Raw genomic sequence first — 61,735 nt, forward strand, 5'->3', positions numbered from 1 at the left:
GCAATATCCCCTGATGTTTAGTACAGCAGCAGCCACCGGATTGACAGTCCACCAGCCATATTTCATACTTCATACTAAGTACCAATATACCAATTTGCAACATCAACGCTGACTTTACCCAGCCCACTAATAAGCATCTTCAACTTGGAAGGAGGAGAAAAAAAACAAGCCACTTCACAACATGTTAGAGAGAAGGGTAACTGGACATGATGAAAGCTGATTCCAGGCATTCAGATGGAGGATCTTAATTTGAGCTGGTTTGCCTTGCTCAGCGGGAAAATAATCCTACAGCAATAAGAAATGTGACTTATTTTGTGGATTATAATTCATGGACATTTTCTTACGGGTTGATACATTTTTCGTAAGTGAAAATCAAGTCTGAAATTTCAAATGGAAATTACAAACTTCAGAATCCTTTTAAAATTCTAATACAAGTTTTACATTTCCTGCATTGCAGGAATGTTCTCTGGCAACAGGGTGATCAAATAAAAATCCTACATCTGTAGTGTACTGTAGTTGATGGTGAAAAGGCAGCAGATTGGCCCTTTGATTCCTGTTGATGTGCGTCTCCTCTCAGCCACTACAGCTCACCTCTCTCCCACTGAGAGAGAGAGTACTCATGGGTTGCCAGGCTAGCCAGGGGTGTAGGGGACCTTTTCTACTCTTATCTCAATAGATCCACATCAACAAGTGGCTGGGCAAAGCATGGGTGGCAAATTCCATTCCTGCATGAGTCAACTTGTTTTACCAGTGTAATATCTGGAGGTTGCGTTGCAGCATAATTAATAAGTTGCAACAAAAAAATACAGTTAGTCACTTATGTGACGTATTACTTGTACGTTGCATATGTGATGTATTAGGGGAAAGGGGATACCTAGTCAGTTGCATAACTGATCGCATTCAACCAAAATGAGTCTTCCGCATTTAACCCAAATCCTCTGAATCAGAGAGGTTCGGGGTGGGCTGCCTTAATCGATGTCCATGTCATCAGTGCCCAGGGAGCAGTTGTTGTTGGGAGTTAACTGCCTTGCTCAAAACAGCAGATTTTTCCACCTTGCCAGCTCAGGGATTCGAACGAGCAACCTTTTGGTTACTGGCCCAATACTCTTAATCGCTAGGCTACCTGCCAAGGAACAGAAACGTAACATGGAACTAAAGTAATCCATACTGTTCCGGAACAGAACCGTTAATTTAAAAGCATGGGAACTGGTTAATAACGTTCTAGGCATTTCTTCCTGTCCCACAAAAAAAAAAACGCAACAAAGTGCCTGTGCAAAGCCCTCACTCTGTCACTCAGAAACGTATTCCATTGTCTGCCTGCCAGCTGTGAATCTTTGCTAGTGTGTGAGCGTGTTTAGTCTATCTGCCCCTCTCCCCTCCAAAGCACAGGCTACTGTACTGACGTTACCACAGGCTACTGTACTGACGTTAGCACAGGCTACTGTACTGGCTTTACAATCGTGATTCAGAAGATAGGGAGAGAGATTTTTAATTAGCTAGAGAAGAATGGATTAACTTTTTCAAATCTAGTTAAGGATACTATAGGTCAACTATATGTCAGTTACATCTTGCGCCATAGGCTACACTTGTCTGTCCATCATAATTTAATGATGAACTATATGTAAAACACAGTTGATTTCACAGATTAAAAAAGGAACAGAAAGGAACGATATAAGCTGTATTTTATTTTTTATTACCGGTTCAGAACTTTATTTTGCTGGTTGAAAACAGTGGAATGGAATGAAAAAAGTGGTGGTTCTGTTCAGAACGAAACAATTGGAAAATTATTTTGGTACCAACCCCTGCTTTTTATTTATAAAAACGTCCTCCTGTAGCATATCCCTCGTCCTTCCCCTGAATGTCAGAGTGAACCTGTCTAAGAGACAAGAGTATGAGGTGATTAAATTCCTCCCTTCAGCCACACAGCCTCAACACACAGGGGAGATCACAAGTCAAGGTCAACACACACACACTCCAAAGCCCAGCTCTGCTCAGCTCTAGGGCACGTTTATGTGTGTGTGTGTGTGTGTGTGTGTGTGTGTGTGTGTGTGTGTGTGTGTGTGTGTGTGTGTGTGTGTGTGTGTGTGTGTGTGTGTGTGTGTTTATCTCATGGTCTCCTGTAACCGCAATATGAAGTTTGACAGGTGGTGGTGGGAAAAGAAAGGAGAAGGAAGGATAGGTTGGAAAACATCAGCATGTCAGCCTGTAGTCTATTTCAATGACACTCGGTAGGATGAAAAGCAATGAGCTGCTGACTGCTTAATAAACTGGGAGCTTACACTGCAGTATGGTCTTAACTATGATTCATTACTGTCTCTGGGATCCTCTATGAAAATAAAAGAGGAGCCCAAGGAGGAGTCTGCTGGATTCCAGCCCTGCTAAATTGCTGTAAATTGCCTCTGCATTACACGTCAAGACTTTGTGTGGAGTTCACTTTCTGTCTGTCTTTTTTTTTACTACCAATTAAAAATATATGAAACAAAGAACTTTAAAATCGTCCTGGTTAGCTATAGGATTTTCAAGTTTACATATCGGCGATATAGGCTGATTTTATTAATTAGATGGTTTCTTTTCTTCACAAACACAATTAGAAAGGTAGATATCAATGGCTTATCTCAAAGTCACGGTAGGTAAATGTCATTTTATGACACATCTGCTGTTGAAACACACATACAAAGATTTTACAAAGGAGACAAAGGAGTCCCGAGTTCCGGAACTCCAATTTGAGCAGCAGCAGCTGAAAAATGAGCTCCTACAAATATTGAAATTTACATGGTTTTTAGAGTGAAGTACATCGGAAAAAAGCTAAAGAAAACTGCAAGACTGAATAGGAGAAAAAACAAGCAACAAACAAAGAAGATAGGCTTTTGAAAATAACTATTTTTCATAAAATTGTAGTTATCTTAGCAAGCTGAATTGTTTACCAGTTGCTAAGCAGTTGCTAGGGACTCTTTTGGAAGAAGCTAGCTAGCTAACGAAGAACAACAAAGAATATCTAGTTAACAGAAGAAAAGAAAGAGAAAATCAGGACAGAAGAAAAAGGATATCAAAGTGAAACAGTTCTCTAAAGACACAGGAGACAATAATACAAGAAACAACACTTCTGTAGCTTGTCAAATATGTGTCTGTCTATCCCTGTTCTCTCCTCTCTGCACAGGCCATACAAACGCTTCACACCGCGTGGCCGTTGCCACTCTAACCTGGTGGTCCCAGCGCGCACGACCCACGTGGAGTTCCAGGTCTCCGGCAGCCTCTGGAACTGCCGGTCTGCAGCCAACAAGGCTGAGTTCATCTCAGCCTATGCTACCCTCCAGTCCCTAGACTTCCTGGCGCTGACGGAAACATGGATTACCACAGATAACACTGCTACTCCTACTGCTCTCTCTTCGTCTGCCCACGTGTTCTCGCATACCCCTAGAGCATCGAGCCAGCGGGGTGGTGGCACTGGAATCCTCATCTCTCCCAAGTGGACATTCTCGCTTTCTCCCCTGACCCATCTGTCTATCTCCTCATTTGAATTCCATGCTGTCACAGTTACCAGCCCTTTCAAGCTTAACATCCTTATCATTTATCGCCCTCCAGGTTCCCTTGGAGAGTTCATCAATGAGCTTGACGCCTTGATAAGTTCCTTTCCTGAGGATGGCTCACCTCTCACAGTTCTGGGTGACTTTAACCTCCCCACGTCTACCTTTGACTCATTCCTCTCTGCCTCCTTCTTTCCACTCCTCTCCTCTTTTGACCTCACCCTCTCACCTTCCCCCCCTACTCACAAGGCAGGCAATACGCTTGACCTCATCTTTACTAGATGCTGTTCTTCCACTAATCTCATTGCAACTCCCCTCCAAATCTCCGACCACTACCTTGTATCCTTTTCCCTCTTGCTCTCATCCAACACTTCTCACTCTGCCCCTACTCGGATGGTATTGCGCCGTCCCAACCTTCGCTCTCTCTCTCCCGCTACTCTCTCCTCTTCCATCCTATCATCTCTTCCCTCTGCTCAAACCTTCTCCAACCTATCTCCTGATTCTGCCTCCTCAACCCTCCTCTCCTCCCTTTCTGCATCCTTTGATTTTCTCTGTCCCCTATCCTCCAGGCCGGCTCGGTCGTCCCCTCCTGCTCCGTGGCTCGACGACTCACTACGAGCTCACAGAACAAGGCTCCGGGCAGCCGAGCGGAAATGGAGGAAAACTCGCCTCCCTGCGGACCTGGCATCCTTTCACTCACTCCTCTCTACATTCTCCTCTTCTGTCTCTGCTGCTAAAGCCACTTTCTACCACTCTAAATTCCAAGCATCTGCCTCTAACCCTAGGAAGCTCTTTGCTACCTTCTCCTCCCTCCTGAATCCTCCTCCCCCCCCCCCCCCCCTCCTCCCTCTCTGCGGATGACTTCGTCAACCATTTTGAAAAGAAGGTTGACGATATCCGATCCTCGTTTGCTAAGTCAAACGACACCGCTGGTCCTGCTCACACTGCCCTACCATGTGCTTTGACCTCTTTCTCCCCTCTCTCTCCAGATGAAATCTTGCGTCTTGTGACGGCCGGCCGCCCAACAACCTGCCCACTTGACCCTATCCCCTCCTCTCTTCTCCAGACCATTTCCGGAGACCTTCTCCCCTTCCTCACCTCGCTCATCAACTCATCCTTGACCGCTGGCTACGTCCCTTCCGTCTTCAAGAGAGCGAGAGTTGCACCCCTTCTGAAAAAACCTACACTCGATCCCTCCGATGTCAACAACTACAGACCAGTATCCCTTCTTTCTTTTCTCTCCAAAACTCTTGAACGTGCCGTCCTTGGCCAGCTCTCCTGCTATCTCTCTCAGAATGACCTTCTTGATCCTAATCAGTCAGGTTTCAAGACTGGGCATTCAACTGAGACTGCTCTTCTCTGTGTCACGGAGGCTCTCCGCACTGCTAAAGCTAACTCTCTCTCCTCTGCTCTCATCCTTCTAGACCTATCTGCTGCCTTTGATACTGTGAACCATCAGATCCTCCTCTCCACCCTCTCCGAGTTGGGCATCTCCGGCGCGGCCCACGCTTGGATTGCATCCTACCTGACAGGTCGCTCCTACCAGGTGGCGTGGCGAGAATCTGTCTCCGCACCATGCGCTCTCACCACTGGTGTCCCCCAGGGCTCTGTTCTAGGCCCTCTCCTATTCTCGCTATACACCAAGTCACTTGGCTCTGTCATATCCTCACATGGTCTCTCCTATCATTGCTATGCAGACGACACACAATTAATCTTCTCCTTTCCCCCTTCTGATAACCAGGCGGCGAATCGCATCTCTGCATGTCTGTCAGACATATCAGTGTGGATGACGGATCACCAGCTCAAGCTGAACCTCGGCAAGACGGAGCTGCTCTTCCTCCCGGGGAAGGACTGCCCCTTCCATGATCTCGCCATCACGGTTGACAACTCCCTTGTGTCCTCCTCCCAGAGTGCTAAGAACCTTGGCGTGATCCTGGACAACACCCTGTCGTTCTCCACTAACATCAAGGCGGTGACCCGATCCTGTAGGTTCATGCTCTACAACATTCGCAGAGTACGACCCTGCCTCACACAGGAAGCGGCGCAGGTCCTAATCCAGGCACTTGTCATCTCCCGTCTGGATTACTGCAACTCGCTGTTGGCTGGGCTCCCTGCCTGTGCCATTAAACCCCTACAACTCATCCAGAACGCCGCAGCCCGTCTGGTGTTCAACCTTCCCAAGTTCTCTCACGTCACCCCGCTCCTCCGCTCTCTCCACTGGCTTCCAGTTGAAGCTCGCATCCGCTACAAGACCATGGTGATTGCCTACGGAGCTGTGAAGGGAACGGCACCTCCATACCTTCAGGCTCTGATCAGGCCCTACACCCAAACAAGGGCACTGCGTTCATCCACCACTGGCCTGCTGGCCCCCCTACCTCTGAGGAAGCACAGTTCCCGCTCAGCCCAGTCAAAACTGTTCGCTGCTCTGGCACCCCAATGGTGGAACAAGCTCCCTCACGACGCCAGGACAGCGGAGTCAATCACCACCTTCCGGAGACACCTGAAACCCCACCTCTTTAAGGAATACCTAGGATAGGATAAAGTAATCCTTCTAACCCCCCCCCCCCCCCCCCCCTTAAAAGATTTAGATGCACTATTGTAAAGTGGTTGTTCCACTGGATATCATAAGGTGAATGCACCATTTTGTAAGTCGCTCTGGATAAGAGCGTCTGCTAAATGACTTAAATGTAAATGTAATGTAAATGAGTCAATGGAACGTCCAGATTGGGCACATTCAACAAATCTGATCTAACAAAGTGGATATTCGTCAAATCCTTAATGATTTATGTATTGTCTCTTTTTTCGCTGCATAACATGTAGAAGTTCAGAAGAAGTGACTGCTAAATGCTCACTCCCATTCGTATTAGCTGGGTAGCATAGCTAGCGTACAAAAATCGGGGGTGGTAGTCAAATTAGTTTTTAACTATAATGCAGTTGATTGGTAACGATTACATGAACATGTGTTGGGGTTGACATCCATACAACCATTATACCCCGATTTATATCTCTACATAGTGTGAAATACACACATAAACCATACCCTAAATCAGGGATGGTCAACTCCAGTTTCCAGGGGCCTGATTGGTGTCATACTTTTGCTCCAGGCCGAGCTAACAAACCGGACTCCAATAATCAACTAATCATGATCTTCAGTTTAGAATGCAATTATACTGAGCACAAATATAAACTCAACATGTAACAATTCCAAGGATTTGACTGTTACAGTTCATGAGGAAATCAGTCAATTTAAATTAATTAATTAGGCCCTAATCTATGGATTTCATATGACTGGGAATACAGATATGCATCTGTTGGTTACAGATACCTTTAAAAAATGGGCCTCTCAATTTTTGTACATTCAAATTGCCAATCGATAAAATACAATTGTGTTCGTCGTCCGTAGCTTATGCCTGCCCATACCATAACCCCCCCGTTCATATTGTTGACATCAGCAAGCCGCTTGCCCGCATGACACCATACACGTAATCTGCGGTTGTGAGGCTGTTTGGACGTACTGCCAAATTCTCTAAAATGACATTGGAGGCAGCTTATGGTAGAGAAATTAACAATCAATTCTCTGCCAACAGCTCTGGTGGACATTCCTGCATTCAGCATGCCAATAGCGCGCTCCCTCAAAACTTGAGACATCTATGGCATTGTGTTCTGTAACAAAACTGCACATTTCAGAAAGGCCTTTTATTTTCCCCAGCACAAGGTGCACCTGTGTAAAGCTGTTTAATCAGCTTCTTGATATGCCACACCTGTCCGGTGGATGGATTATCTTGGCAAAGGAGAAATGCTCACTAACAGGGATATTAACAACATTTGAGAGAAATAAGATTTTTGTGCATATGGAAAATCTCTGGGATCTTTTATTTAAGCTCATGAAACATGGGACAACACTACATGTTGTATTTATATTTTTGTTCAGTGTAGTTTAATCACCTAGGTATTGGGAAAAAGTGTGACACCACTCTGGCCCCTGAGGACTGGAGTGCCCATCCCTGCCCTAACAACCCATAATATCACACGCCATTTAATTTCTGAGAGCCTTTATGAGCCACGTATCCATGGCATCTTCTAGAATGTCTCAAGCATTTCTAATTATCACAAAGAGGAAGTTGCCGCTATATTTGCACTTTAATTGGTAACATTATAAAGCAAAGGGCGGTGCATATCAACCGAGGAAAGCCAGCTGGGGAGGCCAGCTGGGGAACTGTGAGGAGAATGAAGGAGAAAGCTTGATACATACAGGACATACTACACTACTGCACCATGATTAGGGCATTGGGGCGGGAATAATTAGGGAGGAATTGTTGGGTAACTCCTTGTCTTACAGTAGTGTGTCCCTTCATTACACCCTATTAGATCAGAGGTAAATGCCCACAGAAATGGACCTCGTAATAAAGCCCTCACATTATTCCTCTGAGTATATATGAGATGATCTATTATTCATTCTGTCGGCTGGCCTTAATATTATTCTCATTTGTGTTAGCTAAAGGAGCAGAACAGAGTCTGGGGGTAGTGATAGAGCTTCCTCTCACTGTTAATTAGTGAGGGAAGGTTGGAGGGGAGGAGGGATATTTAACTTGTCATGGACATGCCCCAAGGCCATCGTATAGGTGAAAAGAAAACATGACTTCCTTGCTGATCTTGGAGTTATGGTACGAGCAACCAAGGCTAGAAACAATAACATGACCGTGGTAATAGCTACTGCAAATGAACAACACACAATCATATCAAAACAACCCTGAACCTTGTTTTAAAATCTAAGATAAAATAACCTTGTTTTACTTTCTCCTTTTACAGCCTAACCTTGCAAACAGAATCTAATGTCCACAGTCTGAATATAACAGTATACAATAAAAAAACTGGTAATTCCCGGATGAAAGGCAAACACACCAATTAAAAGTGTTATTTTTATCCTTGAATCAGAGAGCCTCTCAGTGGAGAGGGTCAGAAAACTCAAGTTCCTTGGAATGCACATCACCAAGGACCTGAAGCAACAGCGCCTCTTCAAACTCAGAAGGCTGAAGAAATTCATCATGGCCCATAAGACCCTCACGAACCTCTACAGAAGCACCATCGAGAGCATTCTGTCGGGCTGCATCACCAACTGGTATGGCAACTGCACCGCCCTCAACCGCATGGCTCTACAGAGAATGGTTTGTTCAGCCCAACGCATCACTGGGGGCGCATTGCCTGGCCTCCAGGACATCTTCAGCAGCAGGAGTCATAGAAAGGCCAAGGAGATCATCAAGGGCCTCAGCCACCAAAGCCATGGCCTGTTCACCTTGCTGCCATCTACTGTAGCAGACGGAGACAGTACAGGTGTATCAAAGCCGGGACCGAGAGACTTAAAAACAGCTTCTATCTCAGACTGTTCAACAGGCATCACCAGCCAGCCAGCTAGTGACACGGTCCGTAACCGGCTAACGCTCGGTACTCCGCCGTGCACCTTAGAGACCTCTGCCCCATGTATAGAGAGACATTGCACACTTGTCACTTTAACAATGTTTACATACTTTTTTTGACCACTTCTAATGTATATTCTTTATTCTAGTCATGGCTCATCCTGTATAAATACTGCTGTACACACTTTTTCGATTCATATACTGTACTGTCCAAACTGTCTATACAAGTGGTTCTCAAACCTCTCCTCAGGGACCCCCATGAATTCCATGTATGTGATATATTCAAGCGCTAGCACACATGATTCAAATGGTCAACTAATCATCAAGCCCTTGACTAGTTGAATCAGGTGAGATAGTTCAGGGTTACAAGAAAATGGTTAAACGTCTGGGGGTCCAAGAGGAGAGGTTTGAGAACCACTGGTCTATACACACCATTTATGTACACCAGGGGTGTCAAACTCATTCCATGGAGGGCCTAGTGTCTGCAGGTTTTAGTTTTTTCTTTTCAATTAAGCCCTAGAAAACCAGGTGTGGGGAGTTCCTTATTAATTGGAGATTTTAATTTATCAATCAAGTACAAGGGAGGAGCGAAAACCTTCCGTGGTATGAGTTTGACACCTGGATTTTTAAGTCTTGAGACAATTGAGACATGGATTGTGTATGTGTGCCGTTCAGAGGGTGAATGGGCAAGACAAAAGATTGAAGTGCCTTTGAACAGGGTATGGTAGTAGCACCGGTTTGAGTGTGTCAAGAACTGCAATGCTGCTGAGTTTTTCACGCTCAACAGTTTCCCAGGTGTATCAAGAATTGTCCTCATCCCAAAGGACATCCAGCCAATGGCAGCCAGCAGTCGAAAATGGGTCATTGATGAAAGAGGAGGCTGACACGAATTGTGCAGAGCAACAGATGGGCTACAGTTAGTCAACTGACAGTCCAGTACAACATTGGTGCCCAAAGACCCATAAAAGAATGCACAACTTGACGTACCTTGAAACGAATGGGGTATGGCAGCCGACGACCTTAGAGATTTCCTCTTCTTTCAGAAAAAAACAAGAAACTGCGGTTGCAGTGGGCTAAGGAACAAAAACACTGGACACTGGAGAATTGGAAAAACATTGCCTGGTCTGATGAATCCTGGTTCCTGCTGTTTCACGCTGATGGGAGGACTAAGGTATGGAGAAAACCACATGAGTACATGCATCCATCATGTCACGTGTCAACATTGCAGGTTGGAGGTGGTGGTGTGATGTTGTGGGGGTTGTTTTCATGACTCACATTGGGCCCCTTGATAAAAGTGGAGCAACGTTTGAATGCCACAGGATATCTGAACATCATTACCAATCAGGTGCATCCCTTCATGGCAGCAGTGTATCCACCTGCTATTGGATTTTTTTCAGCAGGATAAAGCCCCATGCCACAAGGCTAGGATTGTCCAGAAATGGTTCCATGAACATGACAGTGAATTAAGCTTACTGCAGTGGCCTCCCAGTCACCAGATCTCAATCCAATTGAGCATCTGTGGGACGAGATGGAACGAGCTTGTCTGAGTAGAGATTCACTACCAGCCAACTTGACACAACTGTGGGAAGCATTGGAGTCAACATGGGCCAGCATCCCTGTGGAACGTTTTCAAATCCTTATAGAGTCCATGTCCCTGACGAATTGAGGCTGTTCTGAGTGCAAAAGGGGGTGCAACTCAATATTAGGAAGTCGTTCCTTCTTGTTTTGTACACTCAGTGTATATATATACAGTTGAAGTCGGAAGTTTACATACACCTTAGCCAAATACATTTAAACTCAGTTTCACAATTCCTAACATTTAATCCTAGTGCAAAATTCCGTCTTAGGTCAGTTAGGATCACCACTTTATTTTAAGAATGTGAAATGTCAGAAAATAGTAGAGTTTCAGCTTTTATTTCTTTCATCACATTCCCAGTGGGTCAGATGTTTACATACACTCAATTAGTATTTGGTAGCATTGCCTTTAAATTGATTAACTTGGGTCGAACATTTCGGGGAGCCTTCCACAAGCTTCCCACAATAAGTTGGGTGAATTTTGGCCCATTCCTCCTGACAGAGTTGGTGTAACTGAGTCAGGTTTGTAGCCTCCTTGCTCGCACACGCTTTTTCAGTTCTGCCCACAAATCTTCTGTAGGATTGAGGTCAAGGTTTGGTGATGGCCACTCCAATACCTTGACTTTGTTGTCCTTAAGCCATTTTGCCACAACTTTGGAAGTATGCTTGGGGTCATTGTCCATTTGGAAGACCCATTTGCAACCAAGCATTAACTTCGTGACTGATGTCTTGAATGTTTCTTCAATATATCCACGTAATTTTCCATCCTCATGATGCCATCTATTTTATGAAGTGCACCAGTACCTCCTGCAGCAAAGCACCCCCACAACATGGTGCTGCCACCCGTGTGCTTCATGGTTGGGATGGTGTTCTTCGGCTTGCAAGCGTCCCACTTTTTCCTCCAAACATAACAATAGTCATTATGGCCAAAAATATCTATTTTTGTTTCATTAGACCAGAGGACATTTCTCCAAAAAGCACAATCTTTGTCCCCATGTGCAGTTGCAAACCGTAGTCTGGCTTTTTTATGGCGGTTTTGGAGCAGTGGCTTCGTCCTTGCTGAGCGGCCTTTCAGGTTATGTCAATATAGGACTCCTTTTACTGTGGATATAGATACTTTTGTACCTGTTTCCTCCAGAATCTTCACAAGGTCCTTTGCTGATGTTCTGTTTGCACCAAAGTATGTTCATCTCTAGGAGACAGAACGCGTCTCCTTCCTGAGTGGTATGACTGCTGCGTGGTCCCACTGTGTTTATACTTGCGTACTATTGTTTGTACAGATGAACGTGGTACCTTCAGGCGTTTGGAAATTGCTCCCAAGGATGAACCAGAATTGTGGAGGTCTACAATTTTTTTTCTAAGGTCTTGGCTGATTTCTTTTGATTTTCCCATGATATCAAGCAATGAGGCACTGAGTTTGAAGGTAGGCCTTGAAATACATCCACAGGTACACCTACAATTGACTCTGTCAAGTAGCCTATCAGAAGCTTCTAAAGCCATGACTTCATTTTATGGAATTTTCCAAGCTGCTTAAAGGCATAGTCAACTTAGTGTATGTAAACTTCTGACCCACTGGAATTGTGATACAGTGAATTACAAGTGAAATAATCTGACTGTGAACAATTGTTAGAAACATTACTTGAGTCATGCACAAAGTAGATGTCCTAACCGACTTTCCAAAACTATAGTTTGTTAACAAGAAATTTGTGGAGTGGTTGAAAAACAAGTAATAATAACTCCAACCTAAGTGTATGTAAACTTCCGACTTCAACTGTATACTCTGGACTCCGACATTGCTTGTTCTGATATTGTTCGTTCTGATGTTTAAACTTTTTGGATCATGCGTGTATTGTTAGGTATTACTGCACTGTTGGAGCTAGAAACATAAGCATTTCACTGCATCTACGAAAACATCTGCAAATCTATGTATGCAACCAATAAACTTTGATTTGTTTTCAGTGAGAGGTTACTTTGACAGTATTAATATGTTCTGATTTATCATAACTTCCTGCGGGTCACTTCCTCTTGTTCCTCCTTGTTGTGCTGCAGCGAGCAAGCAGCTGCATCTTCATAAAAGTAATGAGAAAATGCCTCTTACTGACAAATGTATTGAAGTACCAATTTACTGGCCAAGCCTGCTGCAGGTTATGTTTAAGATGCAAATATGTGAGGGGAAGTTAGTGTTTACGACCGGGTCATTAACAAGGAGCACATTGTGCATTTGCATTTTGAGTGTCTCTGTTTATGGAGGCTGGATGACAAACTAAACATCTTCTTACCATCAACGTCCTCCACCTCAGACAGAGAGCTCTATCTTCCCATGACAACATCAACATCATCTGGCTCAGACTGGTTTCAGGTAACAACAGGATTTAGTGACCTAGTATAGTCTTGTGGGTAGATAGAAACAGGTGGAAGTTACCCAATATATACAAAAGTATGTGGACATCCCTTCAAATTAGTGGATTTGGCTATTTCAGCCACACCCGTTGCTGACAGGTGTATAAAATCGAGCACACAGCCATAGACAAACATTGGCAGCAGAATGGCCTTACTGAAGAGATCAGTGACTTTCAACGTGGAACCGTCATAGGATGCCACCTTTCCGACAAGTAAAATTTCTGCCCTGCTAGTGCTGCCCTGGTCAACTGTAAGTGCTGTTATTGTGGAAACATCTAGGAGCATCAACGGCTCGGCTGCAAAGTGGTAGGCCACACAAGCTAACAGAACGGGACCAATGAGTGCTGAAGTGCGTAGCACGTAAAAATAGTCTGCCCTTGGTTGCAACACTCACTACCAAGTTCCAAACTGCCTCTGGAAGCAACGTCAGCACAATAACTGTTGATCAGGAGCTTAATGAAATGGGTTTCCATGGCCGAGCAGCCGCAATGCCAAGCGTCAGCTGGAGTGGTGTAAAGCTTGCCACCATTGAACTCTGTAGCAGTGGAAACTCGCTCTCTGGAGTGATGAATCACTTCCCCATCTGGGTTTGGCGGATGCCAAGAGAACGTTACCTGCCCCAATGCATAGTGCCAACTGTCAAGTTTGGTGGAGGCTGAATAATGGTATGGGGCTGTTTTCATGGTTCAGCCTAGGCCCCTTAGTTCCAGTGAAAGGAAATCCACATAATTTTCATCATGTAGTGTATATAATCCACATAAACAACAAACATAAAAGCAGTTGGTTTCAGTTGCCGTGACCTAACATAGGTTAACAACAAAACATGTTGGTAGCAGATAAAATATACTAAATGCTAATTGCATAGGCTAACAATAGAGCAGTAAAACATCAAAAGTAAAGTTCCAACAGATCATCTGATAATTAAGTAGTCTATGAAAGAAATCAAATACACAGTGAACAAAAGGTATATATTTGTATTAAATAAGCAAATAAGAACTCACTTTTGGTCAAAGACCAAGAAATGTCTTCAGGTGAATTGTTTGGTGTGTGCATGGTGTGTGTTGCCCATCTTGGTTACCTTATACCCGCCTGACCTGCCAGCTGATTTGGCAGCATTCTTGCATAGGCCCCTGGCCACTTTGAGTCCCAGATCTGTTTCTGCTGTCTTACCAGTTCCTATTCTCATTGTCACGATTTTAGCAAACAGTGATCTTATGATGGTGTGTTCTCTATCTCCTTTGGTGTATTCATAGTACTAAATCTTAACAAGGACACCTTGAGAATCCAACTTTGAACCACATTTAGAAACACACAAAGTGTGCAGAATTCAATAACCGAACAGCTCCAGGTAATGGGAAATGGAAACACTTTATTTGGGGTCCCTGTGCCTCCAAAGATTGAACAATCTAGCCCAGGGGTTTCAAACACCCGGGGTCCAATCCGGACCGTGGGTGGTTTGAGTAACAATATAAATATTTGGGGATTTTTTGTTGTTGTTGAGGGGTGGGACAAACTACTAATATACTTTAAAATGACTAAAACCAAATGGAAACAGAGTAGGAATGACAATGGACCTACATTCATACAGTTTCTTGACTGTTTCCAGCTCGCTAATAATCACCAAAATGAAAGCTAGACAGTCAGGGAGCATTGGAAATTCCATAACTATGGATAGAGGAATTGTTGGGCAGATTTTGACAGCGAGGAAATATAACCCATTTTCAGTGCGGACATTCAAACCTCGCTGAAGACTGAATACGGCCCCTGGGGCATGAGTTTGACACCTCTACTCTAACCAGTGTGGAATTCTGCTGCTCATATTTAGGGGGAATTCTCCAATTACAGTAGTCATGGGGGAATGGGAAAGACAGAAATAAAAATATGACTTAGTAACACCTTTATTCGTTTGACACGTAATAATAAAACAACCGAGACGAGGAATTACAAATGCATTAGCTCATTCTCCTAAGCCCTGAGAAATATTAGCACAGTCAGAAAATATTCATTTATAAATAATGGTGGAACACTTTATGAGGAGGAAATCTGGCTTCATATTTGTATTAGCTGCTGCACTCCTACAGCAATGTATCATGATAAAAAAGGATTTATGGAGGCAATATGGCACAGCAGTTATTCTAAAATATGGTTTTCCATTCCTCTGGAACAACAATGGAGAAGGAGGGTCGAGGTATGAGCCTTGAGACCACGATCAGAGAACTTAGAAATTACAGAATTCATTTGGCAATGGTTGATCAAATCAATGGCTGCTTCTTTCTATTCGTTTTTCATTAGCCTCAGTCTGTATTTGCAGTGCAGCGACAGTGGTTGTCAGGGTACATACTGTATAGTGCTATCCTTTCATACTGTAGATAAGGATGGTTCTCTTGCTCTACCCTTGCCTTGCATACTAACCTTTCAGTGAAACACTACTATTTTGGTATGTGCTAAATGTTGATTTGTTTACAATGCAATACAGTGCATTAGTTGTGAATCTCAAAGACAGACTTGCTTGCAAATGCACAAAGAAAAAACATCCTCACACAGGTAATATAATGGGCAAAGAAAGCCTCAAACGATGTGACAGAGTAGGAAAGTTGCCAAGCCAACAGCATCATTGTTTGTGCTGTTAGATTGTTGTCAGAACATAAACTCTGTTGTCATAAACAAATCTCACACAGAGGTGCTGACCTCGCCTCGTCTGATTGGCAGGTCCAGGTAATTCTTATCGCCGTGAGTGAGAGCATCTCACACGGCTGTCAAAGTTGTTGAAACCTGATGTCTGAGCAATTGAAAACCTATTGAGTATCCCATCTGTGGAGATCTGCATCCTTTGACCTGTGTTATTGAGGGTTATCATACCCTTTTGATCGCTCAGCAGCACGCTCACTACCAACCCAGCAGGAAGAGAAACATGGAACATTAATCACACGTTGTGTGTACCCAGCAGCAGAACCAATACAATATATTCACTGTGTATGACTGTAGTTGGTGTTGTTGTTGGTGGTGGTAGTGAACACCAGAAAGAACCTCTGAAGCGCTATCTACCACACCACTTGGTTGCTCCACTAGACTGGGGAGGCCTGGTAGGTGTCCAGACAGATCTCCTTGATTGATCATCATACAGCAGGCCTGTGTGCAGGAGAGTAGGTAAGGTGAGCCTTAGTAATACACTGACAAAATACAAACCTGGTCTCAGAACATTGTGTGTTATTCTGTAGGTAAATCCGAGACCCTCCATTTAGTATATGTTACAATTTAGCAAAATGTACAATATGTTACAAATTTGCAAAACGTACAAGACATTACGGATTTGCAAAATGTATGATATGTTACGAATTCCAAATGTGTTGTGACTAACGTTAGCTAGGTGGCTAGGTCGCTAATGCTAACATTAGCTAGCTGGCTAACATTAGCTAGGCTAGGGGTTAGAGTTAAGGTTAGGTGTTAGGTTAAAGCGTTAACTTTAATACAGGAAAATCTATCCTGTTTGTCTAGTCACTTTTACCCCTAGCTACATGTACATATTACCTAAACTATCTCGTACCCCTGCACATTGACTCGGTACCGGTACTCCTTGTTATTTATTGAGTTACTATTTTCTATATTTGAATATATAAGATATGTACTGGGTGAAATGCAATCTTAGTCTTTGAGAAATATAAATCGAAGTGACATTTGGGATTATTGCAAATTACTCCAAAGATCATTCTATAATTGTGGGGAACAGATTGTGTGTGAACAGATTAGTTTCTATCTCAAAGAAAACAAACCTCTTGAAAGTAGAACACCATGGCATTGGTATTTGGCCTGTTCGTGTGCCAGCAAATCTATATTAAAATCAGTCCATGGTTTGGATGGTAAAGATAGCAATCAGCAACAAACAATCTGTCTATGTCTCTACGCTGAGTTAATCTTTGTGTATTTGTTTCTTCAGATAACACCAGATAGACTTGTGAAGGAAATTGTACCAGGGCATTATCAAAATGATAATGTTACATGTTGTTTTTGCTAGTGTGGTAGCTCTTTTTCAGGTGGTATACAGCTTCTGAGACTAGACGTAGAAGTAACATGGTAAACGAGAATCTCACTAGACACTCAAATGAGTATGATTTGTTACATTTGGTATGGTTACATAAGACAGAAGGTTACTTATGCCAAAAACAAAAGGAGGGTGGTTGGGTGGGCGTATAACGTGAACGTCTAGCAACCCAAAGGTTGCATGTTCAAATTGCATCATGGACAACTTTACCTAATTTGCTAACCCTTCTCCTAACCAAAACCTTAACACTTTAACCTAACCATAACCCTAAATGTAATCCCTAGCTAGCTAATGTTAGCCACCTAGCTAAAGTTGCATTAGTCACCTAGCTAATGTTAGCCACAACAAATTGTAATTCATAACATTTAAGAATTGCAATTCGTAACATATCATATTAATTGTAATTCATTACATATCATACAAAATGGATGATGGACATCCACAAATGAAATCATACCATAAGTAACTTTTCGTCCAAATTTGGGAATCCCGGATTTTCGTTTACTATGTTACGTATACCCCTGAGTCCAGGTTGGAGGTTTAGATGAGGGCCTCACCATGCTGAGTGCCATTCAGTGGTCATAATTAGGGATATCACATGGCCTTCAGCCAGGGGTTCTACACCACCACTGGGAATAGTTTCCAACACACACACACACACACACACACACACACACCAGCAAGGAGGATGTCAGCCATCAATCTGGGAGCTGTCAGCTGTGACCCGCTGGACCCCGTCACAGCAGAGAAATCTTCCAAATGAAATCAAACAGTCCCTCTCTCCATGGTGACATTTTCAATGGCCAGTGTCTGTAGCTATCTTGCTCTGAATGTCAGCCTGTGAAGGGCTGATTGACTAGTGTTGGGGAAGAGAGGCTAACAAACAAGTAGTGTGAGAAAGTACGAGAGGAGAAAGAGAATATCCTGACATTGATGTGACAGATTGATGTGGACTAACTAGCAATGACAAGCACTGTTATGGATAGTGGAGATGAGGGAGGAAACAAAAAAAGACTCGTTAGAGAGAAATTACCAGAGAGTTCAAGACTGCAGAAAAAATGGATTGTACCCAGGGTGGCACATGCATCCTAAAATCATACAATTTTGTTCAAAACTATACTGCTCAAAAAAATAAAGGGAATACTTAAACAACACATCCTAGATCTGAATGAAATAAATAATCTTATTAAATACTTTTTTCTTTACACAGTTGAATGTGCTGACAACAAAATCACACAAAAATAATCAATGGAAATCCAATTTATCAACCCATGGAGGTCTGGATTTGGAGTCACACTCAAAATTAAAGTGGAAAACCACACTACAGGCTGATCCAACTTTGATGTAATGTCCTTAAAACAAGTCAAAATGAGGCTCAATAGTGTGTGTGGCCTCCACGTGCCTGTATGACCTCCCTACAACACCTGGGCATGCTCCTGATGAGGTGGCGGATGGTCTCTTGAGGGATCTCCTCCCAGACCTGGACTAAAGCATCCGCCAACTCTTGGACAGTCTGTGGTGCAACGTGGCGTTGGTGGATGGAGCGAGACATGATGTCCCAGATGTGCTCAATTGGATTCAGGTCTGGGGAACGGGCGGACCAGTCCATAGCATCAATGCCTTCCTCTTGCAGAAACTGCTGACACACTCCAGCCACATGAGGTCTAGCATTGTCTTGCATTAGGAGGAACCCAGGGCCAACTGCACCAGCATTGGTCTCACAAGGGGTCTGAGGATCTCATCTCGGTACCTAATGGCAGTCAGGCTACCTCTGGCGAGCACATGGAGGGCTGTGCGGCCCCCCAAAGAAATGCCACCCCACACCATGACTGACCCACCACCAAACCGGTCATGCTGGAGGATGTTGCAGGCAGCAGAACGTTCTCCACGGCATCTCCAGACTCTGTCACGTCTGTCACGTGCTCAGTGTGAACCTGCTTTCATCTGTGAAGAGCACAGGGCGCCAGTGGCAAATTTGCCAATCTTGGTGTTCTCTGGCAAATGCCAAACGTCCTGCACGGTGTTGGGCTGTAAGCGCAACCCCCACCTGTGGACGTCGGGCCCTCATACCACCCTCATGGAGTCTGTTTCTGACCGTTTGAGCAGACACATGCACATTTGTGGCCTGCTGGAGGTCATTTTGCAGGGCTCTGGCAGTACTTCTCCTGCTCCTCCTTGCACAAAGGACCGCTACCTCCACTAGCGGTCCTGCTGCTGGGTTGTTGCCCTCCTACGGCCTCCTCCACGTCTCCTGATGTACTGGCCTGTCTCCTGGTAGCGCCTCCATGCTCTGGACACTACGCTGACAGACACAGCAAACCTTCTTGCCATAGCTCGCATTGATGTGCCATCCTCGATGAGTTGCACTACCTGAGCCACTTGTGTGGGTTGTAGACTCCGTCTCATGCTACCACTAGAGTGAAAGCACCGCCAGCATTCAAAAGTGACCAAAACATCAGCCAGGAAGCATAGGAACTGAGAAGTGGTCTGTGGTCCCCACCTGCAGAACCACTCCTTTAGTGTCTTGCTAATTGCCTATAATTTCCACCTGTTGTCTATTCCATTTGCACAACAGCATGTGAAATTTATTGTCAATCAATGTTGCTTCCTAAGTGGACAGTTTGATTTCACAGAAGTGTGATTGACTTGGAGTTACATTGTGTTGTTTAAGTGTTCCCTTTATTTTTTTGAGCAGTGTATATTCCCTACAGTAGATCATCTCTATAGATAAATCTGCTTTACAATGTTTTACTGTACTTCAGACCAGCTATGAGCAAGACACTTAGGAATCCAATAAAATTGTGACGATTGCTACTATTTCTCAGAGTTGTGTGCTACCCTCACTCGACCACCCTACATCACAGAAGATGAGCCAGTAGTGTAGAAGAAAATGTTTCATTCTTATTTTTAACTTGGCTTATCTCTGTGCTCTTAGTAACTGTGCGCCCGGTGCGGTGACCGTCTTTAATAATCTGTAGCTACAGACAGGTTCATGTTGCTGACCTTTAGCTGAGCTGCCACATGCATATTAAGCCCAGGTTCCTGCACTCCTTCACTAGTGCCTTTCTGTCTACGTCTTCCCAGAGCTCTTACCATGAATTCCTACCTGCTACTCCAGCCCTCAAGAATCAATTACTATCGATTTTCTTACAAAGTTCCCCACACTCTCTAGAGCAGAGTCAAAAGACAGGACAAAGGAGATAAAACCGAATGTGAATTACTAAAGTAACTCGCCCTTTACTGTGTAAGACTGATATTATTGAGTGTGAAGAGGACGACGTCGGTTCCAGTCTGCTTCAAAGCATGGAGAATGTGAGTAAATGGCATCCTCTGCTAAGTGTGAGGACATTTTAAATGGCTTGCCTTCTGGATCTCTGCCAAGCCACAAATCCCTTTTTATGGCATGGAATGACATGGCGTACAGAAATGCAGGGAGATATGCCTGTGCAAAGACAACCAGGAAGGGCTCTTCTTATACTCATCTGGCTTCACTCTGGCATGGTTTTGGCAACCCACACGTTGTTTATTGCAAATTTCTAATGAAACTAGTGCCATTTCTCTTCCAGCAATCTCAGCTAGAGGGCAACAAGCACCCTGGGGAGGGCCTCCATTGATCAATATTCAACTCATTTTCCTGAGTTTCAACGTTTGTCCACCATTAGATAAAAAAATCCAGCATGACAGATTTGTTTTGGGTCAGCACAGTGATTAGATTACTGGGCTTTTATTTCAATGGGGTCTGGCACTGGTGGGAGTGGGACTTGTTCACAACACTTATTGTTCAAACAACATTTCCATTCACAATGCTATTTTTTTCCCCTGGCGTCACCATTAAAGAACATCCATCCTGATTCTCTCTCATGCCTACAGCTGGAATCTCAGACACTGACATCAGTTTAAATGCATCCTCACAACCTGGACTGGCTGACAATGGAAGTGGTGGGGGATGTGTTGTGGGAGGAAATGTTGTAATATCTCTACAGGTACGTGAAAGGGACGTGGTTTTGTGTTCCAGGGGCATGTAGAGCTGCCAGACAGAGGAGAGGAACACAACAGGGTGGTGGAAGGAGGTTGACAGATCATCTGGCCTGCTAGGCTCAGCCCTAATGGTCTGCAGATTACTTCAACAGAAGCTCTGGCCATGGGTCGTCATCATTAACTACAGGTTTATACTGGCTGAAAGGTAGAGAGGGCTGGCATCTGACTGCCCTGTAGGGAGAAGTCTCAGTGAGCAGAGCTGGTGAGAGAAGAAGGGGGCCGGCCTACATAACACCAAAGATCCACCACCATATTTTACACTAGGTATGGGGTTATTTTCTGAATATGCATATTTCTTTTGATGTAAAACCCACCACTGGTGTGCGTGGCCAATGAGCTCTATTTCATGTTATCTGACCATAGCACTGGTTCTAATCCAAGTGCCAATGCCTTTTAACAAACTCCAGAGGGGTATACTAAGAATCAGATTTGAGTTAGCGTGGTAACTTTGGTCAACTCCAGTAACCGGTCATAAAGTGGCTCACCTTTTAGCCAGCCATTTCTATGGCAACGCATGCTTCAGAACTAACCTTCTCCAGGGTTCAGGATAACTAACTTACCATGAATGAGATGACTGAGCTGTGTGTTGTGAACCAAAGGAATCAGATTCCCTCACTCACCATCTCCTTCATTTGAGAAAGATGACCGGTTAAATATTATATTCATCAAAAGTGTTTTGTAAATAAAATTTAAAAAAGAGTCATATTAATATGCCTATCACATTACACATACATTTGAAAGATCATGACAGTAAAACTTTTCTATTACTAAAATTATTGGTCACACTTTATTTTCTATCTGTACATGCTCTACAGATGATCATAATATCAACAAACTATCTGTTGATAAGCAACTGCTTGCTAAGGTACAGTTAGGGTTATAATAAGGATTTTGGTAAGGGTTACGGTTTGGGTAAGGTTAGGGTTAGTAGATACTTTGTTGAAATGTTACAGTACTATCCAAATAGGAGCGAGAAAAAAGGTTATCGTGTGCATTGATTACCATGCCAAAGCACATCAAAGACAGCATTAACAATACGTAAATAAAATAAATGTCTAGTCTATTTCACATCATAGCCTGCTGAATTTGCAAGATACTGTAACTTATCTTTCATGTTGATTTCGGCAAAAATGTAAATGTGAAATGTCCACTCCCATGGTTTGATGGTTGCAGAATTGTCTCAATAAACAGTTTGGTCTTCGACCAGTCACTTGCGACATGCACGCACAGTTACAAGCTTGCTAGAGTTAGCGGCAGGCAGACGAGCAATTTCCACCATCATAGTAAGAATGAAGCCTGAGCTGGAATGTGAAGCTAACTGAAGCTGGCTAGCTATAGTTTGATTCGTAGTATACCCCTCAGGCATTTAGATTTGTTGGATGACGTGAAAATGGGTCTTTAGCCATGATATGGGTTTTGCATCTAAAGACAGATGCATATGCAGAAAACAACCCCATAACTACTGTAAAATATGGTGGTGGATCTTTGATGTTATGAGGCTATTTGGCTTCCACTGGTCCTGGGACCCTCTTAGGGCGCATGAACCGCTAGCGGGAAACCTATGACAACATCCGTTGAAACTGCAGAGCGTGAAATTCAAAATCCAAAAATCGTAATATTAAACATTCATGAAAATACAAGTGTCTTACATCATTTAAAAGCTTAACTTCTTGTTAATCCAACCACGGTGTCAGATTTCAAAAAGGCTTTACGGCGAAAGCATACCATGCGATTATCTGAGGACAGCGCCCCACATGAAAATACTTTTTCAACCAGCACAGGCGTCACAAAATCACAAATAGCGATTAAATAAATCACTTACCTTTGAAGATCTTCCTCTGTTTGCAATCCCAACGGTCCAGCTACACAATGAATGGTTGTTTTGTTCGATAAAGTCCTTCATATCCAAAAAAGTCTGTTTAGTTGGCGCCAATGATCTCAGTAATCCACTCGTTCAACATGCATACAAACGAATCCAAGAAGTTACCGGTAAAGTTTGTCCAAACAAGTCAAACTATGTTTGTAATTAATCCTCAGGTACTCTAATATCTAAATAAATGATAATATTTAAGACGGAGAATAGTATGTTCAATAGGGAAAATAAATAACTAAGAGCGCGCACCTCATTCACGCGTCAACAAGACTACTTTTCTAATGACAGACACCTTGGAAAAACTCGTTTTTCAAGAAACAAGCCTGAAACCCTGTCTAGACTGTTGACATCTAGTGGAAGCCATAGGAACTGCATTCTGGGTCCTATCTATCTGTTTGTCCCATAGGCTAGCATTGAAATGGTCTGTGACCTCAAAAAAAGAAAATTCTGGATGGATTTTCCTCGGATTTTCACCTGCCATATCAGTTCTGTTATACTAACAAAACATTATTTTAACAGTTTTAGAAACCTCCGAGTGTTTGTTTTCTATCCAATGCTACCAATTATATGCATATCCTAGCTTCTGGGCCTGAGTAACAGGCAGTTTACTTTGGGCACGTCAGTCATCCGAAATTCAGAACACACATCAAAATCCACAAATGAATGGTTAATTATTAACCACAAAATCTAAATTTTGCAATGGCCATCTCAGTCTCTGGACCTGAAACAAATTGAAAACCTGTGGTTTGAATTGAAGAGCGCGGACGAAGGATATGGAAAGATTATGCATGGAGGAACAGTCTACGATCCCTCCCAATGTGTTTCTAATGTCAAAACATTATTCAAAAAGGCTCAGTGCCATTATCATTGGAAGGTGAGGTATTGAAAATAGGGGTGCCAATAGTTTTGACAAACATCTTGAGAAAAAAAATATATTACTTGTTAAATATATTAATCATAATCTTTCTCTGAGCAATTGTATTAGTTTAGAAGTCTCATTTTCAAAATGTTTTTGAGCATACAATATAGCTCAGTATGTATTATTTATTTTATAGTATTTTTTGCTCATCTTTATCAAGGGTGCCAATAATTTAGGACCCGACTGGAGATTAACACACACACTGTAAGACTTGAAATGTCAGTCCAGTTTGGAGTGGAGGACCTATTGAAAAACAATGAACAGAAGAGATGAAGTCATCAAATTATGAACTTCTGAAATCTATTCAGTAAAAAAGTGTTTAACTAAGATGCCAAACATTCTCTGAGCAGAGAATATCTGTGAGAAAACATCCCCCCCAAGACTCAATAAAACATGTTATCGTTCTGTTAAAACACACGTGTTAATGTGTGATGAGATGAAAGCGGTACCATTTTCTGCAATGTGCAAATCAATAAGACATGCAAAACACTGATAAAAACACATTTACAAGCCCCTCAAGCCCTGACACTTCCCTGTTCGCTGCTTGCGATAATAAGCTTCAGAAATAGCTGCTCCAGACTTGGTACATAGCACCATCTTGTATCTATCTGTAAGAGCATGAGGCATTGACTTGTGATCGCTCACACTCACCACCTCCATACACCACCACCAACATAACCTATAATGGAAGGGGGGAGGATGGGAGATATGTATAAACAAAAAAAATATCACGCAAAAAACACCATCAAATGCTGTTCATGCTGGCAATGTTGACTGTTGGGTTCTGAGTAACAAAAGGCACTGCATAGGCTCTGGATTGCTGCAGGAGGAGTGTGGACAATCCTGCCGATCTGGTTGGAAATGTAACTCAGTGCCAACATCAAGCAGTACTGTAAATATTTAGCAGTCAGCACCCTGCTAAAGGCTCAGGGTTTTCTGATTTAATGGAATCAGCACTTTCAAATGAACTGCAGTACATGCATTTGATTTGTCCTAATGCAATGTAAGGCGGGGTCAGGGGTGGAGGAATTAACCAGTTATACCCTCACAATGAGAGAAAAAAAACATAATTATATAAATTATCCCGCAATTAAGTAGTAGGCTAATTACATGACAGTCAGTAGAATTATACCAAATACATCTTACCCATTTTAGGATATTCAGTTGGACAACTGATGTCAAATGAACTGGCTTTACAGTGCAAAGCAAAAACATTCACAGGAGACAAGCTCCCTCTAGTGGGTCACAGTGGACAACATTATTTCATAATACTGGAGATATGTAAAAGATGTGTATTAAAAAGGGACCATGTACAATATAACACTGCTTTACATATTTTTTTTATTATTACATTTTACATGTTGTTCTTGCATTGGTAAACCAGCATAACATCTCTTTCAAAGAAACGCATTCTTTAAAAAAAATGCATATTAAAAGTGCATATACGTCATAAACAAAACATACAAATAAATTAACATAAAATGGTTTGACGCAGTCTCATGCACTTTCCCAAACGTATTTCATCGTCAAATATTTTCCTGGTCTCGTTTTTAACTACTTCCAGAAGACTACTACTGTACAGATAACCACTAAGATAGTGTTGTTGTAGTATTGTAGAAACGTGGGCTGCTGCCTGGTACTATTAGGTAGTCAGTATCTACAGTCCAGTGTGTCAATCAAGGAGAGAAGAATGAATCAAATTCCATATGACTGATTAATGACATGGTCTTTATACGATCTAATTAGCTACCACTAACTATGTCAGATGTCCTAGACCAGGGCTCTCCAACCCTGTTCCTGGAGAGCTTACCATCCTGTAGGTTTTCCCGCCAACCCTCATCTAGCACACCTGATTCTAATAATTAGCTGGTTGATAAGCTGAATCAGGTTACAACTGAGGTTGAAGCAGAAACCTACATGGAAGTTAGCTCTCCAGGAACAGGGTTTGAGAGCCCTGCCCTAGACACATATATACTCTAGTAGTCTATGCCACAACAGGTGTCTTTATGGCAACTAGAACAAGACCAAAAGTGTTCTTTAAAAAAAAATGGAAAACACTCCCATTGCTTAATGACATTCATCCATTAACTGACATGCCTTTCATACCTAAATCTAACAGTCAACCAGTTCATTGAAAAGTGAAATGAGAGCAGAGTGCACAGGCAACACATGAGATGACTGAGCTAAAGATGGAGTCAGTCTGTAGTTTCTGTAGTGTTAATAATGAAGTCCTTGCTGGTGAACAAGAGGGCAAGAGGAAGACATAACCTGCTCTTTAAAAAGAGAGCACCCTTTGAACACGTACTCCAGCATAGTGAAAAACAATTAACATATATTGACACAATGAACATGAATGTAAAAAAAAGGTAGAGACAATCCCTTAAAACAATCATAAGACTAAATCAACTTAGTGTAAACGTAAGTTAGAAAACAACAAGACAAATACAAAAATGTTCAGCATCTTAAAGATTTTTGGTTACATCCGTTTCGCAATGTGGTAACATTCTCGCATGTAAAAAAAAAAAAAAAAAAGTGTAATGAAAACCCTAAAATATACATGTGCAATTAAAGCAATGGAAGTCACTAACCATGCTCTCCATTGCTGGCATTTGGAAGGTAGGATATATTGTACATTTACTCTCTGGTTCACATAGCAACAATCTATTGCATAGTTAAGGACATGCATGCGTTAGAGTTATCATGCAATACTGCTTTCCACAGTGTTGAAATGGTTGTTTCCATCGATTGACAACACAGTGGCAGAACCATCTACTTAAAAGCCAAAAAGGATAATATTGTTGCAGGCAGCTGATTTCTCTGTGAAAGCTGATTTCACAAATAAAATATATATTCAAAAATGAGGATGGGCCATAAAATAAAGCTTTTCATCACCTAAACTTTGAGAATATTTTGAATGGCCATTTTGTGAAAGATGTGAGCGATGTGGTTAAATGTATTCGTAACATGGCAACAGGGGAATGTAACCGAACAGGATTGGAAACCGGGTCATCAGTGAGACTCAAGATCATGATAAACCGGAGCTTAGGCCAAGACATTACATCTGGAAGTCAACACAAGCCTTCAGAAGGGTAAAATACAAAGCAGGATCATGGAGTTAGCCAGCTAACTTGCATAAATATTCTGATATCTTTCTACAAAATAAAAAGTTACGTTTGAAATGGGTATGCTCTAATTGATTTAATTAACCATAAAAATCAACAGTTATTTCTGGTTGCTTATCAAAGTTAGCTGGCTAACTCATTGATTCTGCTTTGTAGTATACCCCTCAGGTCAAGGAAAAGTAATTCAGTGAACTAGCGCTGCTATTGGATCAAAAGCCCACCATTTCAACAGAGTTTGCAGCAGCAGCTCACTTAATGACAGTGTAGCCATGGGCAACAATAACAAGTGACAGGTTGTCAGACTGTTGCTGAACCCTTACAGAATCATTAATATGTTAATAGTTAATATGTAACAGTGGGGGTTTCACTTTCAGACAGACTGTAGCTATAGGCAGCAAAAGGTCTGTAGTGGGGTTTAATATTAAACTTGGTGCAGTAGGTTAGAGATATCAAATCTCAAGACCCTGGGTCTCTTACATTGTCAGCAAGCGAAATATAAATATTACTAAATGTGTTAAATGCCATTTCAGTAGAAGGATATCTGAAGATTTCAATATGTTACAAGCAGACCACCAAAAATGTTTACCCTGGTATCTTAAATCATAATCAAAGTTCATAATTAAATCATATTTAAACATAGAAGGTAAGACTGATGAACAGTCTTGAGAACTATTGCACTTAAAGGCTTGGGCATGGTAGATTACCAAATGGGTTACAGCAAGACACGGGGAGAGTTCAGTAACACGTCAAAGCTACAGCTAGAAAAGCTTTGCAGATATGGGGGTGGCACCAGATCTGACTTAAATGACTCGTCAAACTATCATTCAACTAAGGAGAACATCCCATGCATGGCCTGACAGTTGTACAGTTATGTAGATATGCTTCAAGTAACAGCAAAGAATAGCAAAACGTTCAGTGCAGTGTGCGTTATTTAGATTGTCCTGTCTTCAGATTAAGTCAATTCAAAAGGCAAATAAGCATAAATGTTCAACTTAAATGAGATGTTATGGATTTTATCAGTACTATACAGCAGCCTCTGGCTGCTATTCCATACATGGCAGAAATGTTAATCTCTCATGAGGTACCACAGGTTGAGAGGTGCTACCAGGACTGGTAACTGAATACATAGATCAGGGGTAGGCAACTAGATTCAGCCGCGGATGGTCGGGGGCCGGAACATAATTAGAATAATTTTACAATGCAAACTGACCACAACTAAGCCCAAAAACAGATTGTATTTGAGAACAATCATTTCATACCTTGTGATCGTGTCTCAATGTAATCGTCTCTTTTTTTTCTTTTTTTAGTCAAGAGAATACTTGGAAACAGAGTTCATAAACTAAACTATTTTTTTGACCAAAAACTTAATTCCCAAAATATATACATATATTTGTTTATACTAAAAACTTTGGGTAGTCCCCCAACCCCCCCCCCCAAAAAATCACTTCCTGGCCGGTTTCGTGCCACAGGACGCCTGTTGCTGACCCGACATAGATTGTTTTTTTTTTATATTTCAGAACCTCAGCATTTTAAATATTTCAAACAGTGCCAGTATTGCCCTTTGAACAGCACCAGGTGTAGAAAAGGAGTAACATTTTAGACTACTCCACAAAATATCTTAAGACTAGTGTACCCTTACAGCCTTAATAAATGTCAAGTCCTAGACCCGTTACTCTAGTTTCACGTGACCTTTTTAAACCAAGTAAAAGTAATAAAGAAATTGACAGTAATATATTTTCTGTTAACTAAGTTACTGTATAGCGTTATTCTGGGGAAAAATATTCCATACTGTATTTACAAAGTGCTAGCTTAAAACATTCCTATTCAGTTGTGTGTACAGTAGTAGACTAATACCATACTTTGCCGAAGGTAATGATTTGGTTCCATGACAGGATAGAAAGGCGCTTTTGATCATTTACATCTTGCTCATGAAAAGAAAAATACAAGTACATATATAGATACACACACACACACACACATACATATCTCTCTCAATCTATATATATTTATATCTTAGGCACACGGAAAAAAAATTGCTGCATACATAAAACAATGAGACTGCTATCGATATATGATGTCATTGAGGCTTCTGTGTTGGGCGTGCAGAAGATTGCATGCTGGCAGAAAGATTTCTGGAGGACGCCTGCTTCTCAAGAGGCTTTTTCCCATTGGGGGGAGAATTAAGACTGGATTCAGAAGTGGAAGACTTGGATTTGCCTATAACAGGCAACAGAGAGCGTCTGACTGGGGTGGAGGGCTTGGAGGACTCCTTTACCTCAGTGACAACCTTGTTCACATGATGCTCTGAGGCACTGGCCGACCCATCCCCCTCCTGAACGCTCAGCCTGGCTGTCCTCTCAGAGGCCTTCTTGGCCAGGATGCTGGTCTTACCCAGATCGGCCGACCGGCGGGACTCTCTCTGGCGCAGGGCGTTCTTGAAGAACGACAGGCCCTTGTCCTCTGACTTGCTGCTGTGCCTAGGGTCCCTGCAGGAGACGCTGGGGGAGCGCAGGCTGGTGACAGAGGAGCTGCTGATGGAACTCCGCAAAAACCTCCTCTCTGGACGGATCCCCTCCGCAGCGGTCTTGGTGGGGGTCCTGGCTGCAGCGTTGCTGCCCCAGCGTGGTCTATCAACCAGAGGGCTTACCAACCCTGAGTCCCGACTGCAGCTCCTCTCCAGCAGCTTCTTCCGACCAGAGGTGGTCTTCTCAAGGCCAGAGGCACTCTTCTTTACGGTGGGGGAGGGGGAAGCGGAGGACAGCGGCGTGGAGATGCGTTGCTTGCGCTGGGGGGTTCCATCTGCCGAGTCAGGACCCTTGGAAGACAAAGACTCTTTCTTTTTGGACGGGGTCCTGGCGGGCGTAGCGCTGCTGGTGGTCTTATCTTTAGAGTTGGTCACCTTGGGGCCCTTCACCACAGGGCTGGAAGACATTTGGGATGTAGAGGATTTGGGGGTGGAGGACGAACACTGGCGCTTCTTGGAATTTTTTTCTGGCTCAGACTTGATGGAACTCTTTTTGGACCCGGCGCTCTCTAACTTCGGGGCAGATCCGGCGGTGCTGCTCTTGCGTTTCTGCTCTTTCGACAGGGGGGCTTGTGCGTTTTGGTCCAGGGCTGTTATCTGGTTGTTGTTGTCCGTCGGGTCACTCTTGGAGATCTTCTTATCGGCCGGCGTGGGGGCCCTGCAGTAGACTTCGTCTAGGATCTTCCTGCCATGGTCCTGGTTGGTGCTGTTCCCCTCCATCATGGCCAAGGGGGCCCTGCCACCAGGGTAGCGCTCGTGCCGGCTGTAGCTACCGAAGCAAGACGTGGATACCTTGTCATCACAGGCCTCTCCCCTTTCTCCTATCCTCTCCAAGGGGGGAGAGGAGCGTGAGTCCAGGGAGAAGCGTGAGGGGGAGTTGGACCTCATATGGAGCTTGGCAGAGAGGGACCAGGAGGGCTTCATGCTGTTCTCACTGAAGGCCAGAGGACTGGCGATGGATGACCTGGAAGACAAGCTCTGACGCTGGATGCTCCGAACAAAGGGACGGGTCGAAAATCCACCTAAATAGATACAAATAAATGACTTTACACTAATGCACTAGAATCAATGAAAGGATCATTTAATACCCCTTTTTCTCAACTGGGCATAGTAACAGATCCTGTAAGGTTAGAAATAACTAGCTAAAGGAGGGAGAGAGGAGGGCAAAAGAGCTGAAGATTGAGAAAGAAGACAGAGAAACCCAGTGTATCTCACCGTCATCTTCGCTGCGGTCCCCTGTGGTGAACTCCACCGACTCGCCCAGGGAGGCCAGAGAGGCACGTCTGGAGGAGGCCCCAGAAGCCAGGCTGGCCGGCCTGCTGCCTTGGAGACGGTTCACCCAGTGGTCACACAGAGATGAGCTGGTGGAGCCTGGCACAGATAGACACGACAATCAACCCCTCAGGTCTCTCAAAGATAACCAAGATATTGATGCTACTGTCCAACTAAGAGTGGACAAACAGGTATAATGTCACTTAATGGCAGTTCTCCTGTAGAACCATGTAATACACCATCTTAATGAAACATTAGTGTCAGGAAAATCCCACACTCCAAGAAGTCACCACTGACCTGCTACGGAGCTGTTGGCAGACCAGGAGGGGATGGTGTTCCTCCTCTGGTAGAACAAGATGTAGGCCGTCTGCTGGCACACATCATCATCAGCGACGGGCTGGACCTCACTGTCGTCAAAGCAGTACCACTGGCCGTCAACAGAGTTCTTACAGTAAGCTGGGGGTTCGAAGAACAAGAGATTTAGGGTGATGGTGAAGAAACTGTCAGACTGTAGTGTTATTTTCCTATCCATCTACCTCCAGTCAGTGACTACTACCACCTTACTGCTAAACCACCGGTCTTACCTGTGTAGTGGCCTCCATGCATGTTTCCGTGGTGATTGCAGACGGCGTACAGGTCATACAGGTAGTCGTCAGGGTTACGCCCCAGGCCGTAGGGTCGTCTCCATGGTGACCAGTGAGAGGGCAGGCTCCAGCTGCTCTGGGACCTCTTCACCATGTGAGGAGCCATGTCCATGCCAAGCAGAGGGAACCGTACCATGTTCTGCATCTTCACCCTCCTGTCAGCCTCCTACAGGACACAGCAGTAAACACAGTACCCAGTCAGCTGAACTGTCGCTACACCTGCCTCTTAGACGGGCAGGAGATTGGTCACCGGGTAAGACTGAGTGGCAGTGACTGAACATGGACAAGACAAAACAAGGAACACTGACTGAAGGCAAACCAAATATAGGAAACAGTCGGGCCAATGAGAAACTACCATTACAAAAACAAAACAGGAATGATTGGACAATTCTCAGTGTGGGAATTGGAAGGGGTGCTGAATGCTGTGTTGTTGCTGCAGTACCTGTCTAAACCTCTTGAGGTGCAGTATGAGCACATCAGGCAGGGTCCACAGGCTGAGCTTGATGCGGCCTTGCTGCAGCTGCTTGCAGTGGGGGCAGCGCCAGGCATCATCCGGGGCCAGCTGGAACAGAGACAGCCCACCCATGCGCACACACACGCAGCCGTCAAGGAAAAGCTCCCCACCGCAGTGCTTTTAAATCAGTCTCACTCACAGAGGGAGTTCCTGACTGATCTACTCCATGTTTTCACAGCACCCTCATTTCTGTGACCAGTGCCAGTTCTTAAACTGACCACCTCCAGCCTCTGCTAACCACAGTGTATATTCAGAGTCTATCTGGTGTCCTTCCAGACAGAGAGAAGCCATTATAAAAATGCTGTATTTCAAACCTAGAATTAGGTGCAAAATATCCAGCACCCTCAGCATTTCAACAAAATGAATGGCTATTGGATATTCAGCTGTGGAATAATAAACAAACCCTCTGGTAAGAAGAGAATGTTCCTTTTTCCAAGTCTCTTTTCTTGTTTAAATGCATACAACAGCATATAAATGCATCGACAGCCATTGTGTGTAGCCTTGTGATACCAACACAGTGTGTGTGTGTGTGTGTGTGTGTGTGTGGCCTTGTGATACCAACACAATGTGTGTACTCCAGTGTTACCTGCTCCTCTTTGGTGTAGAGCTGGAGGCACTGAGCGAGGGTGCAGGCCTGGGGCTGATGATGTTGCTCTCTGTGCAGATACACACTCTCAGCATCAGGGATGTACTCTTCCTCAGTGAGCCCAAACAGACTGCATGGAAGGAGAATCACAGTCAGCCAATCAATCACTCAACACACGGCCTCCTATCCTAACACACAATACTAAATCTGACACTTCCCAATACGTGGGTATTGCTTAGGTAGTCTAATACTTAAGGATTTCATTCCTTTATGTTATCCTGTCTCCAAATGTCTAAAGGAACCCGCATGCTTCCCAGCCAAAACAGTTCCTAAGAGTTTGTGCATATATTATGACAGCATTATGTGACGTTTCTGTTAGTTTTGGAGATCGGTAAGGGTTTTTTCGGCTGTTCGGGCACAGTAGCCGAACTGAGCCGAAGTCGGTAGGCGAAGTCTACACCCCTTCATCGGTGATTGGTCAACAGTAGAGATTCTTCAATAAAGCTTTTGTCATTCAACGAGAGACGGCTTGTTTTCATGCACATTTTTTTTTAATCAGAAATAAATACTGCACCAGACCAGTTAAATGTAAAATTGCTTGACTATGAACTCCTCAGCAAAAACGTAAAAATGAATTATCTTCGATTCATTCTGACTATTTTGTGGAAGTGTATACTAGCTACGGCATCTCAAAATGGACAAACAGTACTATTGCTGTTTTTTTTCTTATTTATCAAGCGAAGGTATTTTAAGAGATTATGCAAGCACACTCGTTCGGTTTGCCAAGCCGAGGTCGGCAAGGCGCCCGCGGAACTGAAGCATGCAGGCTTTTGCCTTAAAAAAGCAAAAACAAACATCAAAGTGCATCGTCTGCTATACTCTCTCACCCCTGTTTTTAGACAAACAATATATTTTGTTTAAATTAATATTTGTTGGCTTTAAGGGATGGGCATTTGAACCTTTTTCACTATTCGAATATACGGATAATCAAAATACATACGTTTTAAAGAAAAAAAAACGCAATATGCAACAATTTCAACAATTTTACAACATTATAGTTCATATAAGGAAATCTGTAAATTGAAATAAATTCAGTAGGCCGTAATCTATGATTTCACATGGCTGGGCAGGGGCACAGCCATGGGTGGACCTGGGAGGGCATAGACCCACCCACTTGGGAGCCAGGCCCAGCCAATCAGAAAGAGTTTGTCCCCAACAAAAGGGCTTTATTAGAGAAAAATACTCCTCAGTTTCATCAGCTGTCCAGGTGGCTGGTCTCAGACGATCCAGCAGGCGAAAAAGAAGGATGTGGAGGTCCCGGGTTGGCATGGTTACACGTGGTCTGTGGTTGTGAGGCCGGTTGGACGTACTGACAAATTCTCTAAAACGACGATGGATGCGGCTCATAGCGGAGAAATTAACATTAAACTCTCTGGCAACAGCTCTTGGGGACATTCCTGCAGTCAGTATGCCAATTGCACGCTCCCTTAATACTTGAGACATTTGTGGCGTTGTCTTAGAGTGGTCTTTTATTTTCCCCAGTACAAGGTGCACCTGTGTAATGATCACTCTGGGCACAAAATTTGAGAGAAATAAGCTTTTTGTGCATAAATAACATTTCTGGGATGTTTCATTTCCTCTCTTGGGTATGGGATGAAAAGCGTGCCAAAAGTAAACTGCCTGTTACTCAGGCCCAGAAGCTAGGATATGCATATAAATGGTAGATTTGGATAGAAAACACTCTAAAGTTTCTAAAACTGTTAAAAAATAATGTCTGTGAGTATAACAGAACTGATATGTTAGGCGAAAACCCGAGGACAAACTATCCTGGGGAGAAAAAAAATTTAGGTCATAGGATTTTCCAATTGTTTTCTATGGGATAACCTTATTAGGAACCTGGTTGCAGTTCCTATGGCTTCCACTAGATGTCAGTCTTTAGAAATTGTTCAATGTTTTTCTTTTGAGAAATGAAGAAGTAGTCCTATTCATTGTAAGTGTCACTCCAGGTGGACTCTACTGTTTTGGTGCGCGTGAACTGGAGCTCGCTTCATGTTGTTTTTATCCGGTATTAGAAACAGTTTATTCCGTCTTAAATTTTATTGATTATTTACGTTTTAGGGTACCTGAGGTTGGATTAGGAACGTTGTTTGAAATGTTTGGACCAAGTTTACAGGTAACTTATTAGATACTTTGTAGGCATGTCGGGCGAGTTGAAACCGGTGTATTTCTGAATGAAATGCGCCAAATAAAATTGCAATTTTTGGGACATAAAGAAGGACATTATCGAACAAAAGGACAATTTGTGATGTTTCTGGGACAGTTTGGCGTGCCAACAGAAGAAAATCTTCAAAGGTAAGGCATTACTTATATCGCCATTTCTGACTTTTGTGGCGCACCTGCCTGGTTGAAATATGATTTTCATGTGTTTGTATGCGGGGCGCTGTCCTCAGATAATCGCATGGTTTGCTTTCGCCGTAAAGCCTTTTTGAAATCTGACACAGTGGCTGGATTAACAAAAAGTTAACCTTTATTTTGATGTATAACACATATATTTTCAAGAATGTTAAATATTTGAATTTGGTATTTTTGAATTTCGCGCTCTGCAATTTCACCGGATGTTGGCCAGGTGAGACGCTGCCCATAAGAAGTTAAACATGCGACCAACAATTTACATGTTGTGTTTATATTTTTGTTCAGTATAGATTTTTTCCAAAAGTTATGAGGTTCAAAATGTACCGCTCCAACTTCACTTGGTACACATGGAGCCTCTGATGGTAGTGCTGCTTTGATTGACCGACAATAACAAGCTACACTCGTGAAAAGTGTTTTTTTTTTTAAATGGAGCGCACTCATAAAAACTCATTAAAAACTGTTGTTTTATTCAAATGTCATGGTCTATCCTTGTATGTAGCAATGTCACATAGATAATTACATTTTAGACAGTCTTTTCATTAAAATAGGCCTAGCCTATATTTACACTTTTTTTTTTTATTAATACCCTCGCAAGTAATCGAGTACTAATGTCCGTTTGGATATTCTAATAACCGTCCACATCCCTAGTGGCTTTATGGGGATAATTTATGGCCATGTATTTCCCTGCAGGATAAATCTCACTACAAACCCCCAGAAATATGGCGTTTATCAAAAGAGATGCAGAGCACCAGCAATATTATTGTGCAGCGTTCACTCACTAATCCTTGGTCTCTTTGTCCCACTCCACCACTATCTTGACGTGCGGCGGTCCCCCCTGGCCACAGGACTTGTACGCTCTGCCAAGGAAAGATTATGTTGAGGAAAAAACGAGAACAAGACAGTTTCACAACTTAAACACATATCAACCAACAAGCTGTATTCCTCTTATCTTCAAAACACTACAAATCTAAGTGAATTGGATTTACATGACCTGTGTGGCTGTCTTTTTGTCTGCTGTACACATATCTACCCAGCTTTTTAGTGTGTGTACTGTGTGACAAACTCCCATTCTATTCAATTGAATCAGCAACTGGGACAAACTATAAACCAAACCTGCTGAGCAAACAGTGTGTGAAGAAACAGATACTGAAACATGTAAAGGCACGCCATTTAACTGTTCTGGTGACATAAGAGCATCTGATCTGGCATTCAAGTGTGGTTAAAGGATTATAAGGAGGCAGTAAACAACATTGTGAATTGGTGAGAGGAGGTGGTGTTCAGTAGGAAGATAGCATTTTGAAAAGGGGAGATAATACCCGAACACAAATGTCCTTTTTCTGGTGAGAAACATTTTGATATGTGCCCTACTGAACATGACCCTGGTTGAGAACTACAGTTGAATAATAATATAAAATATTCCATTTAGCAGACACTTTTATCCAAAGCGACTTACTGTCATGAGTGCATACTTTTACGTACAGATGTGCTTTCTTAATTTGATCACTCTGTTGGAGAAATTTCCTGTGCAACAGAAAATGCAAACTTATTGCATTCAAGGTATAATGAAAAATGTATCAACCCCTACAAAAATGTCCATTAAGATCCACATAATATAGAAACTGGTCAAATTAAGATATCACATCAGTATTGGTGGTCTCAGGAATCAAACACACTATCCTGGAGTTGCAAGCACCATGCTCTACCAATTGAGCTACAGAGGACCAGGAATAACAAGGAGACTGACCTTTCCACTGTTGGGTGACAGAGAGGCTGCTCCTCTTGGGGCAGGAGGTACGTGATGCCAACCACACCAACCACTCGTAGGCTGAAGGGCCCCACCTGCAGATAATACCAGGACTTTAGTTACTCACTGTCCCTATTCCCACCACCTGACTGCTACGTATAGATATGTTGCCACGGCCATGCTTTTCAAACCAGACCAACAGCATTCTAGCCAATGAGGCAACTTAAACGTCTAACATGCTATTACATGGGAATCAACTGTTTATTTCTTTAGAGTCTAAGACATTGGAGGATAGGGGGTGCTAAGCTGACATATGAAATTGTTTTAAGATGGTCATACTATGGATCATTTAGCTGATTTGGAATTTTAGGACCCTTTTTAGGTATAAAAAAATATATATAAAAAATGTATTTGATAAAATGATGATTTTGACCTTTACTACTAAAGCCCATAGAAATGCATTGAATACCACATTCAAGAATGGCAAAAAGGACAGTCAAAAAATGAATCAGAAGAAACAAGGTTTTGAAGTGTCTGTCCTAAATCTAGGATATAAAAAAAACTCAGGAAACATACACTACCGTTCAAAAGTTTGGGGTCACTTAGAAATGTCCTTGTTTTTGAAAGAAAAGCACATTTTTGGTCCATTACAAGAACATCAAATTTATCAGAAATACAGTGTAGACATTGTTAATGTTGTAAATGACTATTGTAGCTGGAAACATCAGATTTTTAATGGAATATCTACATAGGCGTACAGAGGCCCATTATGAGCAACCATCACTCCTGTGTTCCAATGGCATGTTGTGTTAGCTAATCCAAGTTGATCATTTTAAAAGGTTAATTGATCATTAGAAAACCCTTTTGTAATTTTGTTAGCACAGCTGAAAACTGTTGTTCTGATTAAAGAAGCAATAAAACTGGCCTTCTTTGACTAGTTGAGTATTTGGAGCATCAGTATTTGTGGGTTCAATTACAGGCTCAAAATGGCCAGAAACAAAGAACTTTCTTCTGAAACTCATCAGTCTATTCTTGTTCTGAGAAATTAAGGCTATTCCATGCGAGAAATTGCCAAGAAACTGAAGATCTCGTACAACGCTGTGTACTACTCCCGTCACAAACAGTGCAAACTGGCTCTAACCAGAATAGAAAGAGGAGTGGGAGGCCCCGGTGAACAACTGAACAAGAGGACAAGTACATAAGTGCCTAGTTTGAGAAACAGACGCCTCACAAGTCCTCAACTGGCTGCTTCATTAAAAAGTATCCGCAAAACACCAGTCTCAACGTCAAGAGTGATGAAGCGACTCCGGGATGCTGGCCTTCTAGGCAGTGTTGCAAAGAAAAAGCCATATCTCAGACTGGCCAATAAAAAGAAAAGATTAAGATGGGAAAAATAACAGACACTGGACAGAGGAAGATTGGAAAAAAGTGTTATGGACAGACGAATCTAAGTTTGAGGTGTTCGGATCACAAAGAAGAACATTCGTTTGACACAGAAAAAATTAAGATGCTGGAGGAGTGCTTGACGCCATCTGTCAAGCATGGTGGAGGCAATGTGATGGTCTGGAGGTGATTTGGTGGTGGTGAAGTGGGAGATTTGTACAGGGTAAAAGGAATCTTGAAGGAGGAAGGCTATCACTCCATTTTGCAACACCATGGCATACCCTGTGGACGGTGGTTAACTGGAGCCAAATTCCTCCTACAACAGGTCAATGACCCTAAGCACAGCTCCAAACTATGCAAGAACTATTTAGGGAAGAAGCAGTCAGCTGGTATTCTGTCTATAACGGAGCGGCCAGCACAGTCACCGGATCGCAACCCTATTGAGCTGTTGTGGGAGCAGCTTGACCGTATGGTACGTAAGAAGTGCCCATCAAGCCAATCCAACTTGTGGGAGGTGCTTCAGGAAGCATGGGGTGAAATCTCTTCAGATTACCTCAACAAATTGCTAACTAGAATGCCAAAGGTCTGCAAGGCTGTGATTGCGGCAAATGGAAGATTCTTTGACAAAAGCAAAGTTTGAAGGACACAATTATTATTTCAATTAAAAATCTTTATAACCTTGTCAACGTCTTGACTATATTTCCTATTCATTTTGCAACTCATTTCATGTATGTTTTCATGGAAAACAAGGAAAAGTGACCCTAAGTGAGCCAAACTTTTGAACGGTAGTGTATACCGTAATTTCCGGACTATAAGCCGCTACTTTTTTCCCACGCTTTGAACCTCGCGGCTTAAAACAATGACGCGGCTAATATATGGATTTTTCCCGCTTTCAAATAATAATAATTTTTTTAAAAACACATTCTGTGACGTGCTCAGTTTTTTGGCGGCATGAAGCTTTCATTAGACCAATGGAATTACCGAACGGGTTAAGGTCAAACGACTTTTTTGTTTACTGTTTAGATTAAATCGAGCATGCTCAAACTTTCCATCATTCTGATTACGGTAGTCATTTTGTCACCCTCATTATGGCAAAGACACGGAGAAATGCATATGATGCAGCTTTCAAGTTGAAGGCGACTGATCTGGCTGTTGGAAAAGGAAATACAGCTGCTGCACGGGAGCTTGGTCTGGAGCAATGACTTTCTTGGTAGGCTACTGTTTACTGCTAATTTTTTATTTTTTGTTACAAGCGGTGTTTCATTAAAGCCTATTTATTTTTGTTACAAGCCGTGTTTCGCTAAAGCCTGTGTAAAGTTCATTTGTTTCAATGTACCGGTAGGCACCTGCGGCTTATAGACATGTGCGGCTTATTTATGTTCAAAATAATATATATTTTTTTTAATTCAGTGGGTGCGGCTTATATTCAGGTGCGCTCAATAGTCCGGAAATTACGGTATATATTTTTTACACATATTTATCCCATTTTTTGGGTAGGCACAAAACTACCTTCATACTTCCATTAGTTTTTTTAACCAGTACCTGGTTATCTTCAGACGAGTCCTGAGACACTTGTGGGGGTCATAGAGCAAAACAGAGTTTGTGGGAGTCTTACTTTGCATAGAGTGGTCATAATAGTTTCTAGGTCAAACTGTTCAGATATTACAGACCTTTTCGTGAGAAGAACGATTTTCGCGATGTCTCATGGTCTGACAAACACCGCTCTAGCTCTGCCGCCTTTAACCGCAGATGCGGAAGTGCGACACTGGTGGATGCAGTGGATTGAGAGGCATCCAATGCAAAAAAAAACATCTCTTGCTTAAACGGACGGATTTTGATAGGGATATTTTTGTTTTGTAATTTCTCAGCTCTAGGGGGTTAAATGCAGTAAACCACAGTGCCTACTAGTGAAAGCCTACACAGGTTGTAATTCAGACTCTTTTGCCATATCATGATTTTTTTTAGTTGACCTGCATTCTGTGGGGTTGTGTTTCCATTCACTATCCTCCACCCACCTGAATGTAAACTCCTGGCCTGAGCAGGTGATGCATCTTCTCCAGGATCTCCTTCTGCAGGATATCCCAGGTCACAGTTCGATCCATGTACAGTACAAATGGAAGACCAAACCTGGAACAGAAAGAATGATATTCTCCTGTTAACAGACTCCAAGTACACCTTAATATAACAAATATCATATGACCTGCATGGTGTAACGTTTTCAGAGGACAGTTGAAAACACTGGGCAGTAGTACCCATAGAAATACAATTCCAACATTGCAGTCAATATTATTAATATTACATCTCTATAGTACCTCCTCCCTTGGTGACCGGTGCAGGCTCGGTTACAGATCAGCAGGACCATCTTGTCGGCCCCTGTGTTCTTACTGGCCGATGCAGTGGTAGGATTCAGAGCTCCTTGCATGAAAGATGGAGTCCTGCTCATCTCACTCCCAAACTTCAAGTTGTTCTGGTTCAGGTTGGCAAGGAGACTCCCTGGATTTCAAATCCCAAGCAGTCATTGATACTCAGTCAATACTTCAATATACATTACACAGAATGCATGACAAGTACACTACCAAAAAAACTTCCATTGAGAAATGCCCAAAACGTATTGAATAATGTGATATCAACAGTAGATGAATAGTGAAGAGGTACCTCTCTTGGTTCGAATGTTCTCTAGTCTGAAGGTCTCAGGCGTCTCAAAGGCAAAGATGGAATCGCTCTCCTGAATGATATCGAGATCGTCGTCGTCATCACAGAAGGAGCGGTGGAAACCGTCATAGTACATCTCCGTCAAAACAAACTGAATCAGAGGCAAGCAGAGAAGGCCAAAACAAATCAATACGCTGCTGCCATTTAGTCAACACTGAAACCTTTTATTCAGATAAGATGGTGAAACAGATTAGAGTTAGGCCATGCCCATTTCAGTGAATGAATTACAGAACATAAATAAACGACATCAATATTCTTTACAGTGTATAGGCCTACCTCTTCTGCAAATACAGAACAATGGTAAATATGGAAGGCTACACACTATGACTGAAAACCCCCTCCCTTTCTTCTGGAGTCCTTGCCCTATCCTTCAATCATGTCAACTTTTCTTATTCAGACCGGGATTTCACACACACACACACACACACACACACACACACACACACACACACACACACACACACACACACACACACACACACACACACACACACACACACACACACACGAGTGTTCTGCTTAATGTAATCCAATGACCGCACTGTATGAAACTTTCAGCCACATCAAACCCAAGGCGTCAGTTCTGTTGATCTTGGATACAATGGGCTCTGTTCCAGTGATCCCTTCATCCTGATTAAAGAGACTAATGATGCACTAGCCTAATACTACTTACGACAACACTGTAAAGCAGCTATTAATACTGAAATGGGAACACCTGCTGGTACAATCAGTCGAGTACCCAGGGATGAATCATTAAAGGAAAAAGTAGTGTACTCCTTTATTGTTCTTTTCAGATAACATTCCTCTGAAATCCTTAGTAGCTAGGTACCACCAGAACATAAAGCATTCAAGTTAACTTCTGTGTGTATGTAACCTTGTAAGACAGAGCTGAGGCTGCTAGGGATAAGAGAGCAGGAAGGAAGCAGCACCTGGTCCAGGGGGATCTTGGTCTCACGTGACACAGCATCTCGGAGTCTGGACACGGTGCTGTTCAGGGGCACGGCCACTCCGATCCTCATACAGTGAGAGTACTTCCCCTGGTAGACCACTGTCACATACAGAGGCCTGGGAAGAGACAGGAAACATTGGCACCATATAAGGAATTACAAAACACCAGATAAAAACCACTGACAAAGACCAGGAAATAACAGAATGGACAAACTCAACTTTCGCCAAATTAAACACAATTATGTCCAATAATCCACCTCCTTGGAGAGGACACGTTTCCACCTCCTCTAATAATGCTGCTACAACACTGTCTGGAGACTGCTAATTTGTAATTACTCTGAGAGCACTGAGCAGGATTCCTCTGGTGACTGTGTGGATCAGTGCTACTCTAAGCTGACACTAAGAACTCAGCCAGCAGGCACAGCAACGCAGCTTTTTCAGGAGTTCAGTTTGAGATACTCCACATTCTGGAGAACCCTCATTTTTAAGATGGTTGCCATTTCTGAGTTTCTCTGTCATTTGAACTTCAGTTATGTGGGATCTGTCTTCACATCAGCTCAACTATGGCCAGAAACAGTGGCATAACAGGCTTAGCAGAACATTTTTATTCAGAGAAATAACCTAGATGCTTCAGACTAGTGATAACTGATAACCCAAAGTTGAGTAACAGGATTGTGTTTCTGGGAGGAGAAAGTAGAAGTAGTAGTGAAGCCAGAGCGGTGAGCCACTGAGCCTTGGTCTGGAGGACCATTATTCTGTCATCAATCAGATGACAGCTGGAGGACCATTTGGACATCATTTGCCACCGCATATCTCCTAATTTCACCTCATTCTTCTCATCTTTAATAATGCATGGACAGCAATGAATTTAGTGGCTTAAAAAAGATTCTGCATCGAACATGCGCTCTCTCTCCTTGATGTGACAGTATAACACCATTGTAAAGAAAAAAAACGTCACTGTATCATGAGGACAAAAAAGGCCATGCATGTCCCAGGTACCTCAGTTTAGGAGTATTATGAATCCCCAGCCGAGTGAGCATAAAGGTTGTTTTGACTGCTAGGCACAAATAATGAAACTCAAAATACTAAAACTATGACAGAGAAGAACACAACATATTTCTAAAAAGTCATAGGCCTACATTTTCATTTCAGATTTAAAAGTAAGTCTATTTCCCTTTTTGCTTTAGCCATTGAGCGTTTGTCTGGGCATGTAGCCCTTAAATTGACTTTAGAAATAGAAGAGTCCCATAATTACTGGCTTGGTTTGGTCTGCAGATGGGCCAAATATGCCATTTGAGACTAAAACGACATTCCTTCTTATTTACTTTGCTTCCGCAACCCTGGGAAATTCAAATGAACCGCAGTCTCAAGATGTACATTTCAACACTTGTCAACAGTCTTGTTCCTCCCACCAGACCCAATGATGGAACACAGCAGAGGTGTGTACTCACCTTGTGTGAGGTAAGAGGATGGGCAGGGAGATGCAGAGGAAAGGATCAAAGGTGTTGCTCTGTTTTTGGCAATGCGGGCAGGTGAGAGACGACCTGTTGGTAAGAAAGGGAACTAATTTGTCTCAGAAGAAGTCATGAAGAATAAACAGAATGGAGAATATAAAACTCCTCAGGGGTAAGCATCAAATAAGACCCACCTGTACTGGGCCTGAAATAGCTCTTGCACAAATGAACCGGTAGAGAGTGGAAGAGAAGGCCCCTCTAGACCCCCATCATCCTCTTCCACTGGTGGCTAATAGGACAAAACAGAGTGGATGAGCTCTTACTGCATATTAGACGATTTGGGATATTGAGGCTGTATTCTATTCACTAGGTCAATGAGCATCCAAAGCAGTCTGAAAGACATCAAAAGGATAAGAGACCAAAATACAAACAAACGGTGCAGCTCCTCTGACTTATCCTCAAGGAACTATGAGCATTTGACAAGGCAGACTAATCAACAAAAGCTCTGTGGGGTCTATCCAGGTCACGTCTCTCACTCTGCATGTCTAAAGTCTCCTTCATGCTTCGTTTTGGCTAGCGCCTAAGGCGATCCAAACGAATGCGCTCGCATACTCCCTTAAAAGACCTTTGCTTGAAAAATGACAAAGTGACAATAGTACCGTTTGTCCATCTTAAGACACCGTAGCCAGTATAAACTTCCTCAACATCGTCAGAATTCATCTAAGATAACTCAAGAAATGTGTAATTAAATGTTGACGTTTTTGCCGAGTAGATCTAAGTTGCAGAATTTTACTTTTCAAGTGAACAAAATTTGAATGAAAACGATTTGTGATGACAAACTCTCCATTGAAGAATCCCTACTGTTGACCAATCACTGACAAAGGGGCGTAGACGTCGGCTACACATTTTGGCTCGCCTCGAGATAAAACGTCAGCACGAACAGCTGAAAAATCCTTGCCTAAGACCAAAACAAACAAAATGTCACCATAATATATGCACGAACTGTTCCGGATGGGAAGCAATCCAGGAAGGGGACACAGAACACCATCACTTCCTGTTCATTCTCCCACAGGAGATGAATCAGTCAGCACTCCATAAAGTAAGGAAGTGAGCTCTCTCTCCTAACTTGTTTGTTCCAGTGCTCTGGAAGATTGATGCCTGATAAGGGGCTCTGCGTTCAGAAATGGGTTAGGTCGGTAAATCTGTCCTGCAGGATGCCAGGCCCTTACCCCTGCTCAAATGTTATTCCGTTTGGAATGTCTGAATGAGGCTTCAAAGGACATCACAATTAGCCAGCCACCTCCTCCACTCAGACTGCTGACTCACCTCAGGTACAGCTCCATTTACTGCTAGCTCGAGGTCACATCACTAACTGTCTCGTTGTGCTAACCTGGCCACTACCACTGTTCCTGAAGTTGCATTAGTAGGCCCTAACTCTATGATGCGCAAACAAAAGTTTACCTTAATGGAAGGCCTGTTGTTGGGATGGTTGTTGAGGTCTTCATGTACCCTGTCCAGAAGCCAGAGCAGAAACTCCTGGGCGTCATGCTGAGCATTGCCTTTATACTGCAAAGCACTCTTTGAGACAGCATTCTGCAACAAACAGCACAAGCAACACTGCTTGAAAATTCTGGTGATAGCCTAGTCTCAGAAATATGATGTAGCCTAAATGTATTTGACCATTTCAAAGGTGTGTAGTATTGGCTGATTCTGCAGACCAAATGCAGTCCCATGAGAGAAGCAGTCTTGCTTTATGATACATTGTACCAACTTACTTACTTTAAACTCCCTGCTGTGCTGTGGGGTGTATTCAAATGTCCACAGGGCCCGGACCAGTCCAGACAGCTGCTCTGTCACCTCGCCTCTGTCATGAGGGCCCTTCCTCCCCAAATGCACACCGTTTGTCTTTGGTTTCTCCTTCTCCTCATCCGTTTCCTCGACTCCCCGGTATTGTTCCAGTGCCAAATACTCAGCAAAGAGTTCAGTGTTACTCAGGCACTGGAGGATGGCATTCATGAAACAAGTGTTACCATGGTTTTTGAGACCAGACACTCCAGGGACCTTCTCTCCGAGGAAACGGTCACTATCATCCAAAGATGGTGAATCTTTGCCTCCAGTTTTGAATAATGTGAAACCCCCATCGTCTTTGTCACCTTCAATAGCATGCCCATCGGATCCAAAATGGGACAAGGTTGACAGGGTCCTGAGGACTCTGCCCATAAAACTACCCACGGAGCGCACAGAGCCTCGTCTGAAGAGTTTCTTGCTGAAGCTACCAGATTTCTTCTCTTTAGTCGTGGCTTTACTAGACATGATTGCCTGACTTGTTGGGCACCCCCTCATGCAATAAATGTCAAAATACAATCTTTCCTGTGAGGAATGAGCTGAGCTAGCTAGCAAACTAGAATTAACTTTCAGCTGTCTCGTGCTACATCTTAATTGAGAAGTCAAGTTACATCTCAACCCATCAACTAGCTAGTTAGCTAACGTTAGCTAACAATAGCTTGCTGGGATATATTTTCCATACTAGGGGTATAGTACTGACTACTAAATACGTGTCACCACATTTTCAAAGACAAGTGTTATGTTGATCTAATTGGATAGCTAACCTTAGCGTGTCAGCTAACACAACAACAACAACAATCCATAGCTAGCTAAATTGGCTAGCTAGCTTGTAAACTATCCATTAATCCATTTTAAGTGATTCGATTTAGTAAAATGCACAAATTACAATAAGCTGCCGGAATGCATTTGTATATGCTAAACAAGTCAACCTATCCGCTGACGTTCATGCAAATCGTTTCTTGTAGCTAGCTGATTGTTTTTATAGTTAACATTTGCACATTAGCTGGCTAGCTTTGCTAGCCAGAGATCTAGCCACTGCATAAATGAGTCCCTTGCGCAGAAGTGTCCTTCCATCCCATCCGAAAATAAAAATGCAGTTACCAAGCAGAGACGTTTAATTTCGTGTCCTTGGTTAACTTGAGTGGGATTGTAAAATTTCTTATGCTTTCCAAGCTGAAGTATTCTCCTAAATCCGACTATCCATTGCAACGGAGTCAGTTCACACTTTCAGCTACAGAAACACCGACACTGCAGGACAGCAGAGAAACAGCTGACGTAACAGAGTCAACGCCAAAATACAACTGGGGGAGAGAGGGGTTCCACTGTGCCTTTTTTCCATAAATCAAACGTTTTGTATCAAAGTATCAACATGTGCACTATTGAATAATAAAGTAAATGTTTTTTGTTTTTTTTCAAATGTAGGCCTAGCCATAATCATGCAGTTGACAATTAAGGAAATACTTCCTGATCTAAGGACAGTCCAAAAAATATTGATTGTAAGACTGACATAAATAATTGCTTTTTTTGTTTTGGGTTGCAAGTATGAGGAGGTTGGGTCTCCTATAGTACAGGGTGGGGCCCTATGATAATGGGGTTAATGACATTTGAGTGGTGGTATGTTTCAGTTCCCACTGAGATCCAGACTGACATCAAGTTGGTCTACTGGTATTTTAATGCACCACAACATACAAAATGTACAACAAGTAGGATGGTGGAATCAATCCGTGACTGCCACGTCTTGGCTGAATGGATTCACCATATAGCCTACATCATACAGTGATGGATTTAGCTTTATTGAATTTTATGTAACCTATCACATACACATATTTGCCTATCAAAATACAACATTTAGCTCCATGATCTAGTAAAACGCAAACACAGAGACATAGTAAAACAATATATATTTTAGATCGGTGTTAGAGGAAAGAGAATCAGTCTGATGAAGGAATCAGCAGTCAAGGTCACCAGCATAAAACCAATTGTAATTTGAGTCTTCATTGTGCCCGCCTCCTACTCCTCTACCCACCAATCAGCATGTCTTCTATCGTATAGCGCAGAACGAAATTAGCCTAATGCAATTTGTCCTTTATATTCTCTAAAATTGAGATGGGAGGGAGAGTCACAGTGAGCTTTGTAATATATAGCCTACTTTCAGACATCAGACACAATGTCAAACATTCAATTATGTAGGCCTAATGGTTCATGCATTTCCCTTATTGTTTTACACTGAACGTAGTACGGTTTTGACACCTACAAATGATGCCGACCTAAAGATGCAAGGATGTGATGAGTAAATGTGTGTATTTAATTCCCATGAGTCACTTGCCTCATCAATATCTTTCTTGGACCTTTAGCTATTATTTTGCTGTAGCTATAGCTATTGGGTTGGTGGAACTTAGAAGTAAGGTAAAGGTAGGTAACCTAGATACAGATCGTAGAGGTACAGATTAATCCATATGCTGCCTCCACATGCCCAGTTCATTTAGTTCCCATATGCTTGGGTACTTGGGTATATGCTTAATTTCCTGTTATTTTAAGCTGACCTCAGCACACACAGTGACTAGATACTGTGCATCCCAGCAGCACCTCTCATCATTATGATATCTATCCAATTACATCTCTCCCAAATAGCTCAGACTAGAGTGCAAACCATAGACCTGACATAAAAGGAGGGTGTGTAGACAATGCATTTTACTGGGAAACATTGTATGATGATACCATTACATTCATTTCCTTCATTCTATCTTATCCTGGTGTTCAGTGCCTCTGTATTGTAGTATACAGTACATGTTAGAGCAAACTATTTAATGCAACATTTAAAGCCAAGAAATAAGATGCTATTTTCTACAGAATTATATAAGATTCAGCCATGTGACTATTGCCCTCTGCTGTTTGGAGAAACGAAGTCAGTCACCAAGTATGATTTTGAAAATAATTATTTTCACTGCAGTGTAGACTACATTTATTGGAAATTAGCACCCCTAATTTAGCTACAGACAGATGATTATTTAAAATCCACACGTAGGCCTAATATGACCTACAGTGTGGTTTTATAGAATGGTTTGACTCATTTGATCATTTTGTGATGGCAAAATACATGCCTAGCGCCAATAAACGTACTTTTAGGCCTAGATCTTTTTTTGAACATGTTGGCCCACACTATATATATATATATATATATATATTAAATCCTTCAGTTTGTGCAGTGATTTCAAGTGCTTACTTTGTGTTTGTCTTGTTCTTGCCAAATCACACTTCTTGGTATACAGTCAAACAAAGCACTGCCAAATCTTGGAAATGTTCCTTACAAGCCAGAATGTTGAATACAATGACATTTGAACTTACTCTACCGGTTGCCTGTGCAGTTGTCCTTTACCTGCTCAAAATGTGAGACAAAATATCCACATGAAAATAATCCACTGGGCACGGAGGCAATTCAGTCTATTCCACGTTGGTTCCATGTATTTCATTGAAATGATGTGGAAACAACATTAAGTCAGTGTTTGCCCAGTGGGTATTGTTTACCAAACTTTTTAGAGCGCCAGTAGTGAAGTTGAAATTTATATCACCTGGCACATGCGCAAAACCATGTAAAATTTCAGTATGAATGCATCACATGCTGTGTTATGCAAGTGCCTTAGGTCATGAGCAAACATCTTGATTTGAAAGATTGATTTCCATTTTATTTGGAATGGCAAGCCAGACAAAATTAAAAGGGCATATTTATATAACGAATATGAATTCGGAGGGCAGAAGTTATTAAATATTAAAGCATTAGACGTCTCACTAAAGGCGTCAGTTATACAAAAGTTATACTTAAATCCGAACTGGTTCTCTAGCAAATTAGTAAGAATGTTCAAGAATGGCCTCTTTCCCTTCATTCAGATCTCACTTTCGTTTAAAAAAAAAAAAATGAAATCTCCAAAATATCGCTATTTTTATAACAAGCCATAGAAAGTTGGTTGCAATTTCAGTTTACTCCACCAGAAAAGACAGAACAAATAATACTCAAATATACTAATTGATTAAAAAAAAAAAAAAAAAAAGTATAATCTTTGTAAATTATATCATAAATAGGACTGTTGGAGTTACAGTATGTCAAACATGTAGCTTGCAAAAATATATGGACATTTTGAGCTCCATTAGTAAAAATAAAGAAAAACCCTTGAATTGTTCTAAAACTTTTGACCGGTAGTGTAGATTGCAAAATAGTTGGGAATAGATTTTGGATGTACCGATTCCATGGCACGTGGTTAATAAACTGATACGCAAAATAACGCCAGATTCAAAACTTTGAATTTTCTATTAAGAAATTATACAACATTCTTGGAACCAATAGAATGTTACATATACGGGGGATACAACCTTCCCAGCTCTGCAGATTTTGCTGCGAAGAGACAGTCATTCGATCATTAATTTTGGTACTGTAGCTTGTTTTTTGTCACAGGTCCGGTACAACCATGACAATATATTAGTTATCTTGTTATTAGTCCCACCCTTCAGCTCCGTTCAACCCCTCCCATCTATATCTTAACACCATCCATATTGGATTTCTATTTGCCATATGTTTTTCAACTGTTCTGTGATGTTTCACAAAAGTTCTGAACATTTCTATTCTCATAGTTTCTACAGATAGTAAATTAAAGAAACATTTTTGCTAAAAGTATTATTATATTATTGATTGACTATGATATTTCAAATTACCCAGTAGTGCTATCTGCAGAGTTAGCTCAGGGTAAATGTTGCAATTCTTCAGCCATTCCGTAGGAAGGAGCGGATCTGTGAAACTATGCAATACATAAATAAACTGAACAAACAAAACAAACCGTGATGCAGAGGTGAAACATACACTACTCCAAATAATCACCCACAAAACCCAGGTAGAAAAACCCCTACTTAAGTATGATCTCCAATTAGAGATGAGGACCAGCTGCCTCTAATTGGAGATCATACCAAACAAACCAACACAGAAATAGAACACATAGAATAAACCCCCGTCACACCCTGACCTACTCTACCATAGAAAATAACAGCTTACCATGGTCAGGACGTGACATATATATACTGTGTATGTAAAATGTATATAGGTTCAGAACTTTTGTGAAACAGCACAGTTAAATATATATGGCAAATAGAAACTCAAACTGGATGGACATCCAAAATAGTTTGATAGATTGAGGGTAGAGGAAGGACAGGACTAAAAACAAACAGTACCCGCAAAACGCCAGTCTCAACGTCTACAGTGAAGAGGCCACTCCGGGATGCTGAGTTCCTCTGTCCAGTGTCTGTGTTGTCTTGCCCATCTTAATCTTTTCTTTTTATTAGCCAGTCTGCGATATGGTTTTTTCTTTGCAACTCTGCCTAGAAGGCCAGCATCCCGGAGTCGCCTCTTCACTGTTGACGTTGAGACTGGTGTTTTGTGGGTACTATTTAATGAAGCTGCCATTTGAGGACTTGTGAGGCGTCTGCTTCTCAAACTAGAAACTCTAATGTACATGTCCTCTTGCTCAGTTGTGCACCGGGGCCTCCCACTCCTCTTTCTATTCTGGTTAGAGCCAGTTGCGCTGTTCTGTGAAGGGAGTAGTACACAGCGTTGTACGACATCTTCAGTTTCTTGGCAATTTCTCGCCATAATAGCCATAATTTCTCAGAACAAGAATAGACTGACAAGTTTCAGGTTAAAGTTCTTTGATTCTGGCCATTTTGAGCCTGTAATTGAACCCACAAATACTGATGCTCCAAATACTCAACTAGTCAAAGAAGGCCAGTTTTATTGCTTCTTTAATCAGAACAACAGTTTTCAGCTGTGCTAACAAAATTACAAAAGGGTTTTCTAATGATCAATTAACCTTTTAAAATGATCAACTTGGATTAGCTAACACAACATGCCATTGGAACACAGGAGTGATGGTTGCTGATAATGGGCCTCTGTACGCCTATGTAGATATTCCATTCAAAATCAGCCGTTTCCAGCTACAATAGTCATTTACAACATTAACAATGTCTACACTGTATTTCTGATAAATGTGATGTTATTTTAAATGGACAAAAAAATTGCTTTTCATTCAAAAACAAGGACATTTCTAAGTGACCCCAAATGTTTGAACGTTAGTGTGTGTCTATAAATGCTCTCCTTCTTGGCCAAATAGCCCTTACACAGCCTGGAGGTGTGTTGTGTCATTGTCCTGTGGAAAGACAAATGATATTCTCACTAAGCGCAAACCAGATGGTATGGCGTATCACTGCAGAATGCTGTCTGATGAGTCCAACATTTGTGACAGACAAGGGATGTTTAGGGTTTTATCTATGTAAATGTGCATGGCATTGCCTACACAATTGAAAGCGTCTCCACGTTTAGTGACTAGTCTTGTTCCTGTTGTAGCTTCTTGAATCTCTGCTCAAGCACATCTGCACTATGAGGCATGCCCACAGACTTGTCTGGTAGTGGTGTGCAGGTCAGCTGTTTGTTTACCCGCCCACAATTGTTAATAACCCATCCCCAACAGCCCGACTATATGTGATAAAGGGAAATTCTGAGGCCTGCACCGGACCCTAACCTGCAAATATAGAAAATGCGCTGTAGACTACATTTGGTCCCTTTCAGACAATTTTTGAGAACTAAGTGCAGTTCTCTTAATTTCTTGTGCAGTGTGAACACTCCAATGGAACTCAGAACCCTCAAAAGATCCCCAGAAGTGAACCGAACTGAGACCATCTCGTGAGGTGGTCTGTTCAGTTCGCTTGAATTCCACAGTCTGGTTCCCTTTTTAAGGGCAATGTGAACACAAAGCTCCCAGGTTCACTTGTCATTATTCCCGCACCACACACTCCCCTCAAACTCAACTCGGGACCTCAAAGCCAGTTCCACTGCATTTTTTTTATTGTTCCCCTCTAATCAGGGACTGGTTTAGTCACGGGACACCAGATGGGTGCAATTAATTATCATGTAGAACAGAAAACCAGCAGGCTCTGGACCTCGTAAGGTAAGAGTTACCCCTGCAGCACTGTTTCCCCTGCCATAACCCCTCACATCGGTGCCACAAAAGAAAGAAGATTATGTGCAGGTGTACGGACAAAACATGTGCTGTTTTTGAATATTGATTAGCGATTGTGAAGGATGCACAGACATTACAAAATATACGTGGAGTTTTGTACTGACACAATGTTTAGATTGTTTGCAATATTTGATCTTTAGGCTAAGGGAGCTTCAAAAACATTTTATTCCATTGTTGGTTTGAATAGTGTGAAAAGAAAACATTTGGTCGCAACATAGGGTACAAAATCAACGCTAGCTCTTAAAGGGGCAGTAGCCTACATTGGGTGTGCAATTCTCAATTACAGCATAATCTGCAGTTATGCTAATTATTCTGTTGTCAATAAATGTACATGTTAATATTATCTTCTGATCGTAATTATTATGGCTCATCTTTTAACTAATTGTAATCTATTCGCTTCCAAAATGTGTGTAGGTATATCTAGCTGTCCGATAACACCTGACAGAAGGAGGTAGCTGCATCTCAATATAGCCTTCGGTGTATAGGCGAGTGTGTGTCGAAAGCACTCTACTTTTATGTTAGAATAAAGACAGAAAAACCCTGTGGTTAGACGGTTTTAAATGAGCGACGTTTTTGGTTTTTAATATCGTTTCTTACCACGCAACTACCATACATTGAGATACAGTACCGCGAGAGTTTGGACTTCTGTTTCAAGCCTGAGGATGAGTCTGAGTTGTATTTCACTGATAGAATTATTTGTTAAACTACATTCTCAGTATTGATGATGGGTGTTCTGTAGATTCATGCGTTGTATGTGTGTGCTTACCTGGACTGTCACCCTGATATTGGCTACTAGGTAGATATTTCCCATGTATCAAGGTGACATCTAGATGGTTATTAATATTAGTTATTTATTGTGTAGGCTGCTATCCTACTTGAAATAAAATCATGTGAGAGAAAACAAATTCCATATTGCTCCCGCCGGCGACACGACCATGATAACCGGTAGCTGGTCGCCGGCTTTCTATCGATTTTTAGTGCAGCCCAATCAGCCATGCAAAACAGTCGAGTGGCAACAAATCTGCCCAATTAACTGATTGGATCATATCGAGCTGCAGATACCCGTACTTGTTCTGATGGAATGGCTGGTCCTGCACTTTGTAAAAACCCAGAGTGTATTGTGTGAATGTTGGAAAAAGATCTTGGTTCTTTTATAAACATAGCAATGAATACAAAGAGGACTCATTCCTCTTTCAAAGGCAAGGGCAGTGGGAATTCAAAGAGAACAGAGTTATCTTGCTTTAAAGAGGACTGAGATAGGTTATTTTAAAGCGGACCATATGTGAAAACACCCTCACAGACGGCGGAATGATTTTTTTGGTCGTGTGCACACATGCCACTTACATGCGACTTCTATCAGAGTACGAAGATCGTATTGAAAAGACGGGTCTAGACGCACGAAAGTCACTTTGTAGTCTGTGTTCAGATCTGGCTGACCACTTCTGGAGGTGGTCAGGGATGCATTGTGTGCAAATTTCTCTAAAGATGCTTAAAGAAATAAAATATTTCTCCACTCCTGTTTCAAAGTCAAAATGTGCATTTGGTGTATAATTTTACTGCGGAAATGCTTATTTCTGCGGGAGTTAATACTAATAAGTCTATGTGAGAGGTTACAGACCTAGTCTGTGTCCAGATCCTAATTAACCCATCTGAACAGTAGGCTACAATTCTCTTGAGGTGCCATTGGCCTATTTGAAGTCCCTGTCTTGTGACTGTGGAATTTGTATAGCGCTTCACAATAATCACACACAATTTAGGTGCTGTACCGCTATCATCCTCTTTTACCACTTCACCAAATCTTTCCCAAACATTTTCTGTCCCTCTATTCTATTTATTTTAAACTCTCCATTTTGAAGCTTTTGTTTTATTGAATTAAACTCAGGCATTGCCCTTTTTGACTGAGTGGATCAACATTTACTTTTTTATGCCCGCTCCCAAAAGCGTTTCGCGATTGGAGTGTAGGCTATTTCGTGCATGTAGGCCTAAAGCAAAGGCATCAAACTAATTCCATGGAGCGCCGAGTGTCTGCGGGTTTTTGCTCCTCCCTTGTACTACTTGATTGATTAATTAAGGTCACTAATTAGTAAGGAACTCCTCACACCTGGTTGTCTATAGGGTTTCATTGAAAGGGAAAATCTAAAACCTGCAGAGACTAGGCCCTCCAAGGAATGAGTTTGACACCCCTGCCCTAAAGCACACTAATGCCAGAGAGCCAAACAATTACAAAAACCTCAATGTGGCCTGTAGATATAAGATGAACAAGAATGATACATTTATGGATGTTTTTTTATGTATTGTTTCAACATGTCCTTCATCCACACAATATTTCATAACCCTACATCTGCCGGCCCTGCGGGTTATGAGTCAATCACGCATTACTAGTGTACAAGAATAGTAGCCGATGCTCGAGAAGTGTACACCCCTTTTCCCTGCAGGTTCTGTCATTTTATTATTTTGTTTGATGAGATTGAAAATGAATACCGGTTTGATTGAGAAAGGTCTGTGAATATTATGTGATTGCATGATAGTCTGCTTTAACGTTTATTCTAGCTTTCAACTATTAAAATATGTTTTAACCAGTTAATTGTTCATGTTCAGCACTGCTTGTTGAAGTTAGGATGTTGCCTGGTACAGAGTACCAGCGAAATAAATAGTGGCAGTACGCCATACGGGTAAAGCATGAGCGCATTACAATAATTAGATGGCATATAAACTGCAGGCTATTACACCACAATGTATCATTACCGCCTATCAGTCGCAATAGAAATGAGAGAATGGTCTTAAAAACGTGTGGTTCGAAGTTAACACTGACATTTTGCCAAGGCAGAGATGACTGGCGTAGACACGCGTGGGCAGCAAGACGCATCAATCAATATGAACAAAAAAAAGTAGACCTTTTATGACAATCACCGAATTGACGTACACTTTTTGCTGTTTGTAACATACGTCTCTTTCCATTTTTCAAATGGCGGGTGCACAATGAACTGTTTGGATGTTGGGATTATTTTAGTGGATGAACATGCGCAGCTAATCTACTTTTTTAAGTAATTTGTTTGACAATCAGATGAAAACATGACTGTTTATGTTCATGCCACATTAAAAGGCAATACATTTTTACAGTTAAAAATGACCTGTTTTTACTATTCACTAAGCATAGTGGATATGACCCCATAATACATTTCAATTTTGTAAATAATACATAAATCTAAAAAGATAAGTGGTTACCCAAACCTGTCTGACTTTCTGGAATAGTTCAAAAATACTCCTCTAAACGGAAAATATTTAAATATAACCCTAGCAAACATCTGAATTGAGCTGTTAACCTGTGGTATTTTCCATTGGGGGGAGAACTGCTCTGATGTAGTAGCCCAACATAGTCTCAACTTCTACTGAGCATCTGCCCCAGCCTGGTCTCATAAACTAGACGTAACATAGTAAATGTAAATCTGCAATACCCAAATTAGTATGATATTTTACATTTGGTATGGTTACATAAGACATATGGTTACTTAATTAAAAAAATCAAAGTAGGGTGGTTGGTCGGGGTGGATGGATGGGTGTAACAGTGTAGGTTCCATCCCTCTCTTCGCCCCAACCCGGGCTCGAACCAGGGACCCTTGCAAACATCAACAACTGACACCCCACGAAGCATCGTTACCCATCGCGCCACAAAAGCCGCAGCTCTTGCAACACAAGGGGAACAACCACTTCAGGTCTCAGAGCGAGTGACGTCACTGATTGAAACGCTATTAGCGCGCACCACCGCTAACTAACTAGCCATTTCACATCAGTTACATGGGCATGTAACGCAACTTCGAATGTCATCACGGACAACTTTAGCATTTTAGCTAATTGCCAACTTTTCAAATACTTACTTCTTTTTACCTACTATTCAACTAAACTCAGCAAAAAAAGAAAAGTCCCTTTTTCAGGACCCTGTCTTTCAAAGATAATTTGTAAAAATCCAAATAACTTCACAGATCTTCATTGTAAAAGGTTTAAACACTGTTTCCCATGGTTGTTCTATGAACCATAAACAATTAATGAGCATGCACCTGTGGAACGGACGTTAAGACACTAACAGCTTAGGCAATTAAGGTCACAGTTATGAAAACTTAGGACACTAAAGAGGCCTTTCTACTGACTCTGAAAAACACCAAAAGAAAGATGCCCAGGGTCCCTGCTCATCTGCGTGAACGTGCCTTAGGCATGCTGCAAGGAGGCATGAGGACTGCAGATGTGGCCAGGGCAATAAATGGCAATGTCCGTACTGTGAGAAGCCTAAGACAGCGCTACAGGGAGACAGGATGGACAGCTGATCATCCTCACAGTGGCAGACCATGTGTAACAACACCTGCACAGGATCAGTACATCCAAACATCACACCTGCGGGACAGGTACAGGATGTCAACAACAACTGCCCGAGTTACACCAGGAACGCACAATCCCTCAATCAGTGCTCAGACTGTCCGAAATAGGCTGAGAGAGGCTGGACTGAGGGCTTGTAGGCCTGTTGTAAGGCAGGTCCTCACCAGACATCACCGGCAAGAAAATCATCTATGGGCACAAACCCAATGTCGCTGGACCAGACAGGACTGGCAAAAAGTGCTCTTCACTGACAAGTCGCGGTTTTGTCTCACCAGGGGTGATGGTCGGATTCGCGTTTATGGTCAAAGGAATGAGCGTTACATCGAGGCCTGTACTCTGGAGCGGGATCGAGGTGGAGGGTCCGTCATGGTCTGGGGCGGTGTGTCACAGCATCATCGGACTGAGTTTGTTGTCATTGCAGGCAATCTCAACGCTGTGCGTTACAGGGAAAACATCCTCCTCCGTCATGTGGTACCCTTCCGGCAGGCTCATCCTGACATGACCCTCCAGCATGACAATGCCACCAGCCATACTGCTCGTTCTGTGCGTGATTTCCTGCAAGACAGGAATGTCAGTGTTCTGCCATGGCCAGCGAAAAGCCCCAATCTCAATCCCATTGAGCACGTCTGGGACCTGTTGGATCGGAGGGTGAGGGCTAGGGCCATTCCCCCAAGAAATATCCGGAACTTGCAGGTGCCTTGTTGGAAGAGTGGGGTAACATCTCACACCAAGAACTGGCAAATCTGGTGTAGTCCATGAGGAGGAGATGTACTGCAGTACTTAATGCTGCTGGTGGCCACACCAGATACTGACTGTTACTTTTGATTTTGACCCCCCCCCCCCCCCCCTTTGTTTAGGGACACATTATTCCATTTCTGTTAGTCACATGTCTGTAGAACTTGTTCAGTTCATGTCTCAGTTGTTGAATCTCATGTTCATACAAATATTTACACATGTTAAGTTTGCTGAAAATAAACGCAGTTGACAGTGAGAGGACGTTTCTTTTTTTGCTGAGTTTACTTAGCATGTTAGCTAACCCTTCCTCTAACCCTAACCCTTTTAGCTAACCTTTCCCCTAAGCTTAACCCTTTAACCGATTGTATTTCATAACATATCCCTACGAAATGGGTGATGGACACCCACAAATTAATACATACCATACGAAACGTAACATATCTACTATATTGAACAAAAATATAAATGCAAAATGTAAAGTGTTGGTCCCATGGTCCATGAGCTGAAATAAAAGTTTTCCATATGCACAAAAAGCTTATTTCTTAAAAATGCACAAATTTGTTTACATCCCTGTTAGTGAGCATTTCTCCTTTGCCAAGATAATCCATCCACCTGACAGGTGTGGCATATCAAGAAGCTGATTAAACAGCATGATCATTACACAGATGCACCTTGTGCTGGGGACAATAAAAGGCACTCTAAAATGTGAAGTTTTGTCACACAACACAAGCCGACTCCAATGTTGTTTTAGAGAATTTGGCAGTACGTTCAACCAGCCTCACAACCGCAGACCACATGTAACTACACCAGCCCAGGACCTCCACATGCAGCTTCTTCACCTGTGGGATTGTCTGAGATCAGCCACCCGGACAACTGATGAAACTGAGGAGTATTTCTGTCTGTAATAAAGCCCTTTTGTGGGGAAAAACTCATTCTGATTGACTGGGCCTGGCTCCCAAGTGGGTAGACCTATGCCCTCCCAGACCCACCTATGGTGGTGCCCCTGCCAAGTCCCTATATTGAGTGTGGAATCCATAGGTTAGGGCCTAATGAATTCATTTCAATTGACGGCTTTCCTTATATGAACTGTAACGCAGGAAAATCATTGACATTTTTGCATGTTGCGTTTATATTTTTGTTCAGTATAAATGAAGTGTACAGAATATAATGCAATACTCTGAGACCAGGTTGGTTGCCCAGGGTGTGCCTCAAGGTACATCAGTGGTGGTCAATGCCATTTAAGATTAGGGAGAACTATTTATTTATTTATTAGCATGGCCTTATTTCTATTACAGCTTATTGGATGACAGTCATTCATAACCCATTCACCCAGCTCAATGTAACATCAATTGGTTTAGGCTATAACGTGAACAACGAGCAACCCAAAGGTTGTGAGTTCGAATCTCATCACAGACAATTTTAGATGATTAGCAACTTTTCAACTGCTTACTACTTTTTAGCTATTTTGCAACTACTTAGCATGTTAGCTAACCCTAGCCTTAACCCTTCCCCTAACCTTAACCCCTCTAACCTAACTCCTAAACTTAAACCTAACCTTAACTCTAACCCCTAGTCTAGCTAACGTTAGCACCTAGCCACCTAGCCAAAATTCGTAACATATCATACGTTTTCCAAATTTGAGACATATAGTTCATTGAACAAATTCGTAACATATTGTACGTTTAGCAAATCCGTAACATACAATACCAATTGTCATTCGTAACATATCATACAAAATGGGTGATGGACATCCACAAATTAATACATACCATACGAAATGTACTGTAACATATCATACTAAATGGAGTGTGTCACCAGGTTGGTTGCCCAGGGGGTGCCCCAAGGTACATCAGTGGCGGTCGGTGCATTTAAGATTTTGGAGGACAATTTATTTATTTATTAGCATGGCCTTATATCTATTACAGCATATTGAATGACTGTCATTCATATTCCATTCACCCAGCTCAGTGTAACATCGATAGATTTAGGCTAGTTACTACATGACACTCAAATCTTCCCTATACCATTCATGATGTTGCTACAACCTAGACTATGAATGAGAGTTTACAATGTCGGTCTACAGGTCGAGAGAAAAAAATTGAGTAATCAAGGTGACAGACAGTGACACATTCAATACTGCCTTACGCACTCTTGCCTGCATCTAGCTGATCTAGGGTGGATTCGTTAGTCCAAAAAGTTGCAAACGAAAGTTTATGTTGGACAAATTCAGGTATGTTTCTTCCCGTTTCGTGCCGTTGGATTCTGTTTAAGAAATGTTTTAACAGAATCGGCAGAATGAATACACCCATGTTCACCCCCAAACACAGTTCACTTTCATAGCAGCCTCATCAGCATGATATCTCCCATCTACGCGCTATTCTGTGACCAGGCGAAAAAAAACTTTCCAAGCCAAATCTTCATACCATAACCGCTAACCGCTACACACGGCCTAGATCGTTGTCACCATATTAGATAGTCAACATAGCTACTAGAACTAACACGTTAGTAAACCCGCTACAATCATGCAGTACAGTGTGGAGCAAGCAGTTTAGGAGTTACACCGGCATGCCTGGTGGCAATAAATGGCTTGACTTGGAAGAGTTCCAGTGTTGGATAGCCATAGCCAGCTAGCTAACATAGCATCCCTCTCTATTTGAGCTGGGTGTTTGAGTAGGCTAAACTAGCTAGCTGCATTCGCTAGCTGCAATATGTAACTTTTTGGGAGACCTGACCAAATTCACATAAAAATGTGTGTTATAGATCTGTCATTATGTTTTTCCTCATAATCCTGGACTATCGGACCACCATTTTATTACGTTTGCAATTGCAACAAATAATCTGCTCAGACCCCAACTAAGGAGCATTAAAAGTCATGCTATAAATTCTCAGACAACCGAAAGATTCCTTGATGCCCTTCCAGACTGCCTCTGCCTACCCAAGGACGTCAGAGGACAAAAATCAGTTAACCACCTAACCGAGGAACTCAATTTAACCTTGCGCAATACCCTAGATGCAGTTGAACCCCTAAAAACTAAAAACATCTGTCATAAGAAACTAGCTCCCTGGTATACAGAAAATACACGAGCTCTGAAGCAAGCTTCCAGAAAATTGGAACGGAAATGGTGCCACACCAAACTGGAAGTCTTCCGACTAGCTTGGAAAGACTGTACCGTGCAGTATTGAAGAGCCCTTACTGCTGCTCGATCATCCTATTTTTCCAACTTAATTGAGGAAAATAAGAACAATCCGAAATTTCTTTTTGATACTGTCGCAAAGCTAACTAAAAAGCAGCCTTCGCAAATGGAGGATGGCTTTCACTTCAGCAGTAATACATTTATGAACTTCTTTGAGGAAAAGATCATGATCATTAGAAAGCAAATTACAGACTCCTCTTTAAATCTGGGTATTCCTCCAAAGCTCCATTGTCCTGAGTCTACACAACTCTGCCAGGACCTAGGATCAAGGGAGATACTAAAGTGTTTTAGTCCTATATCTCTTGACGCAATGATGAAAATAATCATGGCCTCCAAACCCTCAAGCTGCATACTGGACCCTATTCCAACTAAACTACTGAAAGAGCTGCTTCCTGTGCTTGGCCCTCCTATGTTGAACATAATAAACGGCTCTCTATCCACCGGATGTGTACCAAGCTCACTAAAAGTGGCAGTAATAAAGCCTCTCTTGAAAAAGCCGAATCTTGATCCAGAAATTATAAAAAACTATCGGCCTATATCGAATCTTCCATTCCTCTCAAAAATTTTAGAAAAAGCTGTTGCACAGCAACTCACTGCCTTCCTGAAGACAAACAATGTATACGAAACGCTTCAGTCTGGTTTTAGACCCCATCATAGCACTGAGACTGCACTTGTGAAGGTGGTAAATGACCTTTTAATGACGTCAGACCGAGGCTCTGCATCTGTCCTCGTGCTCCTAGATCTTAGTGCCGCTTTTGATACCATCGATCACCACATTCTTTTGGAGAGATTGGAAACCCAAATTGGTCTACATGGACAAGTTCTGGCCTGGTTTAGATCTTATCTGTCGGAAAGATATCAGTTTGTCTCTGTGAATGGTTTGTCCTCTGACAAATCAATTGTAAATTTTGGTGTTCCTCAAGGTTCCGTTTTAGGACCACTATTGTTTTCACTATATATTTTACCTCTTGGGGATGTCATTCGAAAACATAATGTTAAATTTCACTGCTATGTGGACGACACACAGCTGTACATTTCAATGAAACATGGTGAAGCCCCAAAATTGCCCTCGCTAGAAGCCTGTGTTTCAGACATAAAGAAGTGGATGGCTGCAAACTTTCTACTTTTAAACTCGGACAAAACAGAGATGCTTGTTCTAGATCCCAAGAAACAAAGAGATCTTCTGTTGAATCTGACAATTAATCTGGATGGTTGTACAGTCGTCTCAAATAAAACTGTGAAGGACCTCGGCGTTACTCTGGACCCTGATCTCTCTTTTGAAGAACATATCAAGACTGTTTCAAGGACAGCTTTTTTCCATCTACGTAACATTGCAAAAATCAGAGATTTTCTGTCCAAAAATGACGCAGAAAAATTAATCCATGCTTTTGTTACTTCTAGGCTGGACTACTGCAATGCTCTACTTTCCGGCTACCCGGAT

The 61,735-nt window shown here is 42.2% G+C and overlaps 1 protein-coding gene across 1 annotated transcript; it reads right to left on the reverse strand.

The window, feature by feature from the left end:
• Window positions 1-25,105: 25,105 nt before the first annotated feature.
• LOC106601105 (ubiquitin carboxyl-terminal hydrolase 31) lies at window positions 25,106-46,285 on the reverse strand. Its single transcript, XM_014193033.3, has 16 exons — window positions 44,877-46,285; window positions 44,559-44,690; window positions 43,292-43,386; window positions 43,095-43,187; window positions 41,625-41,760; window positions 40,639-40,786; window positions 40,296-40,476; window positions 39,999-40,110; window positions 36,601-36,695; window positions 35,636-35,713; window positions 32,445-32,574; window positions 31,787-31,906; window positions 31,285-31,510; window positions 30,998-31,156; window positions 30,644-30,799; window positions 25,106-30,450 (listed from the first exon to the last, which is right to left on the reverse strand). Exons 1-16 carry the CDS (start codon window positions 45,438-45,440, stop codon window positions 28,982-28,984), a joined length of 3,894 nt encoding a protein of 1,297 aa, XP_014048508.1. The 5' UTR covers window positions 45,441-46,285; the 3' UTR covers window positions 25,106-28,981.
• Window positions 46,286-61,735: the final 15,450 nt, after the last annotated feature.

This window comes from Salmo salar, chromosome 03 (assembly GCF_965601325.2).
Source record: "Salmo salar chromosome 03, fSalSal1, whole genome shotgun sequence".
Classification (NCBI taxonomy): Eukaryota; Metazoa; Chordata; class Actinopteri; order Salmoniformes; family Salmonidae; genus Salmo; species Salmo salar.

What these genes read in the sequence shown, in the direction of transcription:
- LOC106601105 (XM_014193033.3), bottom strand. Translation starts at nt 45,440, where the DNA reads ATGAGGGGGTGCCCAACAAGTCAGGCAATCATGTCTAGTAAAGCCACG. An exon ending in ACCTCAAGAGGTTTAGACAG is followed by an intron (nt 31,511 to 31,786) that starts GTACTGCAGCAA and finishes TGTGTCCTGTAG; the next exon opens with GAGGCTGACAGGAGGGTGAA. An exon ending in GCATGGAGGCCACTACACAG is followed by an intron (nt 31,157 to 31,284) that starts GTAAGACCGGTG and finishes TCGAACCCCCAG; the next exon opens with CTTACTGTAAGAACTCTGTT.